This window comes from Camelus ferus, chromosome 23, assembly GCF_009834535.1.
Source record: "Camelus ferus isolate YT-003-E chromosome 23, BCGSAC_Cfer_1.0, whole genome shotgun sequence".
Classification (NCBI taxonomy): domain Eukaryota; kingdom Metazoa; phylum Chordata; class Mammalia; order Artiodactyla; family Camelidae; genus Camelus; species Camelus ferus.
This window is the reverse complement of record NC_045718.1, coordinates 12,381,682-12,434,154: the sequence shown is the minus strand read 5'-3', so window position 1 is coordinate 12,434,154 and position 52,473 is coordinate 12,381,682. Positions and strand designations below refer to the sequence as shown.

The following is a 52,473-nucleotide window of genomic DNA, read 5'->3' as shown; positions in this document are numbered from 1 at the left end:
ACAGCCCTGGCTGGGTGGCCACTGTGACAGCAGCGGGCAGCCCTCTGGGGACGCTGCGGAGGAAGACCCCTTCCCAGCCCGTGCAGTGAAGTCTGCTTCTGTCTAAACAGAGCAATTACCCTAATTGCGCTTGTGCTGATCCTCCTGTCAGCGTCGGCCCGACAATAGGGCGGGCGTTACTCACCCCGCCAGCCACGAGGCAGCCTGCTGCGGGCCGGCCAGAGCCAGACCCCCGCCCAGCGCCCCGGGCCGGGGGCTCGGACGCGACTGGGACGCCCCTTGGTTTCAGCTGTGAAGTCTGAGGCTCGCAGGCGTGTGATGTGTACAATCTACTTAAATAAGCAATGGCAACAAAGTGAATTCCCTTGCTGTCTGTGCCCAGTGCTGGGAGCTCACGGCCCCCTCTCTGATTCCGATGCTGGTGGGGAACCCATGGTAGAGAACAAACCACACTTGCCCGTTTAAGGCAAGTGAGGTGCTGATTTGTCGCAGGCTCGAATGTGTTCATCCAGAGTCGCTGGGGGAGTGACCGATTAAACGTCATCGGAACTCCCCGTCAGAGCTGTCCTGCCCCCCTCGGGGGAGCCCGGGGGCACCTCCCTGCTGCTGGGGGGGGATGCTGCATGCTGCCCAAGCCCTCGTCTCCCCTGCTGGCCAGGACCCAGCCTGTCGCAGCCCTCACTGGCCCCAGAGATGCCCTGAGTCCTGGTCGGGACAAAGACTCTGTCCCCACCTGGATGTGCCAGCCTCCGCCTTCTGGCCACCGCACCCGCCCTGCCCTGTGGGTGACTCCCTGGCGTGCTGCTGTCAGCACTCGCGTCCTGCAGCTTCCTGGTGTGGGGGATGTGGGGGGTGGGGGCAGGACCTCTAGACACCCCTTGGCAAGGCCCTAGGGGCTGCAGGCAGGAGGCAGGACCACCAGTCTGGACCCTAATCTGCCTCCAGGCCTGTCCTGGGCATGGCCCCTGGGGACCACCGGGCTTTCTGAGTGACGTGCACTTTGTAGGTCTACATATAAGAAATCAGGAGGGGACTCCTGCACGGGGACCCCCACCAGGCCCCCCGGATGTTGCTGCCTGTAACTCACACGTCTTCCCTCCCCTGTCTGGAACCCGATGGCAGGGGTAGGGGGCAAGGGCAGGACCCTCAAGCCTCCCCTGCCCTCCAGCCCCTCCCGGGTCCCGGGGCGTCTTCCTCCTCCTCCTGTCTGGTGGAAGACTCTCTCCATCAGCCCCTTTCTTCATTCTTCCCTGGGCGAGAAGCCTCTTGGGTTAGTCTGATCACAGAAGAACCACAGGGCAAGGAAGGAAAAGAGTCTGGATTATACTGGGAGAGAGTTGAAAGCCAGCCACTGCATTACACAGAGAACTCACAGCCACCCGGCTGAGAGGACGAGCTGGGACTTGAAGCCGGAAGGACTGGTTTGTGCCCCAGCCCCACTCCTGCTCCCCAGTCTGCTTTTTCCAGGCAGGAAGAGCTCCTGCGAAGACAGGGGTGTAGGGCCGGTTGAAGAGCGGGCATGGTGTGGGATGGCTTGGAGAGTCCCCACGTGCCAGGACAGGAGCGCTGGCTCTGGCTCGGGAGCCGCAAAAGCGGATCAGGACCTCTAGTGTTTCCCCCCTCCCCTCCCCTCCCCTCCCCAGTCCCAGGGTGTGGCAGCAGCGGGCATCCTGGGGTCTGTTCACGGGTGTGAGTCTGTCCAAGCAGAGTAACACTGTAAGTGGGACTGGGTGCTCTGGGGGGTGGGGACCCACTTGTCAACTGTGCTGACTGGTAAGCAGAGACTGGGGTGCAGAGAGAGAGTGTGAAGCAGGGCCGGAGAGGAGAGGGGAGAGGAGGGGAGGAGGGGAGGAGGGGAGGGGAGGCGAGGGGAGGAGGGACCACCAGCCCCCATTCTGGCCCCTCTGGAGCCCCCTGGCACCTCCCTGTTTGGGACCCGAGATAGCCGAGAGTGGGCGGTTCTGAGCAGAGGAGGGACTGGTCGGTCAGGAATAAATTAGTGCCGTCAGGACCCCCACAGTCAAGAGCTTCCAGCCCCTCTGGCTCCCAGCGTCATCGTGGCCTCCCTGCCAGCCGCTGAGCCCCTGCTCCCAGACCTCCCTGCGGACACTTCCCTGGGGATGAAACCCTGCGGACAGTGAATCATCTGGGACCCAGACGTGGGAGGCTCACGGCACAGGGGCGTCTGACAGTGACAGGAAGAGGACCCAGGTGACCCGCCGGACCCTCCTCGTCCCCAGAGCCTCTCATTCCAAGGGAACAGCCCTGCCGGTGGGGTCAGCAAGGCAGATGTGGACCAGTGTCAGTCCCCCCGCCCCGCCGGCCCAGGAGAGGGTCCGGGCCCAGGGGGAAGAGTGCACGGCCTCAGGAAGACGGGCCACCTCCAGACCCTCGCCCGGCCCAGCCTCCTGCCACCCATCAGGCCGCTTTGCCCTGGCCAGCGGTTCTCCAGCGAGGCAGCAGAGGAGACTTCCAAAAGGCCCTCCAAGTCTGGGGCAAGACCAAGGAATCTGAATCTTTAGCGAGAGCTCTAGGTGCCGCTGAATTTCAGAGCACATTTGAAAATCGTGATAAAAAAGATACAGAACATAAAATTGACCACTTTGGCAATTTTTAAGAGCACAGTTCAATGGCATTAAGTGCATCACATGGTTGTCACCACCGTCTGTCCCCAGAACGGTTTCATCATCTCAAACAGAAACTCTGCACCCATTAAAAAATACCTCCTGCCCCCTGCCCCCCCCCCACGAGTCTGCCTGGTCTCATCGTGTAAGTGCAGTCACACACCATCTGTCCTTTGTCGCAAGCTTGTTTCCCAGAGCATCGTGGCTTCCAGGCGCTTCCCTGGGCGGCCGGTGTCGGGACGACCCTCCTCTTCCAGGCTGAAGGACACTCCGCTGTGCGGTAGACCTCACCGTGTGCGGTAGACCTCACCGTGCCTGCCTGCTCATGCACGTGCACAGACACTGGGCCGCTCCCGCCCTTCGGTCATGGTAAGTATAGCTGCTGGGGACACGGCTGTGTAAAGATCTGTTCAAGTCCCGACTTCCAGCTCTGTGGGAGTTAGACCCAGGCCCTCCCTCACGTCCACCAATGCCATTTCTCCATTTTGCTTCCATTACTGAGAAAATCTTCTTGGCTTCTGTCTTCCAAGTCCCCTCCTGTCTCCCTGGCCTCTTCTCAACCTACCGACCCTTCCTGGACTTGGGAGGCAGCGTCGGGGAGGGGCTAGGCTTCGGGGGGGCGGGGGGCTTGTGTCCCTGTCGGGGGACTTCCCCAGCCTATGTCCTGGGACGAGCTACTTAACATCTCCAAACTTGAATGTTCTCATCTGTGAAAGGACACTAGGGAAAACCAGCTCATAGGATGGTCTCGAGGATGAGGTGGGAAGGAGAGCGTGCCTGCGCGGCACGGGGCAGGGAACTCACAGCCAGCGGTGGCGGTGGAGTCTCTCAAGAAAGTGTCCCCGGCGGGGTGGATGTGGGGTGGAACCTCCTCAGACAAACTCTGCCCCCGAGAGGAGATGGGAAAACAAACCCTCCCGCCAACTGGAAGCACGCACACCTTTGGCTCCCGTAAGATCCGCTGCCAGGTGAGTCCTTGGGGTCTAGCAAGCTACGTTTCCGAGTGACCTCAACTTCTCTTACGTAATCTAAACACCTTTCCTCTTGCTTTGTCCTTCGCAAGCTCCCGGGAGGGCTGTGGGGAACGCTCTGTGACTGTAGGACGGTCTCTCAGGCCTGGAGACAGCTTACAGCCCCAGCCTGTGACCCCTGGCGTCGGAGCCCCACGGCCCAGTGGGTGCCGCATCCGTGGGAGTGGAGGGGGTCGCCGCAGGCGCGAGGGCGAGATTTACACGCGTGAGGCAATCCGGGAACAATACAGGACAAAGGTGACTCACGGCTTTGTGTCCCGGTTAATGGAGGGTGTGGACGGTGGAGTTCGAGTGAGCAAGATGGAAAAGAAATAGCACGGCAGCTCTGCATGTGTGCCGCGGGGGAGGGCGTGGGGAGAGGTGGGGAGAGGGGCCCAGTCCGCAGGGAAGCCCGGCCTGAGAGCAGCCACCAGGCCTCCCCAGCGCTCGTCTTAGAGGCTGTGTGAATGCCGGCTGCAAGGACTCAATGGTGAAACCGAGTGAGATGAGGAGAGGCCGTGGGGTCAGGAACGCACACTGGGAGCTGGAGACAGTTTCTCACCCGGCAAACGGTCTAGAAGCGAGACCGCGTCAGGGCGAAAACAGAAGGCTCTCAGGAGAGGTCTGAAACCATCAGGACTGATGCAGAGAAAAGGGGGAAGAGCAAAGACCGGCCAACGCAATGTCCCCAGAGGAGAAAGCCACACATGGGGAGCGGGAGCGGGGTCGGGACGCTGTACAGGAAAGGGTCCCCTTAAACAAAGGAGGGGCTGAACTGGTCGATAGAAAGGACACCCACCAGGAAGAATCCCGGAAAAAAACAGAGAATGCTCAGCACAGAGCCACAGCCTTACAAAGGTGCCGAACTTCCAGGCAGGAAAAAAAAATAAACAAGTCATTGCACGAAGGCGAACTCAGGTAGCCTCAGATTTCCCACGTGCAGCCGCGGAGGTGACATCCACATCGCACGCGGGGAAGCAAGCATGACCCGCAGACACTGCACCACGTACGGCTAAAAGCAGGAGGAAGGCCCCAGGTGTGAGAGCCTGGCTTTTTTTTTTTTTTGATTCTTATTTTTAATTGAAGTGGAGTCAATTTACGTTGTTAGTTTCAAGTGTACAGCAAAGCGATTCAGTTATACATACACATACATTTACACATATTCTTTTTCATTTAGGTTATTAGAAGAAATTGAATACAGTTCCCTGTGCTCTGCGGTAGGTCCTTGTTGTTTATCTTTTTATATATTGTAGTGTGTATCTGCTAATCCCAGACTCCTAAAGTATGCCTCCCCCCTTTTCCCCTTTGGTAACTATGTTTGTTTTCTATGTCTGTGAGTCTATTTCTGTTTTGCAAATAAGTCCATTTGTATCATTTTTAAAGATTCCACATATAAGTGATATCATATAATATTTGTCTTTCTCTGTCTGACCTACTTTGCTTAGTATGACAGTCTCCAGGTCCATCCATGTTGCTGCAGATGGCATTTCTCCATCCTTTTTTATGGCTGAGTAGTATTCCATTGTGTAAATATAATACATCTTCTTCACCCAGACATCTGTGAATGGACACTTAGGTTGCTTCCGTGTCTTGGCTGTTGTAAATAGTGCTACACTGAACACTGGGGTACAGGTGTCTTTTCGAATTAGAGTCCCCTCTGGATATATGACCAGGAGTGGGATTGCTGGATGTGAGAGCCTGTCCTGAAAACACTAGTTGATAAGACAAGGCAGGAAATGGTGAGTGAGCTGAACTGAAGACTCAAGAATAGAGAACCCAGAGAAGTAGGGCTGTGTCCATTTACAGAGAGCTCTTGCAGAGCAGAGAGCCAGCACTTAAAGCTCCAAAAAGAGGGAGATTGAGTAAGAACACGAATCAGGATGCGGGAGAAGAGGGGGGCGGCGTGTGGGGGACTAGCATTCTCAGCTTTCAGAGCTGGAGTCAGCACACCGTCTGCAATGAAAGCGTAACTCAAAAAAATTTTGCGACGACAGTCTTTTAAAACCAATTCGAAAAATAATTTATTTCCTTACCTATAGAGGATCTTATGGGTACAAATCTCTCTTGTGGTTAAGAAACACTTATCCAAGGTCAAATAATGCTTTCAGTCTTCTTTTCCGTCGTTTCTGTGATGTATAACTGCAAAGAAACAAACTTCTCATACTTTAAAAGCACGTAACCTGAGATGCCGTTCTTACACCATCATCTTTCTGTCACCTGCCTACCGTTCTGTGTGCATTACGCTCAGAGGTACGCCAGGGCTGCCGGGCAGCAAGCAGTCATGCGGGGTATCTCTGGGGCGTGGGATCTGGGGCGATTTATTCTTTCTTCTTTGTGGATTTCTGTGCTGTTTGGATTTTTATGATGAGCATGTACCATGTTGATTAAAAATACTTGGCAACATTGAAGGAAGGTGGAAGTGAGTGTAGCCAATATCGGTCCTGGAGCAAAGGGGGCTCCCGGGGTGGCTGTGGCCCCTCCCGGGCTCACCTGCCTCTGACAGCAGGATTGGGGGGAGGCCAGGAGAAGGCTTCCTGCAGAGGTGGGCTGAGTTGGGCCTTGGAGAACTGGCAGGTCTGGAGAGCATCTGCTTTGCCAGGCATTCCGTGGATTTACCCTTCCTGGGTCTACGGGGTAGGTCGAGTCACCCTATTTTATGGATGAGGAAACTGAGGCCGGAGAGCACGCAGAGCACTAACCTCGGCCACCCAGCAGAGGGTCGATGTGAACCTGGTGCAGCCAGGAAGCCGACTCTGGCGCTCGGACATCGGGGCCTGGGCAGGGCTGGGCAGGGCTGGGCAGGGCTCTGAGGGCGTGGGTCCCAGCCGAGGGAGGAAGGCTCTGAGGGCAGCCTGCGACTGTGTGTGAGCATAGCAGCCATGCCTTCAACTAGAGTGAGGGAGGATGGGCCGGGAGGGAGCCATGGCTGGGCCGGCCACGCCATGCAGACACCAGAGGACTGGGCAGGTCCCCCGGGGAGACCCCTGGGCCCTGAGAGGAGGGGCCAGGAAGACTGAGCCACAGAGCAGGACTGGGCACTGCATGACCATGCCCATCGCACCTGCGGGGCTTGGACACCCAGTGCTCCACCGGGTCACACGCACAGAGCCCGTCACTGGCTCCTTGGCCTCCCCCACATCATTAATTACACAGCACGTGGCCATGAAATGGTCCCGGGCTTCCTCATCCTCCCCAAGCCCGGAGCCTTGGGACCCGCAGCCCAGGAGTCCAGCCCCCACGGCCAGCCTCGCTGCCACCACTGGGCCGCCTTGGTGAGGGCCTCCAGCCTCCCCGTCACAAGGGCCCGGTCTCGGACAGGGACTCAGGGTGCCTTCCGAGAACTTTGGTCCTGCCCTATCCCAGGTCGACCTCCAGAGCTCATTCCTCCCCTCCCCTTGGATGGAATCCCAAACCCCACTCCCAGCTCCAGGACCCTGGAACCTCCCCGTGGACAGGCTAGAGGTTAGGGGCACAGGCTTTGAAGTCCTATAAATTTTTTTGAATCATAACTCTGCCACGTACCAGGGCTGGCAGGAGTCCCAGGTCCTCAGCTGTAAGATGGAGGTACCGTTGCCGCCCGCCGTGAGGGTTAGACCAGCCTTCCCGCGGCCCCCGACCCCCCGGCTGCAGGGCTCCAGCTGGTGGCCTCGGGCGCCTGGTACAGGCCCAGAGGGCAGCCGCGCAGCTGGGCGGGTCGGGGGCGCGCACCGGGAGACGCCCAGCGACCTCGGCCTCGTGAGAACTGCACGTGCGATTTAGCCTGCTGGCAACTGCTCTGAAGCAAGTCAAAAGACACAGGCGAAAGAAGCTTAATACCGGTTTCTGTGGCGCGAGGCGGCCAGAAGGTTACTGCTGCAACAGGTAATCAACGCAACGACGACTGCGGCGTGCTGACACTCTTTTTCTCCCGTGAGGTGTTCGATGGCCGCGCTCTACAGGCAGGTGTGGCGCTAACACAGGTTTTCAAGATAGAGACACAGAGTATTTGGTGAGAAGGCTGGGGTGTGGACCAAGGAAGCAATGAAATATGCATTCATTCCTTCATTCCATAGGGGAGAGGAGGGCAGTCCTCTCCTCGGGCCTGGCGGGGTCCGTGGGGGGGGCCCAGGGGCCCACCCTCTCCTGCCTTTGGCCTCAGCCTGTCCAGAACCCCCCAACCCCGCTCCTGGGCCCACTGCCGGCTCCCAGGGCAGCTCCAGGCTGAGGTGAGGCATCCGTCCAGCCCTGGGTCCCCTTCCGGCCAGCTCTGCTCTCAGTGGAGGGACAGAAAGGGATGGAGAAAAGGCCTCCTGGCCCCTTGGCCCTGGGGCCTTTAGGGATACGTCCTGGCCCCAAATCTTCCCCCCACAACTTCACTCCACACACATTAGTGACAGGGCCTGAGGGACGTGAGTCCCAGACCTGCCCTCCCCACTCAGCTCCCACCTCAGTGGGACACAGACATCCTGGTGCCAGAGCCCCGGCACCCCCTGGAGGCCTGAGAGCCCCTCACCTCCGCCCTGTCTTCCCCAGTGGGATTCCTGGCCCAGGTATCCAGCCCTCTGCCTCCCACCTGCCCCTCTGCTTGTCCGCAGCCCCCGCCCTGGCCCTCTGTGGCCGCCCTCTGGCCAGCCTGACACGAGAGGTCCGACAGAGACTAGTTCCCCCACCCCCAACCCCCTCCGTCCTGAGGACGGGACACACAGTCACGCCCCTGCTTCCAGCCAGGACGCCCCCTCCTCCTCGCACCCCGCATGTCTGAGGAGTGACTGTCAGGGGGTGGGACTCTCCCACCCTGGAAACTCCTCCCCTGACCTGGCCCCCGAGGACAGCTGTGTGTCCTGGCAGAGCCCCCGGCCAGTCTGTAAAGCGGACAGGGACACCCCCTGGGTCAGTTGTGAGAAATACAGGAGGTTGCGAGGTAAGAACCTGGACCCACAGGAAGTGCCCACGCGGTGGCTGCTCACCGTCTCCCCCTTTCTTTGCCAGAAGATCGCCCTGCGAGGGGGAGCCCGCCACCAACCCCCTTCACAGAAAGGGCTGTCTCGAGCAACCTGACCCACACGCCTCCCTCCGGAGCAGGCCCAGCTCCAGGGCCTTCAACGTGTCTGTCTCAGAGCCCCAGGGCCCCCCGCCCCTGCTCCTTGAGCCAGGGGTGGGGGAGGGCTGTTCCTGGCGGGCAGGGCCCCTCGTGCCCACCCTGTCTGTGCGCTCCGACTTCCGTCTGCTTTAGGTATCAGGGTTTCAAATACCGTTATTTGAAAAAAAATTGATGCCCCCCAAATCTGAAGCCCCTTCTTAATAACCTCTCATTTGGTGGAGTGGGAAACAGGCCTCAACCTCACAGATGGAGACACAGGGCCTGGCATTGAGGCCCAAGCTCTGTGGCCCCAGGCCTGGCCAGACGGCTGCGGACACCAGGGTCAGAGCCCCACCGCCACTCCCGAGGTCAGTGTTCAAACTCAGGCCTCTGCTGTCAACACCCCAGAGGGGCAGGGCCCCTGTCCCACCTGGCACCTTCCTGGGGAGAGCTCGGAGCCACAGCAAGTGCGTTCAGCCTGGACCCTGTGAGCGCGGTGATGTCGCCAGGCCAGGGGGCTCTGGACACAACCAGGGCACCAGGGGTCCCGCCACCAGGGACGGCGTGCAGCTCCCCACATGGTCAGTCGAGAAAGGCTCTGCGTGTACAAACTGGCGCCTGGAGCCGGTGCTGAGGGCCGGGCCCGGCCGCGGCTTCCTGCCCAGGAACTAGGAGGCGCTGTGTCTTGGTCTGCTCACATTTATCAGAACTCCCCAGAATGTCCGACTGAGGTGTCACAGCCATCGGGGAGGCAAACTCAGGCAGGGGGAGGGTGGGCCGGGCAGCAGGCAGGCCGTGCTTCCTCACCAAGGCAGCCTGGGAAGATGAGGCGGCACGGGGAGCTGGGTGTGGCTCCTGTCTGAGCAGGGGCCCTGGGAGTGACCAGATGGTCTCTGCCCAGAAGCCAGGGCCAGGCCCGCCCCCTGTGTGTGCACATTTTCACCAGAATCCACACTGCAGAGCCGCACCAGGACCTGCGCTCCGGCCCGAGAACCGTCCTGAGCTGTAGGAGGGTTTGTCCACCTGCAGCTTTAATTCCCTGCAGCCCACCAACTGGGCCCCCTCCTCCAGAGGCCAGGGCCCAGCCCACTGCCCGCTGGAGAGTTGGGGGCAGCCACGGGCCCTGCAGAGAAGGTGCACCCGGATGGCAGGGTGTGGGCTGCCAACGGCTTGGGAAGGCAGGCCGGGAGCCACGTCTCACTGCTCGGGAAGCCAGGGGCAAGCACAGACAGCTCCCCTGACGCAGGCAGGGGGTGGCAGGTGCTCCAGCCAGGGGAGCGGCAGGCTCTCACCAGGGCTGCCACGCTGGCTCCGCCCAGTGAGCCGCCCCAGGCCCGGGGCTGGGGAAGTCCTCCAGCCAGCGTTTCATGTACCCCGTGCACTTTTCCAGGGAGTCCAGAGCCCACACCCTGGGCCTGGCTTCCTGGTGGGGCAGGGGCAGGCCTCCCTGGCTCTGGAATAGGAGGGCTCCTGGGTGGCAGCTCGCTGGGTGAGGCCAGGCCTGGGGGAGGGGGGGGCCCATGAGCTGCAGTCCCCAGGAAACAACACAGCCACACCTCTCTTACCTGGAACAGGTGAGAGCGCCCATCCCACCTCCCTGGGCTAAACCCCCTCTCCGCCCTCCTTCATCTCTCAACTGCCGTGATGGGGCCTGAGTGGTCTCTGCCCTCTGGTGACACGAGCAAGCCCATCTGTCCCCACCCCCATGGGGAGGCCACCACCATTGTCCCACCAGACAAGGAACAGAGGGGCCCAGGAAGGCCCCCTGCCCCAGGGGCTGACGGGGAACTTGGCCTGCGATGATGCCACCAAGTACCAACATGGACCAACTCCCTGGTCATTAAAAAAATTAAAAAAACCTCTCAGGAAGGAGTTTGAAAACAGTAAGCTCAGCAGAACAGGGAACTTTCCCTCCCCAGCGAGCTCAGAACCTGAAGGAGGGACTCGCCTGGCTTCCAGGACCGTCCTGGTGCAGGCTGGGCCCCGCTGCTACCCCCACTGCAGCCCTGCCTCCACCAGGTCCGCCTGGTGCAAGCACACACCCGCCTCTGCTCCAGCTTGGGGACCAAGAGGGAGAGTGCAGCAGAGGTGGGACAGCACAGTGAGGAGGCACCCAGGGCTGCCCGGGCTCCCCGAGCCCACTGCCCTGTGGACAGGAGGACTCCTGAGCCCACGGTGGGGGACGGGTGGGCTTCCGCACAGCAGACATTCATGCACACCCCAGCTGGGAGGGGGAGGTGAGGGGTAGAGGGACAGGGCTGGGGTCTGCACGAAGAGGAGAGCCCCCAGAGTGCTGTCAGGGCCGCGCTGCAGGGCTGCACACTGGCTACAGGTCTGGGGCTGAGCTGGGCAGGGAGAGGCCGCAGTCTAGCGGTGGCTGGAGCTGGCGGGCTGCAAATGGACAGATGGGAAGGTCTCTGCATGGGGAGGAGCCCGCCCCACAGCCTGTGATGTGCTGAGAAGGGGTACCTGTCCCCCTGCCCTCTGGGTCGCCCCACCCAGGCTCGTGCCCAGCCTGCGCCCACGTCTCAGGCACCTCACCGGCAACACCACGTCCCGGCAGGGTTAGGGTTAGCCGTGCCTGGTCCTCCCGCTGCCCTCTTGCCAGCCCCTGAGGCCGAGGTAGGCTTGGCTGGAGGGAAGGGACCCCACCTCCCTGGGCTGTCTTGTCTGAGCTTCTGGGTGGGCACTGCCTCGGTTTCCTCTGCCACAATTCCCTGGCCATGGCCACACCCTGTCCTGGATGGTTCAGCCTGCAGTCCTGAGGGCGCCCCACTCCGGCCATGCCCCTGGCTCCACTCCTGGACCCTCAGGGAGACCCCGGCCTCGGGCCCAGGAAGAGGAGGGGGCTCCATGTGTGGGGCTGTCCTCCTCAGTGTCGGGGGGAAGGGGACGGACGGTGCTGAGGAGAAAGGCAGGCCCAGGAAGCAGCACCAAAGGCAAGGTGGTGTCCCGCCATGCCGCTGTGGTCCTGCCCACTGCCCCCACCACAGGCCATGCAGGACACTCAGACCTCCGAGGGGCCTGCGTCCTGACCCCAACTCTGAAGCCCCCCTAGGTGATACCCAGGGCCCGAGCCCCGACCTCCAGAGGACCCCAGGCTGAGGGTCTACCCAGGCTGAGGACACAGAGGGCTGGAGGGGAGTGGGGGAGACACCCCCCCACCCCAGTCTGGGGTCAGGCTGCAAGGTCATGAAGTTCTCCCAGAGAGCCCTGGGGGAGGGGAGAGGGAGAGAGAACCTGCTGGTGCCCACCCAGCCCTGGCTGTCCTCCATCCCCCTGCCCCCGCCCCCATGCAGCCCCCATTACACCCGCCTTTCTGGCCCACCTGCAAGGCCCATTGCACCATCTGGCGGTTATGTCTGGGATGGCAGGCAGCTGGACTCCAGACTCAGGAGGGAGCTCCCCCTGCCCTGCCCACGCCCTCCACCCTAGTGCACTCTGGGGTCAGGCGGGTCCTGGCCCTCACACCACTGGACCCCGCTGCCCGGCTCTCCCCACCTGCTCCAGCCTCCCCTCAGTGGTTTTGGAGAGCTGGGCACCCTGGCCTCCCTCTGGGTATGGGAGGAGAGCTGGGTGGGGGAAGGTTCTGCGACCGCCTCCACAGTGCCAACGAAGGGCAGCAAGGAGGACAGCAGACTGCCCGTCAGAAGAGGAGGGGGTGACACCTCTGGAGTGCTGAAGCTAGAATTCTAGACCCAATGAAAGCACTGTTCAGACGTGGGCTGCGGGACGCATGGCAGGCTTAGCTGAATCTCCTGCCGCACGCATGAAAATCATGGTCACGTCTGGACAGTTGCAGCCGCAGCTCAAGAATGGCCAATCTATGCCCTTACTTTTACTAAAGCTTATTTTTGTAAACAAAACAAGACAAACAAAAAACAAAGGGAAAGGAAGCTTCTCGGTGGAGTTCTCGAGACTTCCTCATACGCCTTGAAAGAAAGAGTTTACACTGTAGGTTCTTCTTCTGACTTGGACGTGCAACAGCGCCTGCTACGCTACGTCGCTGCTTTGAGTCCTAGCACGTCCAAAAGCAGCCTGCTTGTCTTTGATTAGTCATGACACTACATGTGCAGGTCATACTTGGAATCAGTAAATACCAAATGTTAGGACACGCTCCGCAGAGTTTTATCCACGTACTGGGGGCAAGAGACCAACCACGCGCCCGCCCCCACCCCAGGGGGAGTAATGCTTGAGGATGGACGGACATTTAACTCATGCCGTCAGTTATTCATGTTCCCCAAATGTAGCATCCTAACTTCATCGGGTTTTCTGAGATTCTGGTCTGAAGAATTGCACCGATCGTTTGACAGGAGGAGCGGTCAGTGATGTGTCTTCTCTCTCATCACTAAAGTGAGAAGGGGATGGGGCGCTCTGGGGTGAAGAGGCGTCTTCCTGGACCACACGTGGAGTCTCTCCTTCGTTGATGTCGCTTGGGCTCCGTGCGTCTCTCTGGAACTTCTAGCCCGGAAGCGACCCTGCAGGGCTGTGGATGGGTTTACTTTCTGGTAATTTTCGTGGCACTGGAAGCCCTCTAGTGGCCAAACACTAGACCTGCAAAAAATCTGCTTTGCTCGAGGGCTTAGGGCTGAGGTGTACTCAGGACTGTAACCTACATGGAAACGTATCAAAAAATAAGATAGGTGGACTAGAGGTGCACAGACAGACACACATGGGAGGCAGCCAACGGCGTTCATTGTAGAATCCAGCTGATGGGCATCTGGGTCGGGGCATAACGCCTTCAACTTTTCTGTGAACATTTGTGTAACATAATATTGAATAAAAAAACCTTTTCCTAGATGCTGAAGGAAAAGAAAGTGAAGGAGAAACAACGACTTTTTCGGACAAACAGTAGCTTAGAGATGCAGTGCCAAGAGACCTGCACCGTGTTAAAGGAAATTCCTCAGGCAGAAGAACAAAACACCAGGTGGAGATTTTTATCCACAGAAAGGAACAAAGAACACTAAAAATAGAAAAATAGAAAAAGACTTCTTCCCTCACTTAAAATATCCTTAAAAGATAATTGAGTTTAGAGCAGAAATAACAATGTGTCCAGGGTTTGTAATCGAAGCAGAAGTAAAGGGTTTGGCAGGAGCAGAACCGAGGATGGGGGAGAACCGTCTGCTGGGGGTTCTCGTGCCCTCCGGGAAGGGGTGCAGCATTGGAAGGTAAATGGTGATAAATGTTACACCCGGACAAACCCAGAATGTAGCTGGCTGCGTCAGCTCCCCTCTCAGCAACCCAGGGAACAAACAAGGATCAGCAAGGACAGAGGAGGCTTGAAGGACACCCTTGCCAACGTGACCTTGTTGATGTTTGCGTAACACTCCACACGACAAAAGCAGACACATGCTTTTCAAGTGCACAGAGAACATCTAACCAGATAGACCCGATTTTGAGCCAGGAAACAAGTTTCATTAAACTTAAAAGAGTTCATGTCATAAAAACGTGCTCTCTAACCACCATAGAATTAATTAAACTAGAAACCAGTAGGGGCTAGCTGGGAAGCCCCACCTCCAACACTGAACAGCACACTTCCAAGTAAACCATGGGTGACAGAAGGAATCATAAAATAGATTAGCAAACACCTCAAAGTGAATACAAATTAAAAAATACATATAAAAATTTGTGGAATACAGCTAAAAGAATGCTTAAAGGAGAATTCCCAGTATCACATGCTTATGTTTTATAAGGGAATAAAGGTCTAAAATGAGTTATCTAAGATTTGACCTTAACAAACTGGGAGGGAAAAGGAGCAAATTAAACCCAGAGTAAGCGGAAGGAAGGAAATAGCAAACGTGACAGCAGAGATGAATGAAATTGAAAACAGAAGATAGAGAAAAAAATCAATGAAACCAAAAGCTGGTTCTTTGAAAAGATCAATAAAGTTGATAAATCTATAGCCAACCTGATTAAAAATAAAAGAGAGAAGATGCAAGTGACCAACATCAGGAATGAAAGGAGGGGAGGGTGCAGCTCAGTGGCAGAGCGCGCGCTTAGTGTGCAGGAGGCCCTGGGTTCCACCCTCGGCACCTCTTCCAAAAATGAGTAAATAAATAAACCCAATTGCCTCCCTCTCCCCCCGCAAAAACAAGAATGAAAGAGAGGTTCTCACTAGAGATCTGACAGATGGTAAAAGGATAGTAAAGGAATGTGATAAACAACTTTATGCCAATAAATTCAACAGCCTGGATGAAATGGACAAATTCTTTAAGAGTCACAAATTATCAAAGCTCTTTCAAGAAGAAGCAGATAGTCTAAATAGTTCCACGTATCTGTTAAAGAAAACTGAAGAGGAGGAGGGGATACAGAGCCCAAAGTGGACCCGCAGTCACGCGGTCCGTTGGTTTTCCACAAAGTTTCAAGGTAATTCAGTGAAGCAAAGGGAGGTGCCTCTTTTTAAATGGTGCTAGACCAGTGGGATAATCAAAAAAGGAAAAAAGGAAGAAAGCCTGATAATTACTTCACATCATATATAAACTAACTCAAAATGGGTAGACCTGAAAGTAAAAACGAAAACCATAAACTTCTAGAGGAAACAGGAGACAACATCTGGGACCTGGGGCTAGGCAACTACTATTGGTTTACAAATGAGGAACCGGGCATAACCAGGTTAAACATCACACAACTAGTTAGTAGCAGAACTAGTCTTCAAACCCTGAATTTATTCTCTTCCTGTTCTTGACTGGTGAGGGCTTAGGGGGCTCTGTATGAAAATGAATGAAAACCCTGCGGCTGTTTCCTGTCCAGTCCCAGGAGTGTGCTGGCCCCTCCCGGGGACACAGGACATGCCTGGGAAGTTAGCCAGTGCCCTGCTGTCCTGGGCTGCGCTGTCCAAACTAAACCCCTCCCTGTCCTGGAGCCCAGTCTGCCCTCTCCCGTCTCCATGCCTGTGCAGGGGTCTTCTCCCCTCCTGACAGCCCTTCCCCGCCCCTGCCTGCCCACTCCCTCTTATCCTTCCAAGATGTCACCGCCTCCAGGAAGCCTTCCTTGGTGTAGCCGTAGCATCCCTCCTCACCCCAGCTCCCTGAGCGCCTGTTCCCACTTCCCAGCAAGCGCAGACATCTGTCCTCCAGCCCCTCACACTTGTGCCCCAACCCTGCAGGCAGGGGGAGGGGAAGCTGGATGCCGGCACAGGGAGTGACAGCAGACTTGTTCCAGCTCAATGGGGGCGGGGAGAGGGGGGGTTCCAGGCCTCAAAGCCGACATACTGGGGAGCTGGGCTCTGCCTTCCCCCTTCCCTGTGGCCCTGGGGACCGGAGTATCTCCTAGGAGCCTGGGAGGCTCAGGGGACAGGCCTCGAGGAGGAAGGCGGACCAGAGCTTCTGGCAGTGGTGGTGGGCCCCACAGAGGTCCTTTACTGGAAAGGGAGGCATCCCGAACCGTCTGTGACACAGGGCCCGCCCGTGATACGGGGCAGCGGGGCTGTGGAGGGCGAGGGGGCCCACAGAGCCCCGAGTAAGGGCCGAATCCCCACACACCTGCTGGGCCCACAGCGCTAGCCCCACCAAGGGAAGCCTCCGGCTGGGCTCTGCGGAATTCCTGCCAGACAGAGGCGTGCTGGGGGCGCCGGGCGAGGACTCAGGACTGCAGATCCCCTCAGCTTCCCCACCCAAGGAACTGACTGCCTGGGCTGGGCTGGGCTGCAGAGGAAGAGCCCACTTCCACCCAGCTCTTCGCCGAGACGGAACCCACGCACCCTCCCAGCGGGAGCTGGTACAAAGGCCCTTTCCTCCAGCGACTAACCCCAGATTGACACGCGATGATTTGCTCGAGGCAGCCAATGCTTTAATGAGGAGAAGCGCGGAGAGCAGCCTTCCCACACACAGGCCCCGCCCTCACCCCACCCCCGCTACAGTCACGCTGGCCCAGCCCTCCCCACCCTCCCTTCGGGGCCCAGCCTGGGGAGACCAGGACTCGGCCTCCTTCCTGCAGACACACTCCGGCCCCCCGGAGCCCCCAGGCGGGAGGTTCGCTGCCGTTCGGCTCAGTGACTTAGCCCGGGGCTGGGACACTGAGTGTCCCCTCCTTCTTTCTCTTCCCCAAAACTCCGTGCCCTCCTGGCGTGGCTTCCCCAGGAGCCCCTGACTCCGGTCTCCCTGGGGCTCTGGGAACTGCCAGCGTCCTCCATCCTTTCAGCGTGGTGTCAGGAGTGACGTTTCAGGGATCTTCAGGGCTGCGGGGCTGGGCGAGGCCATTGCAGGGGGAGGCGGGGCTAGGGGTTAGATTCTGCAAAGATACAGAGCAAAGGTCAATGTGACACTGCAGGGGGTCAGGCGGGCTGGGGGTAGGGTGGGGGTGGCTTGACCAACCAGGGTGTTCAGATCCATCCACAGCCACCACGTGCTCTCCACCTCCAGACAAGGTTCTTCCCTGTCCCCTCAGGCAACCCTGACCATCCCAAACACCAGGTATGCTCATGGGCTGGGCACTTTGTGGATGCCCCAGAGAGACAAGATGTTCCTTCCAGGGCTGAAAGGGCCATTTCTGCACCAAGGTCAATTCTGAATCTTTTAAAATGTTTAGGACTTTTCTTTTCTTTCTTTCTTTCTTTTTTTTTTTTGCTATTTAAAGTATAAGTTGTTATTGGGGGGAAATGTTACCTTATTAACATATGCAATTTGCTTTCCTGAAAAGGGGACCACCAGTGAGAGAACCAAGGTGGCTGTGGGGCACTAGGCGTCTGTCTCTGGGCTTAGTTATGAGCTTTAACGCAGAAAAGCCTCTTGTCTCCCACTTGAACTGGGCAGCAAGGCCGCACGGGGAAGCTTAGCTGGGGGACACGGAGCCCTTGAGCCAAGAGCTGCTCACCAGTGATCTGTCACTGGGCTGCACAGACGGGCAAGCCAAGGCCCCTCTGGGACAGAGGTTACATAACAGAGTCCGCGGAGAGCCAGGCGGAGGTCCCTGCTGTCCCGATCCCAGCCCATCACTCTAGAGGGGACGGGTCCCTTGATGGCTCCCGGAAGGCAGGCCGGGCTGCTCCTGGGGCTCCCCTCCCCCCTCCCCCAGCCAGCTCGCCCCTGCGAGGCAGCACCTCACCTACAACGATGAGCTTGGCGGTGCTGACAGCCTGGCCCAGAGGGTTCTCGGCCACTGCCTTGTACTCGCCGCTGTCCGCAGCGGAGACGCTGGGGATGACCAGGGAGCAGACGCCCAGCACGTCGGTGCTGTACACGGCGGGGCTCCCTGCCAGGCTCTGGTCGTTCTTGAACCAGGTGACGCGGGGCCGGGGCCAGCCCTGCACTGCGCAGGTCATGCAGCACTCGCAGCCCAGGGGCAGCAGGTGGGTCCGCAGGCCCACCAGGAAGCGGGGCTTCTGGCTCAGGTCTGGCTCGCGGTAGCTGGGAACCTTCACCGTGAACTTGTCTGCGGGGGAGACGCAGGGAGGAAGGTCAGAAGGTGAGAAGGTGCGTCCGGGCGGGAAGCTGCTGGTAGACGCGGGCACCGCCTGGGCCTCCCGCCACGTCTCACCTGCAAACGTGTCCCCCAAGGCTGCTCAACCCATTTTTTCCCCTTTTCTTAAAATACATTTTGTATTTTTTTTCCTGTACTACAAGCTAACACATATTCACTGTGGATACATTTGGAACAAATAGGAAATCAGGAGGAGGAATCAAAGCCAAGCACAATCTACCCGCCCACCGACAACCGGGGCTAACATTTCGGGGTGGAACCTTGCAGACATTTTTACATTTTGGAAAAATGAAATCGTGCCTCTGGTTTTACGACCTGCTTTTTCTGGTGACTGCTTTCAAGTTCTGCATCTGTTCTACGGTAAAAGACTGTTTTTGGAGAAATACTAACTTCTCCCCACCTGCCGCTGACTTGAGAGGCCACCCAAGTCCCGCAGACCCACGGGCCCTGGGCGCTCTCCCGGCGGAGGCACCACCGCGCGCGGGGGACGCGGGGGACGAGGGGGAAGCCGGCGGGTGGGCGGGCCCGCCCCGGGGATGGGGATGGGAAGAGCGAGAGGCCGCCCCCTCTCCTTCGCTCCCCCCCACCCCGCCCTCCGCGCCGCGCTCACCTGGCGGCGGCCGCGGGACGACCCAGGGCTGGCGCGTGTCCGAGGGCTCGCTGGCGCCCAGCTCGTTGCTGGCCACCACGCGGAAGTGGTACTCGTGGCCCGGGACGAGGTCCACCAGGGTGAAGCGGCAGGTGTGCAGGCGCTCTGCCGCGGGGCGCCAGCGCGCGTCGGCCGACGAGCGCAGCAGCACCGAGTAGTGCAGCGGCGCGGCCCCTGCCTCCGCCTCGTCGGGGGACGGCGCCCACTCGGCCGTCACCGAGCCCAGCGCGCCGGCCCGCAGGACGATGGGCCCCGGCGGCCGCGGGCGCGCTGCGGGCACAGAGAGGGGCGGGCTGGGGCGGCAGCGCACCCGACCGCGCAGCCCCCCGCCTGGCCCCGCCGGGGTCCCCGAGGCCCACCCCGGTCCCGCGTCTCCCAGGGCTCTGGAGATGCGGCCTTGCCAGGCAGGCGGCCAGAGCCAGAGAGAGCTGGGCCAGGGGTCTGTGGCTACCGCTGGAGGATGGGAAACCTCCCAAAAGACTAATTTTAATTCACTTTGGCTCCTAAGTTCGATGCCCCAGGACAAGGACAGAGTGGGGGCTTTCGGAAAACCAGGTGGTGTTCCTCATATCTGCGTTCGAGAAACCCCTCCGGGGCGGGGGCTGGGAGACATAACCTGCACCCCGGGTGAGGACCACAGACCGTTCTCCCCACTGCTGTCTCGAGCGATGTGGTGGTGGTGACCATCTGCACTCACTGACCCCAAGTGAGGAACAAGTGGAGTCCGGGGAGGGCGTGGGGCAGAACAGTGATCCCCTGGACTCTCCCTGGGCCCTCCCCCTTCCTCCCTTCAGGCACACAGGAAGGGCCCTCCCAGGCCGGGTGGACCGCTGAGACCTGTGGCCGGCCCCCGGGGGTGGCCCGGCCAGTGTCCAGCCCCAGCCCAGACCTGCCTCACCTGCCACCGTGAGGCGGAAGCTGTAGGTGGCCTCCTCCCCCCGCAGGCTCCTCAGTACCACAGTGTAGAGGCCGCTGTCCGCGAGGCTGGCCACGGGGACCAGGAGCTGGGTGAGGCCATCCTTGGTGGAGGTCACGCTTCTTTTAGGCAAGGGCAAGCCATCCTTTAGCCAGGTCACCTCCGGCAAGGGGTTGGCCTGGGAAACGGGGGAGGGAGGGGTGAGGAGGGGAGTTTGAGCTGGGTGAGGTGTAAGTGAGAACAGAGCGTTCAGGGAGGAGGTGATCTGGCAGAGCCCTGGGTGGGGGGGTGGGGAGGGGGTGCCTGTTCAGAGAAAAACTGGCGGACAGGTGGGCATGGTTGGGTGGCAGGATAGGGGAGGCCGCTGGACAGGGGTGTTGGCAACAATGTTAAGGGCCCCGCATGTCACATACAGATGTCTGGATTCCCCCTCTGAGCCATGAGCTGCTGTTGTAAGGTTGGAACAGGAAGTCAGAGTCAGATCTAGATTCACGTGGCCAGGGTGGGGGGCTGAGGACCTGATGGGAGTGGGGACGACTCATGGGGAGGGAGTGCTGACCACCCCGGTGCCCAGGCTCAAGTGGGGATGGCTTGGGGTCCCTGCAGTAGTCCAGGCGGGAGAGTGTGGTGGCCTGACCCTGACCAGGGTTGGGGGCCAGTCCAGCTGCCTGATGTCTGTGCCACCAACTCCCATGAGACCCTCGGCAATGGGCACACTAGTCACATGGGGATGGTGACGGTGACTTACCCACAGGATTGTCTGAGGACTCAAGAAGTTACCAATATATGGGGAACACAGAGAACAGGGCCCGAGACAGAGCAAATGCTCGGTGTGTCTTAAATATTTTTGTCATCATGACCATTGGCATTTTTATGGTCTAATATTTAAGGACATGTAATTTAGGGTTAGATGTGGGTGTGCTTCTGGCTCTGCCACCTATGAGCTTTCTGCACAGATGTTGATGATGGTGGTGGTGGAGATTTTAACAACAACAACAGCAGTAATAGTAACGATGGTGGGTAAGACGCACGGCCACTTGCCATCTGCCCAGCACTGTTTATGTGCTTTCAAGTTTTAATTCCTTGAATCCTCAGAACAAGCCTTTGAGATAAGTTACTATTATTACCCCCATTTGACAGATGAGGATGTCGGAACACAGAGAGGTTAAGATACTTGTCCAAAGACACACAGCTTGTGAGTGTGACATCAGAGTTTGAATCCAGGCCACCTGTGCGTCTCACCACACGCTGGGCTGCTCTACTACACGTACAGAGACCGGTGGCGCTGCCTGAGGACTCTCCTGAGCCAGACGCAGGCCAGGTGTGCACACAACATGCACCCTGAAGTCCAAGGGCATTGCCCCGGCCCCTGGGGGCCAAGGTTTAGAGGTGCAGTACTGGAGGCTACCACCAGAGGGAGTCACAGATGCCAGCAGAATGGCTCCCCAGCGGCCAGGGGAGGGCTGCCCCTGCCCGGAGGACTCCCTCCTCCCTTCCTCACCTGCCTGATTTCCAGCACAAGCCCAGGTCACTGACTCGGGGCCAGAGGGAACCAACCGGGAAGAAAGGAGAACCACACATCCGAGCCAGCCCCCACCCCAGCCCACTAGGTATGCTCACCTCAAAGTAGACAGGCACGCGAACAGTGTCCCCAGCTCTGACCGTCATCGAGTCCTTCATGGTGGCGTCCATGAGGAACTTGGGACAGACTGAAACACGCAGGACGGCTCATCACCTCCTGGTACAGGTGAGCCCCAGCCCCCGGTCACCAACCAGGCAGGGCTGGAGGGGGCGCCCAGCCAGCCTGGCGATGACGGATGGGGGCTCCATGGGAACTGGAGACAGGGCTGGAGGGGACCGCGGGGAGCTGAGCACAGGAGTGGGAGGGGTCCAAGAAGGAGCAGGTCAGGGAAAGCCTCGGGTCAGGCCGGAGCGGAGGAGGACGGTGAGAAACCAGGCCAACTCTTACACTTGGTGGGTGAGGCAACTACCCATGGGACCCCTGGAGTCAGGGGCAGAGCCAGAACCAGGCTCCAGGCTCTGGACAGCAGACCAGGGAGAGCTTCACTGCAGGTATGTCTCCCCGGAGTGTCGCAGGGACAACTGGGGTCTGTTAGGATGGCCCAGTGTCAGCTTGGCCAAACACAGGGCAGCTGTTCCAGCAATGAGGGCCCCAGGGCAAGGGCGGCCCCCCTCCCAGTGACAGGGCTGTGGCGCCTTCTGCTCTGGCCTGAGCGCGCAGGCTGAGGGCGGCCTGGCCTGCTCAGGCCGCGCTTGCGAAGCAGCACAGAGGCCTGGAGCCTGGGCTCTGGGCTCAGCCACCTGGCTCAAACCCTGCTCTGCCACGTACCAGTGGTGAGCCCCAGGGCAAAGGACCTCCGACCTCAGTTTCCTTGTCTGTAAACTGGGGACAGTATTGACCTTGCATGACTGTAATGAGTTATAATGAAAATGCATCTCCCCTGAAAAGGACTTGCCTTGCCCACTGCCCAGATCCTACCCCCTGACACTTCACTAAGCCAGGGAGGGGGATCTGGGCTCGGCCAGCCCACGGGTGCTGCTCAGAGGCTCCTCCCCAGAAAGGCGCAGGGAGGTGGCACTCACCAGTAACAGGCATGGCCTGCACTACGGTGTCCAGGGTCATGGGCTGGCCGCGGCCCCCGTCATTAACTGCTGTCACCCGCACGAAGTAGCCCTCTCGGGGCCGAAGCCCTCGGGCTGTGTAGGTGGGTCCAGGCACGGTGCCCGTGTGGCACGGGCTCCACTGAAGGCTGTCCGAACCGCACAGCTCCACCACGTAGCCCTGGGCTTCATCTCCATCCTGTGTGTCCGGCCGGGCCCAGCTCAGGGTGATGCTGGTGTGGGACGTGTCTATGACCTGGAGATCCCTCACAGGCCCAGGGGGTCCTGCCGGGCACCGCGGGTGTTGGGAGTGGCGCCGAGAGGCCTAGAGCCCCTCTGGACACTCGCTGGTTTCTGTGGGCGGCTGGGGATTCCTTTTACTCAGGGACTGGTCTTGCTCTGGACTTCCCTGATGCACCTGCCTGGACCCAGATCCTTCCTCCGTCCCCAGGATCTTCCGTGGTCTACACCCCCCATCCCAGCTCACCTCCTCCAGGAAGCCTTCCCTAACTCCTTCCACTCATTTGCCAGCCTGCCAGCCCCCTTCCCCTAACTGCCCTTCTGTAATTCCTGAAATCTGGGATTTTAGCTGATGAGTCAGTAAGTCCTTAGGTTCGAAGATCCTTGAAGACTAGAATTCTGTATCTTTTTGTCCTGAGCTGTAAGCTCCTAGCCTAGACTGCCTTGTGGGCACTCAGTCCATACTTTGTGCTCTTTACCTTAGAATGGCAACGATCGCTGTGCAGCCCCCCCCCCTCCAAGGGCTCAGGACAGAGGGCTGATGTGTGTAAATGGCTCTGTACACTGCACAGGGTCCAGGGCTCTGGGCTCCAAACCTGGGGATCCACCTGCCCGGCCCCCAGGCCCCCGGGTCTCTCCAGGGCCCACGGCCTCTTCCCCAGGGCCTGGCTGACATGGGAGGACACCCCCAGGCTGGTTCATGAGGCCCAGGAATGGGCTGCATCCCCACCCCTGAGTGACTGGCTGGTCACTCAGGCAGAGAGGAGGGGTGCACGGAGCCCCATTTGCCTTGGAGGGAGGCTTTGATAGGTGTGTTTGTGGAAAGGTATTCTCTGCTCACATTTGGGAAATTTGGATCAAACAAAATTGGGGAGGTTTCTTTACTGTAGGACCTGTCAGGGCCGTGTTGACCGCGGACCTCCTCTGCTGTCCCTGCTGCCCTCGCCACACCTGCGGTGCCTCTGGGTGCCTGGTGTTCCCCAGACAATGGGCAGGGCGGTGCTGCTCTAAACCAGAAGTTCCTGAAGGATTCACCTGGGTCTCGGCACGATGCCAGCCCCCGGCAGGTGACGAGCAGTCACTCCGTGGACACAGAATGGGTGGTGAGGCTCTCCCATGACACCCCTCCCCGTGGGGTGACGACCTCTCACTGGGGTGAGTGGATGCTCCCAGGACTGGGACCGAGTGAGTGGAGTCATCTAGGGAGGGGCGCTTGGAATTCCCACTGTGGGGCCCCCGGCCTGTCTGATCTCAGTGTAGCGGCTGAAACCTCCCCGGGCCCCTAAGCTATGCTGCAGGGCCCTTCCACATTTACCTCGCAGCCCTCCTGACGCTTCCTCAGGGACTGGTCCTGGCCGGGGGCCTCCCGTCCCCTCCCACTGGCTTAGAGCTGTCCCCGGCTCACACCACCACCGCCCTCTCCTGGGTGGGCGCTCCACTCACTCATGGGGTCCCGAGCGAAGACGGCCTCTGATGGGGGCCCAGGCTGTCCGAGGCCAGAGGGAGCCACGGCCGTGACCCGGAACTCGTACTGACAGCCCTGCCGCAGGTCCGCCACCGTCCACTTCTTCTCTGTGGAAGGAGCACCACGTCAGTCCCGCCCTGGTGGGGCCGGCGTGGCTCTGTTCTCTGCGCGGGGAGAGGGCTGCCACCCAGGGTCTCAGGGCTGGGATCCCTGTCTGGCTCTGCCACGGACTTGCTGGGATGTCTCGGGCAAGCGCCTTAATCCCTCTGGCTCTCTCTGCCCTAGAGCTGTTGGAAGAGCGCCCCCAGTCCCCTTCCCTCTTTGCGGAGATGTGAGGCCATGAGAGGCCCCGCCCGGCGCCCGCCCAGCCTGCCCGGCGCCCGAGCCCCTTCTTTCTCCTGCTAACCTGGACTTGGGCTTTTCTGAGTTTGTTCTGGTCTCAGAAGGTGGTTCCTTGGGATCTACATAGTGGGGCAGGGACACCCCCCTCCCCTAGTGTATGGACAAGGAAGCTCAGATTAGGCAGAAGAGGGAGCTGCCCGGGGTGGAGGAGAGGGTCCAGGGGTTCCCTGGCTTCCATCCTGGGACTGTGTTAAACCAGGGTCTCCCACCCCCGCTGTCACTGACATTCTTGTGCGGGGAGAGGCGGGGGTTGCCGCCCCCCGTGTTGGGGGATGGGCCACTGCATCCCGGCCCCTTCACATGAGAGGCCACCCCCATCTTTCTGGTCTTCGGTCAGCCCAGAATTGCTGCACACTGCTGAATGCCCCCGGGGCGCATCAGCGCAGGCGAGACCCCTGTACTAGAGTGATCTGGCTCATGCTTTCAGGGGGACCCAAGCCGCAGTCCAGGGAGGCCCTGGAGGCCGGGGTGAGGCTCACCAGGCACCGGTTGCTGGTTCACGGCCGTCCAGGTGTTACTTCCCTTCTTGCGTTTCTCGATGAGGTAGCCCAGGATGTGGGAGCTGCCTGGGCCCCGCGGCGCCGTCCACGACAGTGTGATGCTCTGGCTGGAGGCTGACAGGATGGCCGGTGGGGACGGGGGCCCGGGAAGAGCTGGGGGCAGAGAAGGTGCTGGTCGGCCTGAGGCTGGGTGAGGCGCCAGCTCCCAGGGAGGTCCTGGGGAGGAGCGGGCCGGCTACACACGGTCCCTTCCTGGGCAGTGTCAGGGGCCTGAGCCGGCCTGCAGTTTGGGGGCAGGAGTGACAGAAACAGGGAAGCACGTGGCCAGGGGTCTAGGGCCCACCCTGAGGTCCCTCAGCCCGGTCCCCTAGGAGACACTCCAGCCGGGGTCATCTGCTGGAGGATGATGCCAGGCCCGCCCAGGGTCCTGAGAGAGTGGCTCCGCTGGTCCGCCGCCACCCCACGGAGCCACAGCCGGGAGGAGGCCCCACGCGTCAGGCCGGCTGCTCCGGCCGCCGGGGCCCGGTGGGGCTGGGGTAAGGCGTCTCACGGTGCCCTCCGACGGGCGGCCTCGAGTCGCGCAGCCTCTCGGCAGACCAGCCTGGCCTCCGGGCACCGTGGGGGGCCCCGCAGTGCCCTTGCCCCGGTCCCAGCCTGTGCTCACCCTCGGGAGCCACCAGCACCTCCTTGGACTGCAGGGCCTCCCCGGGCCCCTCCGCCGTCACAGCCCGCACGCGGAAGGTGTACTTCTTGCCCTGCTCCGCGTGGGTGTCCGTGAATGTGGTGCTGTCTGCTGGGGTCTCGCCCAGCTTCAGCCAAGTGCTCCGGCCGGCCTGCTGCCTCTCCACCACGTAGTGCTCTAGGGCCTGGCCCCCGTCGTCCCTTGGGGGCTGCCAGCGGAGGCAGACGCCAGCCCCGTGGCAATCTTGTACTTCCAGGGGGCCCTGCGGGGGCTGGGGCTTGTCTGGGGACCCCCGAGAGGAGGAGAAAGAGATGGGGTCAGAGGAGCCACAGAGAAGCAATGCTTGACTCCCCCATCAGTGGACGAGCCTGCCCGGGGGTAGAGGCCTAGATGGGCATTACCTAGAAGCGACCCTGGTCTCCACCGCTGACTCATGCCCCGCTTCTCCAGCCAGGGTGGGGTTGATGAGGAATACACCAGCCCCGAGCCCAGGCCCACCACACAGGCAGTCCCCTCTGGCCACAGGCAGCCCCACCTCACTGGCTCAGCTCAGGGCTGGGCCCCACCACCCACCCCGGTGACCGCCCCAGGGCCTGGTGTGTTAGCTGCAGGGAAATCTCCCCGTGGCAGGAGCCTGGCCCTTTATCTATCTAAACTACCTCTTCCTACCCAGTCTGGAGAGAGGCGGGGAGGCAGGGATATGTCTGGATCTTAAACAGCATGCAGGTGAGGGTCAGAGCCAGGGACCGCCCCCCATCCAGGGCCTGCCTCACTGCTGGGGAGGGCTTGGCCCGGGCTGGGAATGGGGCTAGAAACGGGGTTGGGCTGGCACCTAGGACTTGCAGGGTGAGCTCGGCCTGCACAGAGCCGCCCTCGCTCCTCAGCGTCACGCTGTACTGGCCTCGGTCCTTCCTGTCGGCGCTGGGGAGGCACAGCCGTGTGAAGCTGTCCCCCACGACCACCTGGGCCCCTCTGCTGCCGCCGCCTGCCACCTCAGCCCCGTCCTTCCTCCAGGTGGCCTGAACCGGGAGGCGGCTCTGGAAGGGGACCTTCATGGTCGCTGGCTTCCCCGCCTTGACCACCAGTGGCTCCCTCAGCTTCTCTGTCACGTCTGGAGCGATGATCGGGGGGCCTGGCAAGAGGACGGGGCACGAGAGTCGGAGACGGCTGGCAGCGGGTGCCTGGGGGTGGGGATGGAGGGGCCCAGAGGAGGAAGCCCCCTCCCCACCTCATGAGGACTGACAAGGGTAGCCCAGGGGCTTCGTCTGCAGCAGGAGGGGCCAGGGCTGGGCCTTCCCGAGGACGCGCAGACGACGGGTGGGCAGCGTTCGGGCTGCTTTTAAAACCACCCCCTCAGACTGAGGGTGCCATCTGACACGGGCTGCAGGCCTAAGACACACTCAGGGTTTAGAAGTGGAGGATGTTGCCTGGCAAAGAGGCCACCTGGCAGGACAGGGCAGGGCTTGGCCTTACCGCGGACGGTCAGTGTGGCCTCACTCTGCTGGTTGCCGGCCACGAAGGAGTACCTCCCGGCCTGGGTCCCCTGCACGTGGGCGATGAGGAGCCTGTGCGCGAGCCCATCCTGCTCAAAGATGACTCCGTCCTGGGTGCTGAGCTGTTACAAGGACACAGAGGAGCTGGTCATCCCACCCCGTCCAGCTGCTCCTGCCACCAGCCTGGGCCTTTACTGATGCAATTGAGGGAAAGGACTGACCGCTCATCATGTGTCAGGCTGGTGCCAACCACCACCCCCCTGGCCTGTGTTCAGTGCCTCATTAATGGTTCCAGTGACCTGATGAAGCAGGTACTCTGAGTCGACCCATTTCACAGATGGGGAAACCAGAGGCCATGTCAGTGGTTAATGGCCGAGCTGGGGTCAGCCAGGTCCAGCTGTGCTCTGAAGCACTGTGATGTACACCCTCCTGAGATGACGACTAGAAGGGGGCTGCTCAGAGAGAGAAGAGCCCGTCTGGCTGGGCTGAGAAGATGGCATTTGTACAGGACCTTGAAGGACAGGTAGAGTTCAGTGGGGGCTGGGACAGGAAGGCAGTTTGGATGGTAGAGGGTGGGCAAGGGGTGTGTTTAAGGAGGAGTGAGTGGGGTACCCACCCATTTTAAAATCCACTTTTTATTTTAAGCACACCAAGTTGTTGGCTATTTAAGCTTCTCCCCGAGTAGGTGTGTTGGTACAACAAGGAATGAAAGCTCTTTGTTGCAAAGCCCCTCCCCTCCCCTCCCCTCCCCTCCTCTGCTTCACCATCCCAGCCCGCAAACTGGTCCGTGAAGCCGGGGGCAGTACCTTGACACCATCCTTAAACCAGGCTCCAGGCCCCAGGTCACGGGTGAGGGTGCAGGAGAGCACGGCGTCCTCCCCCTGCTGCACCTCCGTGTCAGCCAGGCCCTGGGAGAAGTGGCCTGCGGTGCCTGGGGAGACACAGGGGAGAGTCGGGGCCAGGCACTCAGGGATTCCCCATGGCCCAGCCTCCTAGGCCACGGCCTGTGCAGCACCCTGGGAGGCCATATGTCCTGCCACCTGGGCTCAGCCAGTGCCAGCAGGGCCAGGCCACCCATTTTTCTCTGCAGGGCCTAGGCTGGTACTGGAGATCTGGGGTGCAAGGTAAGTGACGGGCCTTGGAGTCACACAGAGGGAAGTCTGGGTAACCCTCGGAGAGTTAGTTCAACAACTCAGTGCTTTGGACATAGGGTATCAAGACAGACAGACACCCAGGAGGGCGTTGAGCCCCGCAGCCGGGATCCCACCTGCACAGGAGGAAGAGGCTGCTTCCTAAATTGGGAAATGAGCACTGGCAATGGGAAGCACTGATGGGGGCAAACTCCTGGGGCTGGAGGAAGGTTAGGGACCGGCCCAGGCACCCCAGTGTCCAGAGAGTGTCCCTGGAGCGACACCTACCTTGAGCCTCCTCGGAGAAACCACCAGCGCCAGGCTTGTGTCTGGATCTGGGACTGCGGGCGGCATCGCTTCTCTGGCCATGGGCGTCCAATCCGCCCTCTTTGCCGCCTCTCCTGCTGCCAGCATGGCTCAGGGGCTCCCCCGGGCACCCCACGTCCTCTCCTCCAGGCAGCTGCTCCAGGCCTCTCGTTGCTGGTCCAACCTCGACCCTCGACCACGTCTGAGTCCTACTCCTGAATGGGCCGGGCCTCCTTTCTGGCCCACCAGACTCCTCTGCTCCGTGGCCCTCGTGCTCCTTTAGGGCACCTGGACCTTGGGCTCTGTCATCCTCAGCCTCCAGGGATGCCTGCCCCACTAGGGACCCCCTTCCTCCCCTCTGTCCTTTTTCCAGCTGCGAGCCAGGCCCCTGGATCCCCCCTGATCTGTCTGCAGAGTCTTTTCTGCCAAGGAGACCACCTAGGCCCTCCCTGGCTCCCTGGCGCCCCAGACTCCCAGGCTTCTGAGTGGGGTCATTCTCCCCCTCCGCAGAAGCCCCCCTTCTTGGGACACCTGCGTCCCCTGGGCCGCTAGCCCTGCCCCGTCCCAGACCAGAAGCTTTGCCATCCAGAAACCCTGGGCTTTGCCCACCCCAGCCCCCAGAACCCTCAGGCCCTTCACGGGACCCCCCAAAAGTGGCATCTTCCTCTTGCTGGGAGCTTGAAACCCTGGAGCCTGGGGGCCCACCCCTGGCACCCGTGCTGCCTTGGCCAGACCCCTGGTCTTCCCAGCCTGGGCCCCAAGAGTCGCTGATCCCACGCCCATCAGCAGACCCTAGCATTGATTCGCCCATTTTCCTGGGCATCTGGCCGCTGTCTAGACCCTGGCCTGCACCTGCTGAGCCCCCCCACCCTGCCCCAAACCTCCTGCCTCCCAGGGGTGTGGTCTCAAGACCCTGAGGTGCCAACCCACCCTGGCCAGTTGCTGGACCCCCGTCTGCTGCCCCTGGCCCTGCTTCCCAGAAGTCAGGGTCACGCTGGGATTCCAGAGCAGCGGTCCCTGCCCAGGTCTTGCCCTGCACTGCCCCCGGACCATCAGGAAACCCAGAAGCTCCCACACCCCTTGCACGGCCTGCAGCCCTGCCCTTCTCACTGGGAGCCTCTCTGTTCCCAGGGGACTCTCGGAGCCCAGAGCCCTTCTGCCGCCCTCTGATGCCTGACTGTCCCTCAGAGCCAATAGCCCCCAGCGCCTCAGGGCTGCCCGAGGAGCCAGAGGCCCCCAAGCCACTCACAGAGCCCTGCCCATCTAAAAGAGCCTGTGGTCCTCCGTGAGTGCCCTGCATCCCCAGGCCCTTGGGGCCGTCCCCCTGTGCTGTGCCATCAGCGGTGTCCACTGTTCCAGCCTTCCTGGAGCCCAGCCCAGCACCTGCCCCTCCCATAAGCTCCGTCCCACTGCCCCTCTCTGGACCATCCTTGGGGCCTGTGCCACCATAAGACCCCTCCGATGCTGACCAGTATCCTGGCTGGTGCCCCCTGGGTTCTTGACCTCTGGGTCCACCCTCATGTCCCATTCCAGCCAGTGAGTCTGTTACTCCAAACCTCCCTGAACCATCTCTGCAGCCCATCTCACCCCCTGGGCCTTTCCCCCCAGATCCTCTCGAGTCTCCCCTATAACCTCCTTTACTCCCTGACCCTATTCCTCTAAGACCCCCTGATCCATCCCTGTAACCTGCCTCACCCCCTGCCCCTATGTCCCCAGAAACCCCTAAACCATCTCTGTAACCTGCCTCATCCCCTGCCCCCATTCCTCTAAGACCCCCTGAACCATCCTTATACCCTGCCTCACCCCCTGACCCCACTTCCCCAGAACCCTCTAAACCATCCCTGTAACCAGCCTCACCCCCTGACCCTATTCCTCTAAGACCCCCCGAACCACCCTTATACCCTGCCTCACCCCCTAACCCCACTTCCCCAGAACCCCCAAAACCATCGCTGTAACCAGCCTCACCCCCTGACCCCATTCCTCTAAGACCCCCTGAACCATCCTTATACCCTGCCTCACCCCCTAACCCCACTTCCCCAGAACCCCCTAAACCATCCCTGTAACCAGCCTCACCCCCTGACCCCATTCCTCTAGGACCCCCCGAACCACACTTATACCCTGCCTCACCCCCTAACCCCACTTCCCCAGAACCCCCTAAACCATCCCTGTAACCAGCCTCACCCCCTGACCCCACTTCCCCAGAACCCCCTAAACCATCCCTGTAACCAGCCTCACCCCATGACCCCATTTCTCTAAGACCCCCCGAACCATCCTTATACCCTGCCTCACCACCTAACCCCACTTCCCCAGAACCCCCTAAACCATCCCTGTAACCAGCCTCACCCCTTGACCCCATTCCTCTAAGACCCCCCGAACCACCCTTATACCCTGCCTCACCCCCTAACCCCACTTCCCCAGAACCCCCTAAACCATCCCTGTAACCAGCCTCACCCCTTGACCCCATTCCTCTAAGACCCCCCGAAACACCCTTATACCCTGCCTCACCCCCTAACCCCACTTCCCCAAAACCCCCTAAACCATCCCTGTAACCAGCCTCACCCCCTGACCCCACTTCCCCAGAACCCCCTAAACCATCCCTGTAACCAGCCTCACCCCCTGACCCCATTCCTCTAGGACCCCCCAAACCACCCTTATACCCTGCCTCACCCCCTAACCCCACTTCCCCAGAACCCCCTAAACCATCCCTGTAACCAGCCTCACCCCCTGACCCCACTTCCCCAGAACCCCCTAAACCATCCCTGTAACCAGCCTCACCCCCTGACCCCATTCCTCTAAGACCCCCCGAACCACCCTTATACCCTGCCTCACCCCCTAACCCCACTTCCCCAGAACCCCCTAAACCATCCCTGTAACCAGCCTCACCCGCTGACCCCATTCCTCTAAGACCCCCCAAACCACCCTTATACCCTGCCTCACCCCCTAACCCCACTTCCCCAGAACCCCCTAAACCATCCCTGTAACCAGCCTCACCCCCTGACCCCACTTCCCCAGAACCCCCTAAACCATCCCTGTAACCAGCCTCACACCCTGACCGCATTCCTCTAAGACCCCCTGAACCATCCTTATACCCTGCCTCACCCCCTAACCCCACTTCCCCAGAACCCCCTAAACCATCCCTGTAACCAGCCTCACCCCCTGACCCCATTCCTCTAAGACCCCCCGAACCACCCTTATACCCTGCCTCACCCCCTAACCCCACTTCCCCAGAACCCCCTAAGCCATCCCTGTAACCAGCCTCACCCCTTGACCCCATTCCTCTAAGACCCCCCGAACCACCCTTATACCCTGCCTCACCCCCTAACCCCACTTCCCCAGAACCCCCTAAACCATCCCTGTAACCAGCCTCACCCCCTGACCCCACTTCCCCAGAACCCCCTAAACCATCCCTGTAACCAGCCTCACCCCCTGACCCCATTCCTCTAAGACCCCCCGAACCACCCTTATACCCTGCCTCACCCCTTAACCCCACTTCCCCAGAACCCCCTAAACCATCCCTGTAACCAGCCTCACCCCCTGACCCCATTCCTCTAAGACCCCCCGAACCACCCTTATACCCTGCCTCACCCCCTAACCCCACTTCCCCAGAACCCCCTAAACCATCCCTGTAACCAGCCTCACCCCTTGACCCCATTCCTCTAAGACCCCCCAAACCACCCTTATACCCTGCCTCACCCCCTAACCCCACTTCCCCAGAACCCCCTAAACCATCCCTGTAACCAGCCTCACCCCCTGACCCCACTTCCCCAGAACCCCCTAAACCATCCCTGTAACCAGCCTCACCCCCTGACCCCATTCCTCTAAGACCCCCCGAACCACCCTTATACCCTGCCTCACCCCCTAACCCCACTTCCCCAGAACCCCCTAAACCATCCCTGTAACCAGCCTCACCCCTTGACCCCATTCCTCTAAGACCCCCCGAACCACCCTTATACCCTGCCTCACCCCCTAACCCCACTTCCCCAGAACCCCCTAAACCATCCCTGTAACCAGCCTCACCCCCTGACCCCACTTCCCCAGAACCCCCTAAACCATCCCTGTAACCAGCCTCACCCCCTGACCCCATTCCTCTAAGACCCCCCGAACCACCCTTATACCCTGCCTCACCCCCTAACCCCACTTCCCCAGAACCCCCTAAACCATCCCTGTAACCAGCCTCACCCCTTGACCCCATTCCTCTAAGACCCCCCAAACCACCCTTATACCCTGCCTCACCCCCTAACCCCACTTCCCCAGAACCCCCTAAACCATCCCTGTAACCAGCCTCACCCCCTGACCCCACTTCCCCAGAACCCCCTAAACCATCCCTGTAACCAGCCTCACCCCCTGACCCCACTTCCCCAGAACCCCCTAAACCATCCCTGTAACCAGCCTCACCCCCTGACCCCATTCCTCTAAGACCCCCCGAACCACCCTTATACCCTGCCTCACCCCCTGACCCCACTTCCCCAGAACCCCCTAAACCATCCCTGTAACCAGCCTCACCCCCTGACCCCATCCCTCTGAGACCCCCCGAACCATCTCTAAAGCCTGCTTCACTGCTTGGCTCCCTCCCCTCAGGCCCAAGACCCCTTGACCTTCCTCCATAAGCTGTTTCGCCTCCTATTTGCTGAGGTCCTGGAATTCCTGATCCATCCCCATAACCCAGCACTTTGCCTGACCCAGAAGCCCCCCAGCTCTCGGAAGGCGTCCCAGCGTGAGAAGCCAGTGCCTTGGGGAGCCTGGCATCGTCCCGGTAGCCAGAGCCCGCTCTAGAGGCCCCGTCCCCATCACTCACTCTACCTGCTGTGCTCAGAGGCCCTGGGCCCCCAGGGCCGTCTTTGTGGCCTCCTTCTCTGGAGGCTCCGAGGCCCCCATGATCTGCATCCCGACTCCAAGGCCGTCCTCTTCTAGAGCCCCCTGGTTCAGCTCCTGCATGCCCATGGCCCTCCCCAGCAGTCCCCACAGTGACAGGGGACCCGAGGCCATCTCTACCCACAGAGCCTGCTGTCCCGGGACTCCCCAGACCACCATCGGGACGATGCCCTTGCACAGGGCCGGTGTCCCCCCCGCCTCCGGATACAGCCCTGGCCCCTGCACGCAGCCCTGCTTCACCCTCCGGCCCTCCGTCAGGGCCACCTGAGCCACTCTGGAGACTGGAAAGTCCCTCAGACCCACTTCTGCCAGGACCGTAACCATCCTGGTTTCCAGGCCACATTCCTCCGAGCACCAGCGACCCATGCCTGTAACCAGAGCCCTTGTCAGATTCTGTCCCTCCAGGCGCCCCGGAGGCCACTTGCCAACCAGCAGGACCAGATCCCACTCCTCCTGGCCCCCCTGAGCCATCACCAGCTGTCCAGGCTTGAGAATGCTGGGGGCTTCTAGAATCTTCCCCAGCCTCACCAGAGGCCCCTGCCGTCTCCCGGCCTGCCCTTCCCCTGAGCCCCTGTAGGCCCATTTCCCAGCCCTTGGGAGCCCCTGGGCCCCCAGCACCTGCCTCCTGCAGTGAGCCCTCCCAGCCACTGCCTCCAGCTTCCCCCAGGCCAGTCCCGCTGCCCCAGGCTGCCCTCGAGGCTCCTCTGCCCACTTTCCCGCTCAGACTACCCCTTCCCTCCATCTCATCCAGGCTGTCCCCCTGCAGAATCCTCTCCGTCCCTTCCCCTCCTGACCAAGACCCCAAGGGATCAGCCTGGGATCCCCGCAGGGCCTGCGCTCCCATCCCAGGTCCCAGCTGAGCGCCCCAGGGCCGCTCTAGGCCATGCCCATCCAGTCGGCTCCCATGGTCCTGTCTGGGCTCCTTCCCTTCCCCGCTGTGCCCCTGTCCTCCCACCTGAGGATGCCCAGACCCTGCCTCCCAGCTTTCCGCCATGCCAGCATATCTGTCCCCTTCTCTGTCTCTGCTAGCATCTTGCTGCTGCCCTTCCGGGAGGCCCAGCCCTGATCCCAGGCCCTCCCTCTGCAGACGGGGAGCCCCTGGAAGGCTCCCGGCCCCACCTTCCTCTCTATGGAGCTGATCTTCCCTAAGAGGAGTGACTCTGCCCTCTTCTTCCAGGAAGCCCTCTCTTGCCTGCCCAGGGCCCCAGGCTGAGTCAGCTGCCTCCTTGACCTCCATCAGGGAGAAGCCGTGCCCACCCAGGCCACCTCTGTCTGGGCTGGCTGTGCGCCCGGACGCCAGCCTGGGTGCCTGGAGGGAGACCCCCATGGGGTCGTGCTCTCTGGGTCTCCCCTCCTCGCCTCGGACGCTCCTGGAATCTTCTGGGGTCTGGGCTCCCTGTGCCTGCAGCTGGCGGTCAGCGCTTGCGGCCAGAAGGCTTTTATCCTTCCCAGCTTTGGTGAGAGGTCAGCGCCCCCAGAGAGAGACAAGAGAAAATACCTGTTAAGTCAGGCCAAGGCACCTCTGGCCTTGTGTGACCCTCGGTTTCCCCGGGAGAGAAGCAAGCTGTCTCTGGAGGTGGCCAGACTGCGCCAGCTCCTTGGTGGGTGAAGCCCACCACCACTGCCCTTGTCCTGAACCTGCAGTTCACCCCACCCCCCGCCAGGTGGTTGGTGAGGGCTTAAGGAGAAAATACAGAAACCAAAAGTCATTTGCAACAAGCAATTGCATGGTTTTTAAAAATCAGCTTGCCCCACTGCCTGGCTTACAAATGTCCAACTGATTTATAGTTTCCTGGGGTCACCTTGAACCGAGAACCCTAGGAGTGTAAGTTTTCTTCGGCCTGACCCGGGGTTTCCCATCCATCCTGGACCTGGGCACTGTCCCACGCCCCCCGGAGTAATCTGAGGCCCGGTGGCACGGACACGCTGTGCAGGGGTGGGCTGGCCGTGAGGAGCCGGCACTGCAGTGGGACAGGATTAGATCCAAGGAGCCTTCCTTGCTCTCTGAGAGTGAAGGAGTCACCAAATCAAGGGACTGACAACAGAAGCCGCCGCCCTGGCCTTCCTCCACCCTCCGCAGCCCCGAGGCCTGGCCTTGGCAGAGAAGGCCACGGCAGCCTGCTCACCTTCAACCACCAGCCAGGCGCTGGAGGCGTGGAGCTTGGTGCCCAGGGAATAGAGGCCCATGTCTGCGAAGCGGGCGCCTCTCACCACCAGCCGGTGGGTCAGGCCATCAGAGGACACGAACACCTCGTACTTGTCACTGAGCCGGAGCGGCCGGTGCTGGAAACTCCAGGCGGCGCTGGGGCAGGGGCTGGAGAGCGTGCACTCGAAGACCGCATCCCCGTGCTCCTCACAGCGGGCGTCCGCCAGCGGAACCACCACTCTGAGGGGGATGTCTGTGGGGGGAGCAGGACCGGGGGGTCAGCCGGGTGGCAGGACACCGTGTGACCTGACACAGCGGGGCTGGGAGCTCAGAATCCCTGGCTCAGACCAGCTTAGCCACAGGTCCCTGTGTCACCTTGGACAGGTCACTCCTCACCCCAGGTATCAATTTCCCACACATAAAATGAGGAGTTATAATTAGGTTATGAAGAGTGAGCCTCTGGGCCTGGAAGCCTGTCGTTCTAAATCTGAACGTTCTATCTGGGGGCCAGGTAGGCACAGGAAGGAAGCCAGCGCTCTGAGCACAGGGCTTCACATCTGTCATCTGGTTAATCCTCACCAGCACTCGGGGCAGGTGTGAGTGTTTCCCTTTCACAGGTAAGAAAATGGAGGCTTTCAAAGTTAAGCAGCTTGCCCCAGTCTTGCCCAGCTAAGAGGTGGTCCAGCTGGAATTTGCCCCTGGGGCTGGCTGGCCCCAAAGCCCCTGTTCCTTTCCCCACATCAAGCTGTTTCCAGGCATTTCAAAGCGCCGTCCCGCAGCCAGGCCTGCTGGAGGTCTCCCCTCTCCCTCTTCCTCAGCCTTGACTGAGCCGAGTTCTTCATCTGCCTTCGGGAAGCGCTCCCCACCCCCCACCCGCCTCTCCTCCCTCCAAGGCCCTGGGGCTGGCAGGTGCTGGGGGCGGGGCTTGGAGCAGAAGGGGCGGGGCGGCAGGGGGGGATGGGGCCTGCACGGGCACCAGGGTGCCCGACCCAGTGGACACTCTTGCTGGTGGGTTGTGGGAGAGCAGGCCCCACGCTGGCGAGGAGTGAGGCTCTAGAAGTTGTGGAATTAGTTGGATTTGGCCTGAGAGTGAAGGGTTTTTGCAGGTGGTCTGTGACCCGGGTGCTCTCCATCTGAGACAGACTCGGTGGAGCCCAGCCCAGCACCAAGGAGCACGGACCTCGGACCAAGACTTGGAAAAGGAATCATCACAATCTAGCCATCTGGGTACGTGTTCCTCTCCCCGACTGCAAGGGGGCCAGGCCACGTTCTCCCCCCACCTCCATGGCATTGACACGAGCCCCTCACTCAGGCTCCTGCCGGGCAGACCACTCACCGCTGGCCTCCAGCTCCGTGGAGAAGACCTCAGCATCCTCCACCCTAACCTGGTAAATGCCAGCGTCCTCAGGCCGTAGGTCCCGGATCTGGAATTGGTAGTGCCTCCCCAGATGCCGCAGACAGTGCTTGGTCTGGTTGTCGAAGCCATAGGGGACCATCTTGCCATCCTGAGGCCGGGAGAGGAGAGGCGACCAGGGCCTCCGTGAGTCTGCAGCGCCTCCTGCCCCCATCCTACCTGCCCACAGGCAGCAGTCTTCCCCACTGGCCCAGGCACTGAACAACACTGCCTGAACCGTGGAGGGGCGGGGCGCTGGGGGCGGGGAGCAGGGCCCTGAGCGTGCAGTGGAGGGAAATAAATGCTGTAGGAATATCCATGACTCTCACCCAGGAGGAAGTAATCTGCCAGCGTTATGCAAGAGACACCGGAGATCGCTGAGCCGGCAGCCGGAGTGGAGCTGCTACCCAGCGGCCCTGAGAGGTTAGCGGGGGCAGGGAGGCGGCAGCAGTGGCCAGGGGGCCCGGCGCTTCCACTCATGAGGAGCAAGTGAACTACCCGCCACCTTCAAGGTGCCGCAATCCCAGCAGTCTGCACACACCCACTTTAGCTGAGCCGGGACAGACCGGCTTCTTGCTGAATACGGACAGATGGTCCCTGACTTAACGATGGTTTAGCTTGTGCTGTTTTGACTTTACGACGGTGCGAAAGCGATACACATTCAGTAGAAACCGTACTTGGAGTCTGGAATTTCGGTCTTTCCCAGGCTAGCGGTCGTGGCGCTGGGCAGCCTCAGCCCCAGCCCCGGTCAGCCCCGCGCTCACGGGGCAAACCACCGATGGACGTGGAACCGCTCCGTACCAGACAACCGCCTGGTTTCCACTTTCGGTGTGGTAATCAATAAATTCCAGGAGACACTCAACTCTATGATGAAGCAGGCTTTCTGTTGGGCGACTCTGCCCAGCACAGGCTAATGTGAGTGCTCCGAGCGCGGCGACGGTCACTAGGCTGAGCTATGGGGTTTGGTAGACTAGGTGTATTGAACGTAGTTTTGACTTACAAAGGGTTTCTCAGGATGTACCCCCACCGTAGGTCGAGGAAGATCTGTATTAACGATAGCTAACACTTAGCTGCCTGCTGTGTGCCCGGTGCTGTTTGAGGGACCTGGGACACATCAGTGAATAAAACAGAGTCCTGCCCTCCAGGAGCTACAGTTCTACGGGGAGACAGGGAAATAGCAAAAGTCATGAGTAAGTGCATAATACAACGTGTGTCAGACAGAGATGAAGCTGGGGGATGAAGAGAGAGGAAGGAGGCTGTGGGTCCAGAAGTGCCGGGATGGCACGGGGGCACAACAGCCCTGCACGAGTGTCTGGGAAGTGAGTCAGCCACGTGGACGTCGGGGCAGAGCGGGGCAGCAGAGGGAGCAGCTAGAGCAAGGGAGTGGGGATGGGGATGGGGGCGCAGTGTGGCAAGGCGGGGACTGAGGGGAGGAGCGAATCAGGCATTTCTCATTTCTCATCTCCATACTCCAGGAGATAGGACCTGTGTCATCCTCATGTCCCCTACCAGGGTGCCGAGGCACAGGGAAGGTGAGCATTTTGCTGAGGTCACACAGCCAGGAAGTGGTGCAACCTGGATGAGTCCGACCACAGGACAGCGTTATACTTTGCTGCTGCCCTCCCCCACCCCGGACCCCTTCCCGTCCCCCACCTGGCTGACATGTAATGACCCCTGGAGCCCATGCAGGGCCGTGTCTCAAGAGACAGCTCAGGTGGTAAAGGTGCACTTCTCAGAACCCTCTTTTGACTCCGTGCCCTGGCTGGAGAGCCTAGCTGCTCAGTGAGAGGTCGGAGGTCTCTGTGGACTGCCTTCACCAGGGTTTGACCTGACCCCAAGCAGGAACTTGCTGGGAGGCAGGGCTCACCTCCCGTGTTCTCTGCTGCCCCCACAGTTCCTCTCCCGGACCAGCAGCAGCCCTGTCAGAGCCCCCCGTGGCCCCTCCAGCCTCACCTTATAGAGGTAAATCTTGCTCTTGGGACTCTTGAGATCCAGCTCCAGGTCAAATATCGCGACGCCCTCCTTGTTAACTGTGATGTGTCTCAGGTTGAGGATGGCATTGAGGTACTGGGGAAGACAGACCCACCAGGCGAGCCCTCTGAGTGCCCTCTTCCAATCCTCAGCCCCCAGCCCCCAGCAGCCCTGCTGAGCAGCATGTGCCTGGTTTACACGCGGGAGGCGGGTCCGGCGTCAAAGCAGGTGGGAGAGCCCGGATGAGGGAAGCCAAGCCCCTGGGTGGGAGGTTGGATGAACCACCTTCAAGCTGATAACATTGCTATTTTCGGGATAATGAAAACAAGCTGTTTTGTGTTTCCAGGGGAAAAGAAAATTAGACTTTTACTATGGTTAGATTAGACACAGGGAAGAACTCCCTACACAGTGTGTCAGAGGCTGGAGCTCCCTTCTCTGGAAGCCTTTAGAAATGACAGGTACCCAAGGTCGGGTGACGGTGATGGACAATGACGATGATGGTGGCAGCGGCCAGGAAGCCTTTATTAGGCTAAGTACATCGTCTTATTCAACCTCTCGATTACCCTACCCAGCGGGTACCTGTAGCATCTGTCTCACAAGTAAGGAAACCACAACCTGGAGGCCCTAACTTTTCCAAAGCCCCAGATTTTAGGAAGTATCGGAACCAGGACGTGGGTCCTTAGCGGACACGACGCTGGGCTCCAGCCGCGAGCGCCTCCCCCCAGGTGCAGGTGCGGCGCGGGCGGGGCAGGTACCGGTGCCAGCTTCTCCTCTCGCTCCTTGTGCATCTGCTGCAGCCGGCGCAGCATGCCGCGGAAGTCCACGATGCCGTACTTGAGGCAGATCTTCTCATAGTCCTTCCGGTCCGCCGTCATCAGCAGCTGCCACACCTGCTCCAGGTCCACCTTCTCGTGGACGGGAGACGGGGCCCTGGGGAGCGGGGTCGGCAGGTCAGAGGAAGCGGGGCCCTAGGAGCTTCTCACCCGGGCCTGGCGCCCCCAGGGGTGGTGGGGAGCTGCCCCTCTGCGTTGGAAGAAAGGGGCACAAAGACTGACCACTGCGGGGTCTGGAAGGACCCAGAGATGGGCGGGCTGGGCCTAACCACAAAGCCCCTGCTTTCCCAGGAGAGACTCCTGGATCTCAGGGCAAGGTGTCTTTGGGGGGAAGTTGTTCTGTTGCTCTAAAAATTTTTTTGAATTGCTGTTCTAGTGAAGTACCCCATTTTACAGATGAATAAGTCAGGACCTAGGGAGGGGAAATGATTAAGTTGAGGATACAGAGCTTAAAAGTGGAGAGCTGGATCCCGAGCTCCAGCCCAGTTCCTCCCATCCACCACCAGAAGTCAGTCCCCAGCATGTGTTGGGGGTGGAGGAGAAGGGAGCCCAGCGTACAGCGGGGGGGCCTCCCAACTCCCCACAGACAGGCCCAGACCCACCTCTTTTTCAGCATCTTCCGGAAATCCATCAGCTCCTTCTTGAGGTCTAGAAAAGGAAGAGGAGTGAGGCCCCCGTCCCAGGGTGGGATTCCTCGGGGCTAACGCAGGGTGGGTTGAGAAGGGGCTGGAGGGAGGGCCCGAAGTCCATGGCTGATGGCCGAGCTTTTGAAAGGGGAGCTCCTGTGGGCGGGTGGTGGCCCGTGAAGCACCTGTGAGGGCTTGGCCAGGTGGGGAGCACCCGGCAGGGAGCAGCCCATCCCCCCAACGACCACACAGAGATTTCTGACAGCCTCTACCTACCCTCTTGGGGCTCCTTTTGCCTCTTCCGATTCTTCCGAAAGCCAACTGGAGCATCGGGAGGAAAGGAGGGCGTGAATGTGGACAGCCAGGAAAAGAAGCAGAACACATCGATGGTCTCTGAGAGCCCACTGAGTCTGGGCGCTGACCGCCCCACGCCCCTCTAAGGCCAGCGTGGCCCAGCAAGAGGGAGCACAGGGCCAAGGGTCTGTCCACCGTAAGCTCTGGTCCCCCAGAGTGTGCCCACAGAGGGGCTGACCTGATCACCATCTCATGTTGGGGTGGCACACTCCCATGTCTACAGGGCCGGAGGGTTGCGTGAATGGGGGGAGTGACCGCTGATGACCACAAGCTGACTGGCATCTGAAGGGGCAGCTGGCCTTCCCCCCACCTGAGAGCTCCCACTTCAGGGCATAGGCCCGCCATCACCAGACATGACCCCCGCAGAGGCTGGAAGGCTGCCCACTGGCCTTTCTGGCTTCCCTGGCAACTGGGAGTGGCCCTGTGACACTGTTCTGGCCAATGAGGTGTGAAAAGAGTGTCTGTGGAAGTGTCTGCTTCCTTCCTTTTTTATTTTTAAAAATCATATGTTCACATTTTGTAAAAGAGCAAGAATAACTAAAATAAATGGATATTGTAAATCATGGTCTCATTTCAGAACCCTATTTTGCCACAGACGACCCGTTTGACTTTTGCGTTGGTTTCCTTCAGGAGACAAAGTGCACGTGCTTCTGTCTCCAGGAGGAAGTTCCCTAACATAGTTTTCCTAAAACCTTGAAACTTTTGCTGAAGAACAAAGAAGGATTTGCTTTGTACAGAACAATATGAGTTTCATGCTCCTTCTGGGAAACGGCACCTGCTGGAGCTGCATCTATTTTTTCAGTTGTAAGTTTCTTTTTTTATTGAAGGATAATTGATGTACAATTTTATATTAGCCTCTGCTTTCTTGATAAAAGGGCCAGATATACCTGGCGGTGCTTCTCCGCCTCTTCTGCTTGAATGTGGGTTCAGTTTGGGTCTGCTGCAGTTGTCCCGTGAAGACAAGGTTCAGAACCAACCCCTAAATGCAGCAGAGCCGTGGGACGGAGAGGGTCTGGCTGTCCAGCAACAGCCCCGACCGTGGCTGGAACCCTGGGCGAACCCCAGGACCTGTTCCCACAGCTGGTGGCTTTGCTTCTCGGGCTACTTGGAGGAGGGATCCTATTACTTGTGGGCAAAAGTGTAACCAATTGAGAGAGAAGAGCTGCTTTCCAAGAGACGTTTACCTTCAATTACTTGCCGATAATTAATTTAAAATTTTGGAAACACCGTGCAAACCAAAAAAATAAATAAATAAATAAATAAATAAACAAAAAACAAAAAACAAAAAAACCAAAAGCACAACCGATTTGGCCTTTGTGTGCTCTGTTTGTCCCGTCTGATGCAGACCTGCACAAAACAGCCTGTGTGTGGCGGAGACGCTGGGGCCAAGAGAAGGAAACGAAGCCCCCTGAGTCAGCTGGCAAAGCGGGACTGGAAAGTTCCAGGCCCTGACCTCGTTTCTCGGCGCGAAGAGAATATCCTTCAGAGCATCTGCAGGGGGCGCCCGCGAGCGGGAACCCGCTCAACCACGTGCAGCGGGAGCGTGTGGCGGATGAAGCCCACGGCTCCGCAGCAGGCGCGGCTCGACAGCTGTGGCCCTCCCCGCCCCCTGCCCCACCCGCCGCGTGGCCTGATTCCGCTCAGGGCTCTCCCCGGGGGAGAGGGGGCAAGCACACCTTCTATGACCGTGAGCCTCGCCGAGCACATGGCCTCCCCGTACGCGTTCACTGCTGTGCAGCGGTACAGGTCCATGTCGTCACCCGTCAGCTTGTTGATCTGCAGGGAGGCCAAGGGCAGGGGAACAGGGCTAGTCCTCCCCCCTCCTCCGCTCACTGGACATGACTGGGTTATAAGATGAACAAGACACAGCCTTCCCCGGGAAAGCAGAGCCCAGCCCGAACACCTGGATCAGGACAGCGGAGGACAGACCGACTCTGCCGCCAGGGGCAGCGCGGGTGGCAGAGGGATCCGGCTGCACACGGTGAGATGGACCAGGGACTGAACACCGCCCCTGTCCTGCACTGTGGGCCGGCGGCCGGAGCTCACTGAACCGTAGTCCCTTTACGTACGCCGCGAGGCTCATAGTGCCCCCAAAGCAGCGGATGGGCGAGATCGCAGTGCACAGCCCATGCCGGATGACCGGCCCAGGGCTAGCGCACCGCAGGCAATTGGGGACTGGTGTAAATGCTGCCGAGACCGACCAGCGGCGACCGCGCACTACCAGCAGCTCAGGCACCGGCTGGGCACTTTGCATAAACCTTTAGTGCTCGTAAAACCCCATAAAGGAGGTGCTGCCATTACCCCCACTGACAGATGTGCCGACAGGAGAACAGAGACGTGAGTGACCTTCCAAGGCCGGGACGCTGGGCCTGGGGCTCTAACACAGGCGCCCGGCTCCAGAGCTCGAGCGCAGTTCCAGGTGTTCTATCAGCTCGCCCGCGCACAGCTGGCTCGGGCAGCCTGGAGTCCACTCAGCCCCAGCTGGGGTATATCTTACTCCCCTGGGGACTGGAGACCTTCTAGGGGACAGGAAAGGACAGGCTGAACCCCGTCCAGGGAAGAAACGCAGTTCTTACCTGCAGCACGTGCTCCTTGCTGCCGGGGGTGGACGAGATCTGGTACTTGCTGGAATTACTGAGGTCACCTTTGGAGCACTGCCAGCTCACCTCGGGTCTGGGCTCCCCACAGACCACGGCCCGAAAGATGGCGTTTTTTCCTGTGGAGATTGACGGGTTGGAGGAGGATTGACAATATCTTCCCTGCTGCAGGCACTTCAACTGCCCGTTCCAAGAAGGGGGTCTGGCCTTGGTCCCCGCGACCCCAGGGCTCATCCGATGCAGGGGGGCAGCTGTCTCCAGGCACCCAGAGGTCGGCTCTCACCTGGCTTGCCTGCTCCGAGCCTGGGCTCGCAGAGGGAGCCACACGCAGGTGGAGTGTCTGGGGGATGGGAGAGGGCTGGGGCGGGAGGTGGGGATAAGGGGCCTTACGGACTGTCCCAAGACGGGGAAGGTCGAGCCTTTTGTGGGTCCTGCGTCCACTCTCTAGGGAGAACGGCGACCTCGGAAAGGCCTGGCTGTGATGCCCAAAGGGGCTGGTTCTGAGACGCAGGTTTCCAGCCTCAAGGGAGAGTCTGAACTCTGTCCTTGGCCTGAATGCCTGGGGCTGCCCCCCTCAAGGACCCCCAGACGCCAGCTGGAAACATCTCAGAAGGGAAGGGTTTGGAGTAAAGACCCAAGGGCCCCCCACCCCTGTGGCAAGAGACACAGTTTCTCGTGACTGTCAGGGGGACTTAGATTTACACACATAAGGGGCCAGCATTTTTCTCAGGGGAAATCCGCTGCAGGGACCTGTGTGGTGGAAGGAACACTAACCTGCACCCTCCCGCAGGTCCTGTTCCCAACCCTTCCCTGGGCACCTTGCTCAGGTGGCCTTCTGGAGGGGCTCCTAGCCTGCCTGTGAGCCCCTGGGGCAGGGCGCTCTGGGCGGCCAGGGCAGGGAGCCCCAGTTAGCTCAGTGCTGAAGGTGTCTCTGCAGCAGCTCCCTGGGGGCGGGGGGCACACACAGCCCACCACCCTCCCCGCTCCCCTTCCTTGCTCCCAAGTGCTTATTCCCGGGTGTGCTGGCACCCCTCTGCGGAGGTGTTGGCGCAGGGACCCGCCACCCCTCCCACTCCCCTCCGGGTCTCACCCTCCAGGAGAGCCAGGGTGACAGGCTTCTGCTCAAAGTCCGGCAGGCTGCACCCTTCAGGGACGTCCTCCACCAGCTGCCGGATGCTCACCCCCGGCATGGAGGGCTTCTTGAGGGGCTTGCCTGGGGGAGGCGGAAGGAAGGGAGATGGGCCCCCACGCAGTGGAGCACGGGCCTCTCACCCGCGGGGCAGGCTCCCTCGGCTCTCCCACTGTCGGGCAGGACTGGCACCATGGGCAGTGCTTTGGGATTTTCTAGCACAGTGTGGCAGTGGTCTTCCCGCAGTGTGAACACAGCGCCTGGGAAGCGGGCAGGGGTGCCCTGGGGAGACCGTGGGAGTGTCATGGGGGGGAAGCTGGGGAAAAGGGAGTGAAAATGAATCCTGGGTGGCAACCAGGACCCCTGTGGGGGGCTCTGCACCCTGAGTTCAGGAAAACAAATGGAAACCCAAAGCCGAAACTCAAGAGGCAGAGGGAGGGGTGTGCTCCCAGACTCTGTGGGAGGAACCCCTCCCCTCCTCCCCGCCCGGTGGGGCACAGGTCAGGGCTGGCAGGGAGAAGGGGGCCCCCCTCTCACCTGCCATCCTGCTGGCTCGTCTTTGGCTGCTGAGGAGGGTGACGGATCTGCTGAGAACAGAAGACAGAATTGCTCAGGAAGACCCCACCCCTCCCACGTGCTGGGGCCTCCGCCACTCTGGAGTGGGAGCCGGCTGGAGCTGCCGCCCTGGGAGCCGCCTCACCCGGGCGAACGGTACCTTGGCGTCCCAGAGTTCCCTGGTCCAGGGAAACCAACCTCCCGGAGACCAGGGCGGGGTAGGACGCTGCCCACTTGGCACCTTTTCCGGACAAAAGAAACTGTAGGGCTGAGCCACGAGCTGTGCTGGTGGCCTAGCCTCGTGGTGGGACCCCAGGCCCGGTGGTCACTCAGAGGGTGGGACACAGCCTCTCCCCATGTCAGGAAAGCAAATCCCCAGCGTCAGGATTCTTCTGGCTGTTTAACCACCTGGCCCCTTGACTTCCCCTGGGACGCCTGGCTCCTCCCCCACCTCCGAGATTCCACAGCAGGACCAGCAGCAGTCTGTCTACCCCCAACCCCCATCCAGTCTGGGACCCAGATCACCAGGTCTGCAGGCAAGAATCCCCGACTTGCTGCTTCAAGATCTTCTAAGCCCAGGCTGAAGGGATCTCTATAAATCCATCCGCCTGCCTCCGAAGCCAGTGAGTAATAATGTCAGGTAAACAAGCGGCCTTTCCTAACCACCACCACCATCTCCCCCCAGCTTCCTCTCAATGACATCCATCCATCATGGCCAGTGGGCGTGCCACCAGGGGAGGGAGGTGGGGGCTTGGCTCTGGGCTAGGATGAGAGCCTTGAGGAGACCGGTGGGTTGAGTGGGGAGGGGATGTCTTGAAAGGACTGCCAGCAGGCCCACACCCTGTGCGACTGGCCCGCGGCCAAGGGGTTCCACTTGGGGGACGCCACTTCCTGCCCAAGAGCCCTCAATATAGAATCACACGACAAGGCACATTCCTCCCTCCAAGTGACGCTCTTCCATTTCACAACTGCCCACCCACTGGCCCTCTGGCCCCAGGGCGTCCCCTCTGCAGCCCGGCCACCGCCCCCCAGCGCGCTGGAATGCCACGGCGCGCCAGCCGCGGCGTTCTGGAGCGGTCATGGGCCACAGCCGCCGCTCAGCGGGGAGTCGCCGGGGAGGGCCAGGAGGGATGGAGGGGAACCCAGCTGGCTGCGGCTGGGGAGGGGCTCTGTCCCACCGCCACGCCCGCGCCTGCACACGGTCTCCACCCTGGAGCGGTCCACACAGACGTCTTAGTCAGCATCTTCACCTCCACAGCTCCATCACCAATGCACCAGCTCTCCGTTACTTACTTGGCTGTTTGTCACGCACGGAGAAGTGTAATCCTCTGCCCGCCTCTCCTTGCAGCCTCCTGCTCCGGGTCCCAGCTGAGAAGGGAGAGAGCAGAGCCACCGTGGGGACTTAGGGGCCCACGTGGAGCCACCTCACCCTCCCGCCCTACCTCCATCTCTTTGGGAATGAGCTAGATTGCGGACGAAGCCAAAGCCAAAGGGCGAGAGGCTGTCTGCTGGAGACTAGGGGGTGGTGGTCTCCACTGGCGGCGGGCGTGGGTGGGGGCCGTGGGGAGGAGACAAATGCTCTCTGCACATTGGAAAGAATCCTAATTCTTCTCTGCGCCAAGCAGCAACCCGTGTCCTCACTTCAGCCCAGTCCCACAGGAGTCCCCTGGTCGCCCTCCAGGCCCCACAGCCCGCCACCCCTGCCACACCTGCTGTGTCGTCCAGCGGACCTGCGGCCTGCGGCTCCGCCACCAGCAGGAGTTAGGGCAGGAAGAGACAAACAGGGGTTCTCTCAATTCTTTGGACCGTGCTGTTCATCAAGACGTAGCGAGTCCCAGACCTCAGGTCCTTGTCCCGACAGCTTGTCAGATTTTTAACCTGGCCATCATTTCCACCCAAGCGGTGCTGAGACAATCAGAGCCAGGACAGAACCACCCGATCGGACTCCCTGCGGCTCTCCTTCCAGTATCCCGGCGCCACTGGAGGGGATGTCCCTGCACCCGGGCGTGAGCAGCCACCCAAGGAGCGCCCCCGGCGGGTTTCACGCCCTCTGCCCACCCCCTCCTCAGTATTCCAGCCTCTCCATCCCTGCCCTGCCCCCGCTGGGTGGGCAGCCAGGTGTACGGGGCCCACTCACCTGGGTACACAGTCGGCCTCCCGCCTCCCGTGGCTCCCTCCTCCCGCGTCCAGCTGCTGCGCGCTGCCCGAGGCTCTGAATGGACTGCTGGGGACGGGAGGAGCTGGGAGCAGATGTAGGTCACAGCAGACTCGTCAGCCTCCCTCTGCCCCTCCCACTCAGCCCCTCCCTCCTCCTCCTCCAGCCAGGGCTTGGCGGGATAGGGCCCCAGGGGGTTCATGCCCTTGCCTCCTGGGGGGTCAGGGACAGAAGGGTCCTGTGGCAGGGTCTCACCCAACTCCTCGCAGAGCTTTAAGTTCTTAGCCAGACTGGCTTCGTTAAGCCCGCTCCCCACTGCCTCATTCATACGAACCCTCTTAGCGGGGATGTTCTCACCATCCAAAGCCTTAATTCTTCAGCTGAGCCGATCCCTTGGGACCCTTGGCACCATAAGTCACTTGGACATGTAAAGCCGCCGCCCTCTTGGGAGTCACAATCCAAAGTACCACACAGACCCAAACTCGAGAAGCTAGTCACAGCCCGACAGACAAGAGGGAGTGATCCTGAAGGCTCTGCCACTGGAGAGTGTGGGGCAGGGTGGGAGGCCAAGAGGGCTCACAGGAGGAGGCGAGCTTTCTCCAGACAGAAGGGGTATCCTGGCCAGCTGGGCGGGGGGCTGAGGGGGCAGGGCAGATGGCTGGGTGTTTGAGGATGAGTGCACGGAAGGTGGGAATCGGGGGTAGGACAGCCGGTGACAGATTGCCTCCAGAGGAGCGGAGGGCAGGCTGGCCCAGAGGAGCTAAAGTGATAAGGCTGCCTGCTCTGCTTGGGAGAGCCCCTGCTCTCTCCTTGAGAACAGAGAACTGGTTTGTTGCCACCAATAAGCAAGGCTTGATCAAGGATTCAGGCAGAGGAGAAGGGCAGTGGGGCCAAAGGTTCCTTCAAGCAGAGGAATTTACACGTCCCTGTCAGTACACTGTCAATTCCATCAGCATTATCTCTGCCCGCGCTCCAGGAGGGCAGGAGTCTGACCGCTCACACTCGGTGTGTGTGCATGTGCCCCTGTGTGTTTCTAGCTCTGGGTGTCAGAGTATGGTGTTTCATTTATTCGACAAATATGTGTTGAACACCCCCTCCGCGGGCCCGTGGGTCTAGCACCTGGGGATACACAGGGAAGCCCAGGCAGGCCCCCGGCCCCCACAGCTGACAGTCAGGGGAGCTGAAGTTGGGAGAGCAGGAAAGAGCAGAGGGAGGAGAGCTTGGACTCGTGGGTGGCTTTGGAAACCACTGAAGAAATTTGATCTGTATCCTAAGCTGGAGGGGTGATGAGATCCAATTCTCATTTTTCAAAACCCACTCTGCAGCCTGGTAGGAAAGGGGTCAGAGGAGGGTGGAACTGAGAGGCAAGCGTCCAGCTCCCAGGAAGGTGGACCAGCCACCCCAAGGTGTTCTTTCTTCCGGGGGGCTGGGAGCCCTACTGCAGGGGGCCTCCGGGACCCAATGCTGTGTCGTCCCGGGGGTAAGGGAGGCTGTGAGCAGGGCCCAATACGGACCCTTAGCATCTCAGGTGCCTCTGCTGGCCCCCAGGTGGCTGGTAGACTCTCCCCTGAGGCCTCCAGTGGCCGCCAGACCTCATCAGGAGTGCCTGTCCACTCTGGCCTGTCCCATACATGGAGCCGTCTCACTGAGGTGAGGTGGAAGTTTCAGGACTCTTACGAGACGGCCGATGGTCTTCACTCACCCTCTGCTCTCGGTCCTTAATCCTTCATCCTCTGCCGAAGGAGCGCCCAGTAATACGTGGCTGTGCCTTGCAGGTGCAGCTGCCGCGTGGAGGTGAGAATCTTCAGTCGCATGAAGGGTCCTGGGCCAGACACTGGCGCTGCTCCCTGTAGTTGGCAGTGGGTAAGAGCAGGGTGAGGGAGGGTCCCGGTCCCAACCCCCAGCCCCGCCCTTCTAGGAATTCCTTGGCTACCACTCAAGCCAGTGACAGGGGCTTCTGACCATTCTCCAGTGATCTTTCCCAGAGCCCAGATTATAGCCCGTGGAGAACCCATCTCTCCCTGTCATGAGCCTCATTGCACTGCCTGAGAGACTTTTCCTTTGGGATGTCAAGGAGCAAGGCCCCGCCATCCTTGATGAGGGGGGATCCGCAACCACGAGCTTTGGGCAGGGGCCTGTGGGTGTTACCCGTTCTCCTCTGAGCCTTGCAAGAAGGCTCAGTGACTCGGGGAGAGAAAGGATCACGGTTTACTAACGCTCTCCTGCCCCCGTCAGCGGGAACAGCCTCGCACAGCAGGCGCTGGGACCTCAGGCCCGTAAGGGGCCCTCTTGCTGCCCGTGGCTTGGGTTGAGCGGGATGATCTCTGAGGTCCTGGCCTTCTCGACCCTTCTGGCGTCCTGCGACTTGCTGAGAGGGTTCCCAGGGCCAGGCCCGTGGACCTGGGAAGCCGGGTGACTTCACGTGACTCAGGAGAGCATGTGAACTCACTTGCAGGCTGCCCCTGCCCCTGCGTCGGCGTGAAAAGGTCCTTCTCCAGCGAGGCAAGGGCGGTGGGCGCTCTCCACGGGACAGGCTCTCTCTGCTCCTGCTGGGGTCCAGGCGGATGGGCTGGGAGCACGTGGTTCTGATGAGAGACATTCACATGCGTGTGCAAACACACACACACACACACACACACACACACACACACAGAGTCACCAACAGAGTGGACTCTCCTTAAAGGAAGGGGCCACATGCAGCCCCGTGGAGACCGCATCAGGATTCAGGGCCATTCGTGGGCCTGGGGTTGGACACAGGACTGCAGTCAGACCCTCCTTCCCAGGAAGGTGGGCTGTGAGCACGAGGTGGGGGTGGACACCCTTCCCCTGCCCCACTCTGGCTTCCCTGGGGGCTCCCGGGACCCAGCCACCCCCGACACGCATACACAGCTGCCCGCTGGCTGGTGCCCCTCCCACGCTCCAGTCCAGCCCGCCGGTCAGCCTCAGTTCACGTCTTTCCCACCCGCTGCGTGTAATGCATCCCCTGTGGCCTCACAGGGATGAGGGCCTCAGGGACCCCAGGGCAATTTCATGCTTATGAAGCTGGCTCTCAGCAGCAGAGAAACTCGAGTCAGGGCCCAATCCGCTCCTGTGTGAGGGCCCTGCCCAGCTGGCCCCGCCGACCTGAGGGTCGCAGGAGGGAGCGGTGGGCAGAGCCCCTGCCCAGGGTCCCGGTGGGGATGGGTCTCAGAGGCCTCTGTCTCCGGGCACAGGTAGAGCCTCCCAGAGGGTCAGGGCTGGACAGAGCTTTGGGTGCATCCAACAGCTTCGGCTCAACAGCGCAGCCTCGACGGACCCCTGCAGAGCGCACGGCAGGCCGGACCTTGTTCTGAGCCTTTGGATGTATTAGCTCTTAACCTCCACTTTTTCTTTAAGTGAAACATAGTTGACGTGCAATAGGATGTCAGCCTGAGGTGAACGACATTTGCACACGTTATGAAACACTCACCACAAAGTCATCTGTCCTCAAAGCTGTCACTCACAATCCTGTTGACCGTCCTTCTTATGCTGCATTCTACATCCTGTGGCTTTTTACTTTACAGCTGGAGACTGGTACCTCCTCACCCCTTCAACTACTTTGCATCCCCTGGCCCCGCCGCCCTCCCCTCTGGCCACCGCCCGTTTGCCCTCTGTGTCTCCTGTGGATCTAACCCGACTTCCTCCTGTTCAGAGAGGGGCATGGAGGAGGCCGGGAGAGGAGCAGGACCTGCCAAGGGCACCCAGCGAATCAGCCAGGTTCACCTCCACTGTGGGGAGACCGCCGACCACTAAGTCATTCTGGAGAGCCGCTCTGTGGAGGCGTCGATCGGGCCGGGAGGAGGAGGAGAAACTGCTCTTGCCAACAGGACTGAGCCCACGCTGCCTGTGAGCCTGGTTGTCCCATAGCCGGCATCTTACCGAGACGCTGGCCTGCACGCCCATGGTCACTGGGCTCCCCGCGTTGCCGTGGACACCCACCACCTGGGTCGCCTCATTTGCCCACAGCCACATCGGAGGTGGAAGCAGTCTGTCCGCCTTGCAGAGAAGGACGCTGAGGCTGAGAGCTGTGAACGTGGGCCCCGCGTTCCGCAGCCAGGTGACCCAGGAGGTTGCAGGGCGGGCGGCCTGAGCCTGTGACGTCTGCCTCCCGGCCCAGACGTTCCACATGGCAAGCAGTGGATGTGATCCGTTTCCCCGGCTTCCCGGCTGCATGCTTTTGCCCCCAGACCTCATCCTTGGAAGGCTTAGCGGCGCTTGTCGGAAGTTGAGAAGCGCCCAGCCGTTTGCAGTTTCTGAGCCTTCTGGCATTTTTTAAAGAAAGAAATGAGCAAACAGGGCAGAATATGAGTAACACGTTATAAATGTGCACATTGAACCTCTTAAGACAGTCAGCCGTGGACACGGAACGCTGGCCCATAGTTGCCCTGTTCCCAGGCCCCTATAGGGCGGGCAAACAGCTGATTCTTGGTGCCCGGCCAGCAGCATGAATCAGGAACGAACACTATTTATGCCTAAAAGTGGGCGATGAGTGTCCTTTTCTTTCACTCCCATCAGTGATTTCTCCAAGACCACGTGGACAACTCACCAGAGATGACGTGGGGCGGGTGAGGGAACAGCCCCCACCCCGCAGGGGGCCCTGCCCCACCCACGTGTGCTGGTCCCACCGTCAGCACAGCTGCCCCGCTCACGGGGTCCCTGGCAGCCCAGCCGAGTGCCAGGCGTCGCGGGAGGAGACTGTGGCGCTGTCATGGCCTCCTCTCTGCATGCCGTCTCTCCTGGGGGCGGGGCCTCTGTGCTGGCAGGATGGTGGGGGCGGCCTGGAGACCCCACCCGCACCCTCCTCCTCTGTCAGGTCACAGCTCTGTGCAAAGCTGAATGCCGTCTGCTCGGGTGGAGAAGCTGGGTCTAGAAGGCGGTAGGGAGCTGAGGGTCTGGGGGGACCTGAGGCAGACAGGGTGGGGACCCGGGAACGAGGTCTAAAGCTGCCTGGAAGCCCACGGGCAGCGAAGCTCAGACTCTGGTCTTACACGCTGAGCCCTGTGGGAACTCCAGCTACACAGGGAGCCTGTTTGCACCAAATCGAAGCTTCTGGAGGCATCCAAGGCCTCTCCACCGACCAACATCCTCTCCCCTCCCGACTTCCTGGTTTGTCCTTCCAACTCAGACCCGCTGGCCTCTTGTCCCCAGTTCCTCCCCCTCCTGTCTGCAGGAAGACTCTCCTGCCTTCCTGTGAGCCCCGCACTGAGTGACAGACCCCTGTGACCGCATCGATTCACCTGGTGTCACCTCTCAGGACGGTCAGGGGCACATGCCCTCTCCCCCCAAGCTGGGGATCCCCCAGGGCCCAG

At 60.4% G+C, this 52,473-nt stretch overlaps 1 protein-coding gene and 1 long non-coding RNA gene across 8 annotated transcripts; one reads left to right on the top strand and one right to left on the bottom strand.

Moving 5' to 3' along the window:
- Positions 1–16,459: 16,459 nt before the first annotated feature.
- IGFN1 (immunoglobulin like and fibronectin type III domain containing 1) lies at positions 16,460–47,240 on the bottom strand. Of its 7 annotated transcripts, none has more exons than XM_032466858.1 (26): positions 47,129–47,233; positions 46,701–46,896; positions 46,285–46,359; positions 44,974–45,023; positions 44,398–44,520; positions 43,287–43,426; positions 42,387–42,486; positions 40,633–40,677; positions 40,333–40,378; positions 39,653–39,827; positions 38,880–38,993; positions 36,870–37,038; positions 35,514–35,786; positions 28,498–34,839; positions 27,886–28,010; positions 27,060–27,201; positions 26,419–26,718; positions 25,569–25,868; positions 24,884–25,057; positions 23,981–24,109; positions 22,280–22,582; positions 21,296–21,384; positions 19,658–19,853; positions 18,721–19,029; positions 17,736–18,062; positions 16,460–16,922 (listed from the first exon to the last, which is right to left on the bottom strand). In XM_032466858.1, the coding sequence occupies exons 4-26, from the start codon at positions 44,978–44,980 to the stop codon at positions 16,909–16,911; spliced, it is 9,942 nt and encodes a 3,313-aa protein (XP_032322749.1). In that variant the 5' UTR covers positions 44,981–45,023; positions 46,285–46,359; positions 46,701–46,896; positions 47,129–47,233; the 3' UTR covers positions 16,460–16,908. The 7 variants fall into 7 exon arrangements, with proteins under 7 accessions (XP_032322749.1, XP_032322750.1, XP_032322751.1 ...); XM_032466859.1 differs by having other exon boundaries at positions 44,974–45,020; XM_032466860.1 differs by having other exon boundaries at positions 46,701–46,869; positions 47,129–47,203.
- Positions 47,241–48,703: 1,463 nt separating this feature from the next.
- Positions 48,704–51,606, top strand: LOC116659366. The gene is made up of 3 exons (XR_004314724.1): positions 48,704–48,796; positions 48,922–49,009; positions 50,689–51,606. It is a non-coding gene; the product is annotated as an uncharacterized LOC116659366 (long non-coding RNA).
- The last annotated feature ends 867 nt before the right edge of the window (positions 51,607–52,473 follow it).

Bases quoted from the DNA above. Each gene is read 5' to 3' on its own strand.
- IGFN1 (XM_032466861.1), bottom strand. The intron at 28,011-28,497 runs GTAGGTGTCGCT...GTGTCTCCCCAG, and splicing joins TTTCTCCGAGGAGGCTCAAG to GCACCGCAGGCCACTTCTCC. The intron at 22,583-23,980 runs GTGAGTGGAGCG...GGTGCCCGGCAG, and splicing joins CTTCGCTCGGGACCCCATGA to GACCCCCTGGGCCTGTGAGG.